Source organism: Carassius gibelio, chromosome B16, assembly GCF_023724105.1.
Source record: "Carassius gibelio isolate Cgi1373 ecotype wild population from Czech Republic chromosome B16, carGib1.2-hapl.c, whole genome shotgun sequence".
NCBI lineage: Eukaryota > Metazoa > Chordata > Actinopteri > Cypriniformes > Cyprinidae > Carassius > Carassius gibelio.
Genome location: NC_068411.1, coordinates 3,914,857 through 3,986,945, shown reverse-complemented (window position 1 = coordinate 3,986,945; position 72,089 = coordinate 3,914,857). Strand labels below are relative to the sequence as shown.

Sequence of the window (72,089 nt, the reverse complement as noted above, 5' to 3'; positions counted from 1 at the left end):
CGCCTTCTAGCCAGTGTCTCCATTCTTCAAGAGCGGCCTTGATGGATAATAATTCCTTATTACCAATATCATATTTTTTTTCGGCTGGAGTTAACTTTCTTGAGAAGAATGCACAAGGGTGTAACTTGCTGGGTGTTCCATGACGCTGAGAGAGACAGCACCGATTCCACAGTCAGAGGCATCAACCTCGACGATGAAGGGAAGTTTAGGATCTGGATGCTTAAGAATGGGAGCTGTGGTGAAACTGGACTTGAGCTTGTTGATTGCTTGAGCTTGTTGATTGCCTCCGTCCATACTAACTTCTTGGGTTTTCCTTTAAGTAGTGAGGTGACAGGTGCAGCTATGGTACTGAAATCACGGATGAATCTACGGTAGAAGTTTGCAAATCCTAGAACTCGTTGTAACTCCTTAATAGTGCTGGGTATGGGCCAGTCTGTGACAGCTTTTACTTTGATGTCATCCATCTCAACTCCTGAATGGCTAATATTGTATCCCAGGAACTTAATTGATGTAACAAGAAACTCACACTTTTCCGCCTTGACAAAAAGACCATTCTGGAGTAGGCGTGACAACACAGTTCTTACATGAAAGATATGATCCTCCATGGAGCAAGAGTAGATCAAGATATCGTCTATGTAGACAATCACATACTGATTTAAGAGATCCTTGAAAACTTCATTAACGAAGGACTGGAAAATTGAAGGTCCATTGGCCAACCCAAATGGCATAACCAAATACTCGTAGCGCCCCCTGCTGGTGAGAAAAGCTGTCTTCCATTCATCACCCTCACAGATTCTGATGAGATTGTAGGCAGATCTGAGGTCCAATTTAGTAAAATAGCTGGCCTCACATTATTGCTCCAGAGAAGAAGGGATAAGAGGCAAAGGATGGCGATTCTTAACAGTGATAGCGTTGAGTGCTCGGTAGTCAATACAAGGTCTTATCCCAACTCAGTTAAAGCCCTGCTGCAACAAACAGACCCACACAGTATGAAGCAGTGGGACTTGGTGCTATGCACCTTTGTTTTGAATTAAAGTACACCCGTATGGAAACACTCCCAACCCTGTTCATTCAAAGTTTAAGGGCTGCTACAGTGAAAACTTATCGTGTTTGATGTGGAGTGAAACTCAACTCGACGTTAGAAAGACTGCCATCCGCCATTCTGTTTACAAGACTGTCACCTCCTGTTCAAACGTCCTCACTTCAACCAGCACCCAACCTGCTGCATAAAATCAACAGGGACCTTTTGATTGCAAACAGCGATATTTATGTAATGGACTGAAGTCACCTTTTATAAACAATATACTGTACATGTTTTAATCATACATTTGAAAGGTAAATTTGAAGATAAAGAAGGGTAATTTCATAAAAAAAAAACATTGAACTAATTGATCCTGTTAAAGGTAAATTCATTCAAGTGTAAATCTGTATGATAGCATTCGTTGCAAAGCTGTTTGTGTGTTAGCCTACATTTAATTTTTGTTGATGATAAACGCCGAGTGCATGTTTGATATTAACCCTTTCGAGTCGATTAACGCATATATGCGTTTTGAATCATTTTCTCCTGATAACCCTGAAAAGAACTTAAATTACACTCTCAGTTTTAATCATACAGATAAGAGCAATACATCAATCGAATCTGTAAAGGGTCTAGTTTTTTTTGGATACAGACATAATAACAAAAAACCTTTGTGCACTTATAAAATAAAGATAACAAACAAGGTGCGCTGTCTGCAGCCTTTGTCTCCGCTGATCGTCATGTACAAACACGTCATTAAAATGAACTGTAACTCCGTGAATACTCAACGAAGAGACATGAGAGCGATATAAATAGAAAGCCTGAAATGTCTACTTTTAAACTAAACAAGTGCCGAAAACAAATATTCTGAGAAAAGTAATCCATATGAAAACAATGCAATGTCTGTTTTTCATGTGTCCCTTCATTATATCTAATGTGACCACGGCCCACGCATTGACGCGCTATTCAGATTCAAACAGAAGCGCGTGGCTTGAATACGCCCACACAGAAGAAAAAGCAGCAAGACTGTTCTTCAAGTTTTTATTTTATTTTACTGTTTGCTTCACGATGAGAGGAAAAAGACATAATTCACCCCAAAAAGATGTGATGTGGTTGAGGATTTGAGAAATGGATTTCCTCAGAAAAAAGAATGAAGCACTTTATTCAGCAGAGATCATAAAAATGAGTAAGTCTCTTTTTATTTATTTATATACTTGTACTAGTTTTCACATAATGTGTTAACATTTTACCAGTTAGACTTTTTCCAAATACTTTTTCCAAACTATAATTCCTGACTAAATGTATAATCAAGTGAAACATTATTAAGTTTCAATAACAATATACAATACTATACCATTCAAAAGCTTGATGTAAATAATATAAATGTAACAAATAGAGATAACTCTAACAAATGTAAAAACAATGCAGTTCTTTCAATTTATTCCCCCTAAAAAAAACTGAAAAATATTCTCAGCTCTTTTCAACATTAATAATGATAAAAAATAATAATGATGATAATAATAAATGAAGTTTTTTTTGGTAGAAAGTAAGATTGTTAAAAGGATTTCTGAAGGATTGTGTGACTCGCAATGTAAATCACAATGATATTCATGATAGTTGACGCCTACTCACATATGACTTTTACCAACAAAAAGTGTCTTAGAAAATTTAAATCAATATATTGTTTTCTGTGAATGAGTAAATGTCACGGGCCAAACAGTCCGGCCATGAGGAAAACAGAAGTTTCTTTAGAAAATGGGTTATTTTATTACACCCCAAAAAAATACTGAACAATAGAAACCAAAAAATTAACAACTAGGCCTATAAAAGAGGTCAACAAAATATAACTATACTCAAAACAGCATACAACAAAACAGAATATGAACTTAACAACCTCACCTAACAGAATGAGACACCAGGGTACATATATAGTGACTTGACAAAACCAATTTACACAAAAAGGGGAAAATAAAAAATGGGAGACAAGTACAAACAATTACAGAGCCAACAAACTAAACCCAAACCCCCCTCTAACATGGCAGCACATGGTATGGCTTAATTGGCAGGTCACAGGATATCACAGTCCTCCACCCTTGGCCACACCTTTCTTCCCCCCCCCAGGACAGAGCTCTAAAACATAACTTGGGTGCTGGTATTACCCTTCCTTGCCAATTGGTCATCCTGTGTGGCTTGGGCCACCACACACCCCCCCTCTTCAGGACTCTCGCTGGTACTGCGAGAGAGGTAGTCTGCAGTAACGTTTACTTTGCCAGGGATGTGCTGGATTATGAAGCGAAAAGGCTGTAATGCCAGATACCAGCGAGTAATCCGGCCATTAGTATCCTTCATTCGCTTCAGCCACTGAAGAGCTTTGTGATCGGTCTCAAGAGTAAATTCTCTGCCCAGGAGGTAGTAACGAAGGGAGTCGAGAGCCCACTTTATAGCCAGTGCCTCCTTTTCCACCGTTGAATACCTCAACTCTCTGGAGAACATTTTACGGCTAATGTAAGCAACTGGATGGCGGTCCTCTGGTGGCCCCTGGAGAAGCACTGCTCCTAGACCTCTATCGGAAGCATCTGTTTGCAGAATGAAATCATCATTAAAGTTTGGACTATACAGAACTGGTTCCTTACTTAGTGATTGCTGAATGTCGTGGAAAGCTGCCACTGCCTCTTCTGTCCACTGGATCTGGTTGGGACACCTAGATCCTGTCATGTCTGTGAGGAGAGCTGCTCTATTGGAGAACTGTGGGATGAAGCGGTGATAAAAGCCTGCCATACCCAAGAAAGACCGTAGTTGCTTCCTTGTCTGTGGCAGCGGAGAGGACTCTATGGCCTGAATCTTGTTGACCTGTGGCCGTATCACCCCATTTCCAATAATGTGACCAAGGTACTCTGTCTCTGCAGCAGCGAAGACACACTTTGATGCATTTATGGTCAGCCCGGTAGAATGGAGACGCTCCAAGACAGCACGCAGATGTTCCAAGTGTTCTTTCCAGGTGGTACTATAAATGACAATGTCATCCAGATATGCAGCTGCAAAATCAGTAAAACCACCCAGTACCTGGTCCATAAGCCTCTGGAAGGTGGCTGGAGCCCCATGTAAACCAAATGGCATGACTGTAAACTGGAAGAGACCCCATGGAGTCCTGAAGGCTGTCAACCCCCTGGACCGCTCAGTTAGTGGAACCTGCCAGTAACCCTTACACAGATCTATTGTGGTCAAGAACTTTGCCTTCCCCAATCGTTCCAACAGTTCATCAATTCTTGGGGTGGGATATGAATCAAACTGAGAAATAGAATTCAGGTACCTGAAGTCGATGCAGAACCTTATGCTTCCGTCCTTCTTTGGCACCAGGACCACTGGGTTACACCACTCACTTCTAGAAGGCTCAATGATCCCCAGGGACAGCATCAGGTCAGTCTCCTTCTTCAGTGAGGTCAGCAGCCGTTCCGGAATCCTGTAACTAAGCCTCCTTACTGACGACCCCTCCTTAACAACAATGTCATGTTCAACCATATCGGTCCTCCCAGGATTCTCCTGGAATACCCCATAACCACAGATTTCTCTCACCTGAAGCTGCTTTTCTTCAGAGAGGTGGTTGAGGTTGTGGCCCCCTAGAACCCCAGCTGAAGGCAAGTACTGTTCATCCACTTCCTCTTCCTCTCTCACACCTCTGATAAGCATCACCTCTTTTTGTTCAGGTCGCTGCACCCACTCCTTCAGGAGATTTATATGAAGTGTCCTGCTCAACCGAGGCCGCCTAGGGGTTGCTACCTGATATGTGGTAGGCCCAAGTTTCTTTAGAACCGTGAACGGCCCCTGCCACTTTGCCAGAAGTTTGTTGTCGTCACTGGGGAGGAGCACCAGCACCTTCTGTCCCGGGTTGAAAGATCTCTGCCGGGCTGACCGGTCATACCAGGACTTCTGCTGTTGCTGGGCCTCCTCCATATGTGATTGGGCGAGTTCGCTCATCCTTTCCAGCTGCTCTCTCATCTGTACAACATGGGATATTATATTAATCGATTCCCCTTTTCCTTTTCCTCCCTCCCAAATCTCTCTCAGCAGCGAGAGAGGACCCCGTACTTCATGCCCGTACAAAAGTTCAAAGGGAGAGAAACCAGTGGAGGCTTGGGGTACTTCCCTGTAGGCAAACAGGAGATAAGGCAGCCACTGATCCCAGTCTGTACCACTATCGTTGACAAATTTCCTGATCATCTGCTTCAAGGTCTGATTAAAGCGCTCTGTCAGTCCATCTGTTTGGGGGTGATACGGCGTAGTTCTCAGGCTCCTTATACCGAGTAGCTGGTACACTTGTTTTAGTAGTGTAGACATAAAATTAGTTCCTTGATCAGTTAGTATTTCAGAAGGAAAACCTACTCTGGAAAAGAACTGCACCAAACAGAAAGCCACTGATTTTGCTTTTATAGACTTTAGTGGAAAGACTTCAGGGTATTTTGTAGCATAATCTGTTATAACCAGCATGTACCGGTTCCCCGATTTACTTCTCTCCACAGGACCCACAATATCCATTCCCAGGCGCTCAAATGGGGTGCCAATGATGGGTAAGGGTCGGAGGGGAGCCTTGGAGGGAGTTTTACCCGATGTAATTTGGCACTGAGGGCAGCTTCTACAAAATTCAGCCACCTCTCTGCTTAAGCCAGGCCAGTGAAAGTGGCGTTTGATGCGTGCTGCAGTTTTGTGCTTACCCAGGTGGCCAGCCCAGGGAATAGAATGCCCCATGGTGAGTATGGTATGTCTAGTTGCTTGAGGAGCCACTAACTGCAACACTGACCCCTGTTGACGGTAGAGCAGGCCACTTTGCAGAATGTACTCATCTCTGTTGGAGTCTTGCCCAGCTCCCGGGTCCCTCCCCTCTGCTTTCTGAAAAAGAGACACTAAAGATGGATCAGCTTTCTGCATTTCGATTAGGTTCTCTGGCATTTGAAATCCCAAGGATAACTCTGGTTCAGGAGGTGTTGATGGTTTTACCACTGTATTTTGGAACTTTTCCTGCCGTCTCTGTCTGCGAGTTTTCTGAGACTTCCCGGGTGCGGTCTCCAACTCCTCATTATAGAAAGGCAGGGTACATAGAGTCTCAGAGTAGTCATTGGATTTGGTCGCCTGTGCTCTAGTAACAACTGCGTTGCATTTTCTACGATCTGACTGCATCAAATCAAACAGCACTGGAAAGTCTCTCCCCAGCACAGCAGGAAAAGGTAAGCTATCAACAACCCCAATGTTCAACAGGTATGTCTGCCCATCTACTTTAATATACATATCAGCTGTCGAATAGCTCTTTTCATCCCCATGTACACAACAGATAGGTATGGTGTCTTCCGTGCTAATTATGTTGGGAGGTACAAACTTCCTATGCACCAGAGTCTGATCACTTCCGGAATCAAGCAGAGCCTTGAGCATTATTCCATTAACTTCAATATCTTTCAGTTTAATAGACTGGACCTTCTTGAGATCAGGCTCCTCCTGAATTCGTGGTACAAAGCACATCTGAGTCACGTTAACTGAATTTTTAGGGCACATAGGTTTTGTATGGCCTTCTACTCCACAAAGATAACAGATCGGCTTTCTCCCTAAGGATTTTACTGGTCTGTTAGCTGGCTGGCTTTCCCTCATTGGAAACTTACCCACCCCAGCGTCTGGGTGGTATGTTGGTTTGCGATAGTCCTTCGCATTTCTCCATGAGTTGTAACTCCATGGTTGACGCTTCTCTCGGGCAGCCACAAAAACCTCAGCCAGTCTAGCAGCCTCCATGGCCGAATCTGGGTCATGCTCTCGGACCCAGACCTGCAGCTCAGGAGACAACATTCCCAGATACTGTTCCAGTATTATCACTTCACCGATTTGCTGGGTGGTTTTACCTTTGGGCTGAATCCACTTTCCATAAAGCTCCTTTAGCCTTGCATACAGCTCCTTGGGGCTCTCATCAGGATCCACCTCTAGGGAACGGAATCTCTGCCTGTAGGTCTCAGGGTTAATGTCATATTTAGCTAGAATGGCTGATTTTACCTGCTCATAGTCAAGGGAGTCATCAAAGTCCATATGCACATATGCCCCTCTAGCTTTGCCCGCTAGTAATGGAACTAACTGAAAAATCCAATCCGCTTTATGCCACCTGTATGCTACAGCAATGCGTTCAAATGTCATGAGAAAATGTTCAATATCATCATCCTCAGTTAATTTATCCAACCTGGGCTTATGTTGCGAGAAATACTGACCTCCAGAGGCCTCCCGAGCTGGATCTGGCAGAGGGTGCATAGTGGATGATTGAACCTCCCTATCCGGGGGATCGGAGTCCTCTGAAAGAGGATTTGGTGCCACAGATGTTCGGGCCTGAACTTCTAACTGCAAAAGCTGAAACTGGTGTTGAAGAGCTTTAAAACGTTGTTCTTGTCTTGCAGTTACCTCATTCTGCTTTGCCTCTCGAGCATCCTGCTGCCCCATATGTGTCTGAAAAATGGCCATCAAGTCAGACAGAGTTGGCTCCTTGCCCTCTGTATCCTCAACCCCTCCTAAGGCTCCACCTTCTTCCTCTTCACTGGCTAGTTTCTCCTGTGCCACAGTAGAAGGACCACATCTTTTCCCTCCTTTTCCCTTTATCATTTTTTCTTCAAAAAAAAGAAAAAATTTCCTCAACTGGATATCCCACCGCTGCCACCAATTGTCACGGGCCAAACAGTCCGGCCATGAGGAAAACAGAAGTTTCTTTAGAAAATGGGTTATTTTATTACACCCCAAAAAAATACTGAACAATAGAAACCAAAAAATTAACAACTAGGCCTATAAAAGAGGTCAACAAAATATAACTATACTCAAAACAGCATACAACAAAACAGAATATGAACTTAACAACCTCACCTAACAGAATGAGACACCAGGGTACATATATAGTGACTTGACAAAACCAATTTACACAAAAAGGGGAAAATAAAAAATGGGAGACAAGTACAAACAATTACAGAGCCAACAAACTAAACCCAAACCCCCCTCTAACATGGCAGCACATGGTATGGCTTAATTGGCAGGTCACAGGATATCACAGTCCTCCACCCTTGGCCACACCTTTCTTCCCCCCCCCAGGACAGAGCTCTAAAACATAACTTGGGTGCTGGTATTACCCTTCCTTGCCAATTGGTCATCCTGTGTGGCTTGGGCCACCACAGTAAACAAGATGATTTTCACATAATTTAGAAAGAAAAATTCTAGGCTACAAGCTCCAGTTCTCAACAGACCCGGGAACCAATGTTATGTATGTGTTTTATGGCCTTATTCAAGTGATTTAACATTTTTAGTTTTTCACTAACCATGCATAACTTTTTTTTTCTCAAAAATACAATCATGTACATGCATGCATTTCACATATTATTATAGCCCAGTTTGTGCTGATTACAGTGAGATTAGACTTTACCCATTTAGATATTTATAAGAAACTGAAAAAAGCACAAATATCAGGGCATGACAAAACTTCTCCAGGCCCCAAAAATACCCTTAGACTCCAGAGGGTTAAGTACTTGTTGAGTTATTAAGCTATATTTCAGTAATTAAAACATAGTTCAGTAGTTCAATATAACCAAACAGCAACACAATTTCAACAAAATTTCTCTTAATGGAGAAGTAGCTAACACACATGACCAACCCATGAAAACAGATAACCCACAGCCAGACAGATATGCCACCCCAGACATTGTACCGAAAATGGATGCTTGTATAGCACTCACTGCAGAGATCAGCAAAATAATAGAGATGTGGCTAGAAACTGTTGGCACTTAAGAAGGATGATTATGGATCTATATTCGGACACACAAAGACAGATACTGTTTCTCACAGAAAATTCAATCCACTCACAGGGCTCAAGCAAACATGTAGATGCGGGAGCAGAACTCGCAGCTCAACAAGAAAAGGTAAAAGCAGTATATCAAATACAAGCTCAAGAAGAAGTTCTTAGCAAATTAGAAGAAGAGAAGCAGTTAGTTCTTTAAAGGTTGGAAGATGAAAAGCAAGTAGCTCTTAAAAGGATAGAGGCAAACATGCGTCAGGAGAGAAAAAGACTACAGCAAATTCAAGCAGAGTCAGGAGTAAGAAGAGACGAGAGTAAACACATACAAGAGCTTTGAACATAACTCCAGAGACTGACCAAAAGAGACTGATCTCTCAGTTGAATTCAAAAGGCAGCTTAATCCAATGGCCAATGCATCCCAGCCTCCACAAGCACACGCCAATGTGCTAGCATCTCCTGAGAAATATGTCTTTACCTAAGAACTCATTAACTCAGTTTGAATTGCCTGCCTGCTCCTGAGTCACCAAAGTTCTCTGGCGAAGCCCTAAAGTATGTAAACTGGAAGATGTCCTTCATAGCCCTCATAGACCACCAGCCTCTCCCAGCTCATGAAAAAAAATATCTGAGTGGAGAAGCACGTAAATGATATCAGCGTCCCTTACGTAGAAGATGCAAAGGAGTTGATTGATGAAGCACGAGAGGTGTGCAAGACAGGTGGTTTGCGTCTACACAAGTTAAATTCAAACGAAAGGTCAGTTCTGGACTCTGTGGACCCACCTGAGTTAGCAGTCACATCTGAACCCCTCAATCTGGACCTAAATGCAGCTCCAGCAGAACATGCTTTCAGTATCCAGTGGTCCCTTAAGCATGCCACCTTCTGCTTCAGTGTAAACCCACAGACCAGGCCCTCCACATGTCGCGGCATCTTATGCGTCATTGCTTTGTATGATCCAGTCAGATCCATGGCTCCATTTTTCTTAACTAGAAAGTGCATCCTCCAGGAGCTGTGCCATCGAGGCATTGGATGAACAAATTGCCTACCAGGACCCAAATTCCTGTAGGAACAAGAAATGCATCCAGAGTCTCACCTCACTCCTGAGTTGCTTGTTGATGATCCTGAGGTCAGGTTAATGCAGGCGTTTACAACTAAAGTTGAACCTTCCAAGTCAGACATTCATACCCGTCTAAATCCCTTCTCCACCTGGTCAAACTCCTGAAAGTCATTGCAAGAATCAAGAGGTTGAATTCAAAGCAAACCCATCCTGGCAAAACTGTGAGTGTGGAAGAACGAGAGAGAGCTGCCAAATCAGTAATGAGGCTTGCACAAGAAGAAGCATTCTCCCAAGAGATGAAAATACTTCAAAAGGGAAAAAGTCTTCAAAACTCCAGTCCTCTGTTTCGCTTGGATCCCTTTGTGTCGGTGGGAGACTAGATCAGTCATCCTTAAGCCTATAAGTCAAACATCCTTTGATTCTACCCAAAAGAGGACATATTACCAAGCTGATATTGACCCAATGCCACGAGAGGATCTGTCACCAAGAACGCAATCAAACTGTAACAGGACTCTGAGCCAATGGGTTTTGGGTCATCGGTGGGAGTAAGTCAGTTGCTAAGCTGATACACAGATGTGTGAAGTGCAGAACACTCAGACGGCCTGCAGAAGAACAACGCATTGCAGAGCTTCCTAAGGAGCATGTAGAAGTCTCTGCTCCCTTCACATACTGTGGCACCATTTGCTTCGGCCCATTCATCACTAAGAAAGCCTGCAAAAAGCAAAAGCGCTATGGCTTAATCTTCACTTGCCTTGCCTTGCCTCTCGATCTATTCACATTGAGATGCTTGACGACCTATCCACAGATGCATTTATCAACGCCTTAACCCTCTGGAGTCCATTAACATGTATAAGCGTTATTTTCTCCTGACAACCCCGAAAATAACTTAAATTAAACTTTCAGTTTTGATCGTACAGATAAGAGGAATGCATCAATCAAATCTGTAAAGGGTCTACTTTTTTGTATACAGACATAATACCAACAGATCTTTGTGCACTTATAAAATAAAGATTAACAAGGTGTGCTGTCTGCCGCCTTTGTCTGGGCTGATCTTCTTTTACAAACACGTCGTTAAAACGAACTGTAACTCCGTGAATACTCAACGAAGATAAATGAGAGAGATATCTATAGAAAGCCTGACATGTCTACTTTTAAACTAAACAAGTGCTGCCAAAAACTGATATTCTGTGATAAAGTAATCCATATGAAAGCAATGCGATGTCCGTTATTCACGTCTCCCTTCATTATCTTCTAATACAACCAAGCCCCCGCGCTGAACGCTCTATTCAGATTCTAATGTTTAACTGAAGCGCGCGGCTTGAATACGCCCATACAACGGAAGAAAACGCAGCGTGACTGTTCTTCAAGTTCTTTTGTTTTACTGTTTGCTTTGCGATGAGAGGAATAAGACATAACTCACCCCAAAAAGATGTGATATGGTTGAGGATTTGACTTTTTTTTTTTTTTTTTTTTAGAAAAAAAGGATGAAGTGCTTATTCAGCAGAGATCATAAACATGAGTAAGTCTCTTTTTATTTATTTATATACTTTTACTAGTTTTCACATAACATGTAAATATTTTACTAGTTAGACTTTTTCAAAAGAATTTTTCCGAACTATAATTCCTGACTAAATCTATAATCAAGTGAAACATTATGAAGTTTCAATAACAAAATACAATACTATACCATTCAAAAGCTTAGTGTAAATAATATAAATGTAACAAATAAATGTAACTGTAACAAATGTAACAAACAATGCTGTTCTTTCAATTTATCCTCCCTACAAAAACTGGAAAAAAATATTCTCAGCTCTTTTCAACATTAATAATAATAATAATAATATCAATAATAATGATAATAATAACAATAGATTTTTTTGTAGAAAATAAGATTGTTAAAAGGATTTCTGAAGGATTGTGTGACTGGAGTTGTCACGGTTCGCAGATCCGTTTGCTCATTCTGCGTCACTGCTCCGATTGGCCATCAGCGTTAGCTGCTGCTGACAAGCAATCAGATCAGCGACAGGTGCGTCTTGTTTCTGTGGGCCTACTTATAGTCCTGTGTTTGTCTTGTCTAGTGTCAGATTGTTTGTTACTGTTCTCTGTCATTCTCGCTCCTTGCAGTGCTGTCTAGTCTAGTTTGTTGGAGTTTCCTGCCGTTGTTTGCCCTGACATAACGATCTGACCATCATGGATCCAGCAAATGTAACCGAGGTACGAGCGATCCTTAAGAAGAACGTCATTCGATTTGATTGTCAGGATGAACAGATCATGGCTTCCGGTCGAGCAGTTCAAGCCTTGGTAGCGCAGGTCTCAGATCTCACCACCCAGATACAACAGCTGAGAGTCGAGCCTGTCCACGTGCCCACTGTGCCTACACCATCCACCTTTTCAGGAATCCAAGGTTGCACTAGTCATCACGCTGCTATCAGGTAGAGCGGCACTGTGGGGAACTGCAGTATGGGAGCAGCAACATCGGTGTCTAGAGTCATTCCAAGCTTTCAGTAGTGAACTCAGAAAGGTGTTCGATCGAGCTGTGTCTGGCAGAGATGCGGCCAGGGTACTGGGGGATCTACAACAACACAACTGGACGGTGGCAGACTACTCCATCGAGTTCCGGACGCTGGCAGCGGAGTACAGCTGGAACGACGAGGCACAGTGCACTCAGTGCACTCTGATATACACTCTGGACTTACTGAATGCATTGGATGGATTGATTTCACTTGGCTATTCGAGTGGACGCAAGGTTGCAACGTCGAGATGGTCTGCGACTAAGAGATTGGGTTCCTGACATGGAGGCTCATCACCCCTTACCTTCTTGCGATACGGTCAGTACCTCACTCAATCCCGAACCCATGCAGGTGGGCAGAGCTTGTCTTTCCCGGGAGGAGAAGGAGCGCAGAAGAGCGCAGGGTCTGTGTTTGTATTGTGGAGCAGCAGGTCATTTCGCAACTAAATGCCCGGTAAAAGTCAGGGACCGTCAGTAGCAGGGAGGTTACTGACGGGTGGCATTTCCCTATGCGAATACTCCTGCGAATCAACGCTCCTCCCGGTGAGACTGCAGTGGGCCACCTCTCATCATCAGTGCGAGGCTTTGGTGGACTCTGTGGCGGAGGAAAGTTTCATTGATCAAGGCCTGGCCCGCCAACTCGGGAACCCCCTCATTTCCATCAAGCCTCCCATCACGGTCAGCGCTCTGATTGGTCAGCTGCTGTCCTCGATCACACACTCTACTGGACCGGTGAGTCTCGTCACGTCTGGCAAACACATGGAGGAGATTCGTTTCCTCCTCATTGACTCTGCTGGTGGTCTTGGGTCACCCCTGGCTCCTGAGGGAAGTGTTCAGAGGCTTTTGGAGAATGGGCTTTTCATCAAGGTGGAAATGCATTTTTCATGCACAGTCTGTCCCCTTTCTAGGATTTATCGTGTCATCCGAGGGGATGCGCATGGATCTCGACAAGATTCAGGCAGTTGTAAATTGGCCAACTCCAGATTCCTGCAAGGCCCTGCAGAGGTTTCTGGGTTTTGCCAATTTTTACCGGCGTTTAATTCGCAATTACAGCCAACTAGCTGCGTCTCTGACTGCCTTGACCTCCACCATGATGACCTTCAGGTGGTCTAATGCAGCTGAGGCTGCAATCACTAAACTTAAGGACTGCTTTGTTTCAGCCTCTGTTCTTGTCACCCCTGATTTTTCTTGTCAGTTTGTGGTGGAGGTCGATGCGTCAGAGGTGGGGGTAGGTGCAGTTCTCTCTCAGCGTTCCTCTGCGGATGGCAAGGTTCATCTGTGCGCCTATTTTTCTTGTCGTTTGTCACCCGCCAAGTTGTTGGCAGTCAAGTTAGCCTTGAGGAGTGGCATCATTGGTTGGAGGGTTCGGAGGTTTCAATGCTAACTTGGGAGATCAAATCGAAGGTCCGCACACCCTTTCATGGGGTAGTGCCTCCGCCCGGATGTCCACCAGGTAGATTATTTGTGCCAGAGAGGTTATGGTCCAACGTTATTCGGTGGAGTCATTGTTCCAAGGTGGCTCGTCATCCAGGAGTAAGTCGTACCATTTCTCATATTAAGCAACGGTTCTGGTTGCAATCTATGGCTCGTGACACTCGTCAATTTGTATTAGCTTGCTCGATCTGCGCTAGTTGTAAGAGTTCCACCCGACCTCCAGCGGGGCTCCTTCAGCCGTTGTCAGTTCCTTCGAGACCCTGGTCACACATTGCGCTAGATTTTGTCACAGGCCTCCCTGCCTCCCAGGGTAACACGGTAGTTTTAACCGTGGTGGACAGGTTCTCAAATGCTACTCATTTCATCCCTCTGCCCAAATTACCTTCTGCCAGAGAAACAGCGGTTGCTGTCATTGACCACATTTTTCGTATTCATGGCCTCCCGACAGACGTGGTCTCTGACAGGGGTCCCCAGTTTATATCCAAATTTTGGAGAAAGTTTTGTCGATTGTTGGGGCGAGTGTTAGTCTTTCCTCGGGTTTCCATCCCCAGAGTAACGGTCAGACGGAGAGTGCCAACTAAGAGTTGGAATGAGGGGGTTCCAATGTTTGGCGTCACAGAATCCGTCCTCTTGGAGCCAGCAGATCTCTTGGGTTGAGTACGCACATAACTCATTACCAACCATGTTTACTTGTGATCCTTTGAAATTTGTTGACATTCAGATGTCGTTCACAACTCTATTTGACAGGAAACCTATCTCTGCCAGTGAAAAAATGCTCTACCTGAAAAGCTACCTCTCAGGAGAAGCAAGGAAGGCTGTGGAAGGATTATTTTACCGGAGCTCTGAGGATGCATATGAAGGTGCTTGGGAAGTTTTAAAGGACAGGTATGGAAATCAATTCATTGTGCAGAAAGCATTTTGAGATAATCTAATGAAATGGCCTAAAATTAGTACTAATGATTCTCTGTCACTTAGAGACTTTGCAGACTTTTTAAAGAGCTGTGTAGAAGCCATGCCCCAAGGACTGTCTATTCTAAATGATTGTGAAGAAAATCATAAGCTTTTGAAAAAATTACCAGACTGGATTTTCCGCAAATGGAGTTGAATTGTAGTGGAGCAGCTTGATGCATCTGGAGAATATCCAATTTTTGAACACTTTACTAAGGTTGTGCTAAAGGAAGCCAGTATAGCCTGTAATCCCATCACTTCTTCCTTCTTGCTCAGTAAATGAAAAGTTCCACAAGAGGGCAAAGGCCCTCAGTAAAAGTGCCCAAACAAGATATCATGCATTTAAGTCCAAAATTTTGTCTCCCTTCAAGCCAAAGCTGCCATGTCCTGTCTGTAACGATGAGCTGCACTGCATTGCTAAGTGCCCAGTCTTTGCTGCCAAGTCTATGGGAGATAAAAAGGTGTTCATACATCAAAATTATTTATGTTTTGGATGTTTGAATAAAGGACATCTAACTAAAGATTGTAAAACGCGGCATGTCTGTGGAGTGTGCAGTCGGCGCCATCCAAACTGTTTACATGAAGTGAGAGAGACGGGATCCGGTGAAACAAAGATAAGTTCCACTTCTGATTTCAGAGAAAAAGAAAATCAGCTGCAAAGATTTGTCCCATGTAGTAACTCAGAATACTTCTGCGACCTCAAGTATTGTTCCAGTTTTCTTGTTGTCTATGAAAGAACCTCAGAAGGAAATTCTTATCTATGCTCTCTTGACACACATAGTGATTCATCTTTTGTCTTGGAAGACCTTGTCAGGGAGCTGGATGTTGTTTCTCAACCATTACAGTTGAAGCCCAGCACAATGACTGCTGTAGACACTGTTATAGCCAGTCAAAGTATGTGTGGTTTGCTAGTTCAAAGCTTTCATTCTGAAAATCACATAGTTACAGCAAACAGACAAACGCGACTTTATTCCTGTTGATAAGTCCCGTATACCAACCAGAACCACAACGTTGCAGTGGCCTCACCTCAAACATCTTGCAAATAACTTGCCATCTCTTCAAGACTATGCAGTGGGACTTTAGATCGGCTATGATTGTTCTTCAGCTTTAGCCCCCCCTTGAAGTCATCCTTGGTGGTGAGAATGAACCATTTGCACATAAGACCGAGCTGGGATGGAGTATCATAGGATCAGCTAATCCCCACTTGGATAGGCAAGTATGTCAAAGATTCGTACATAGGGTTGCAGTGAGAGAGATTCCAGTTCCATCAGCAGCAGACATCTTGAAGATTCTGGAGTCTGACTTCAATGAGAGGAATTCTGAGGGTAAATGTGTCTCAAGACGATGTGCACTTTATACAAATACTTAGCGAAAACATTCAGCAGAAAGAGGACGGTCATTTGGAGATGCCTCTCCCGTTTAAAGGCCAAAATCACCCATCATTACCTAATAATAAGAAGCTGGCTATAATACGCTTGCAGCACTTGAAGAATAAGTTCAAAGCCAATCAACAGTTTTATGGTGATTACAAGGAATTCATGAAGGATGTGATCATCAAAGGTGATGCAGAGTCAGCCCCAGAGGCATCTGTCGAAGATGTTGTTTGGTACATACCCCACCACGGTGTGTACCATCCAACGAAGCCTGGCAAATTGAGAGTTGTCTTTGATTGTTCATCTAAATTTCGTAGCATTTCACAAGTTCATGCTTACATATAATTAGCTGAGGTATGGTATGCGTATTTGGCGTGCTGTCCGGGGAAGGGCTCCAAGCTTGGGAATGGCCCAAACCTAGAGTACCCCCCCTTCCCCATCTATTTATAAAGTGAACTCGAAGTGAGGAGATGGGATGGAGGAGGGATGCTGATAAACCGTCAATGGATAGAGGTAAGTCAGTGATATTTATACTATAGTATTAATTACTTGATTGTGGTCCACCTGTGTTGATTAGGCTAAGTATCTGTGGCGCTCCTCCCGAATCTTGTTAAAGGTCCTATGACATGGATTATTTCCTTTTCTTTAAATGCTTTTTAATGTTTCCTTAGGTGTACTTATATTGTTAGTATGATTTTTACATGTAAAATTTAGAAATAAAAAGCATTTTTATATCCTGATATTAGCCCTCTGGCTTGAATGCTCTGTTTGAAGGGGCGTGTCTGCTGTGAGACTCCGAGTAAATGACAACTGTTGTGATTGGCTGACATCTTTGCATTCGAAATGCGTATTACATGTTTAACCCCTCTCAAATATATATATATATATATATATATATATATATATATATATATATATATATATATACACACAATTTTTTTTTACTATTACAGCTGTTGAGATTAACGAATCGTGGAAGTGTTGATTATGTAATTATTTGTTCGATCTTTTTACCATCACATGAAAGGCTGCAGTGATGAGAATTGAGTAGACAGTGTCTGTTTATCGCGTGAATGCAGTGATCTCGTCATTATTGCAACACGTTTTCTCTCACAAAATGCTTTCACCACAACTAACAGCAAACACATGAATACACCACATGAATACAGTAAGAGCTTTTATGTTGAGCATAACAGCATCATTCATTGTAACGGCAGTTTAGGCAAGAGTGCAGATATGCACAGATGCAACTACACTCACAGTTTAAGAGATGCATTATTCGAATGCTTGGTGAAAGAGATGCGTTTTTAATCTAGATTTAAACAGAGAGAGTGTGTCTGAACCCCGAACATTATCAGGAAGGCTATTCCAGAGTTTGGGAGCCAAATGTGAGAAAGCGCTACCTCCTTTAGTTGACTTTGCTATCCTAGGAACTACCAAAAGTCCAGCGTTTTGTGACCTTAGGGAGCGTGATGGGTTGTAGCGTGGTAGAAGGCTAGTTAGGTACGCAGGAGCTAAACCATTTAGGGCCTTATAGGTAAGTAATGATACTTTGTAACTGGTACGGAACTTAATAGTTAGCCAGTGCAGAGACTGTAAAATTGGGGTAATATGATTATATTTTCTTGACCTCGTAAGGACTCTAGCTGCTGCATTTTGGACTACCTGTAGCTTGTTTATTGACGAAGTAGGACAACCACCTAGAAGTGCATTACAATAGTCCAGTCTAGAAGTCATAAATGCATGAACTAGCTTTTCTACATCAGAAAGAGTTAACATGTTTCGTAGCTTGGCAATGTTTCTAAGATGGAAGAATGCAGTTTTTGTAACATTGGAAATATGATTTTCAAAAGACAAATTGCTGTCTAATATAACACCCAGATTTCTGACTGTAGAGGAAGTAACAGTACATCCGTCTAGTTGCGGATTGTAATCTACAAGATTCTGTGTAGTGGTTTTTGGTCCAAAATTATTTGTCATCCAATCTTTTAAATTTTTAACACACTCTGTTAGCTTAGATAATTGAGAAGTTTCATCTGGTCTCGTTGAGATATATAGCTGAATATCATCAGCATAACAGTGGAAGCTAATTCCATATTTTCTAATAATATTACCAAGGGGCAAAATGTATATTGAAAATAGAAGGGGACCTAGGACGGATCATTGTGGCACTCCATATTTTACTGATGATTTAGTATTTAAGTAAAGAAAATGCTAGCGATCGGACAGGTAGGATCTAAACCATCTTAGAGCCTGCCCTTGAATACCTGTATAGTTTTGTAATCTATCTATGAGTATGTCATGATCTATGGTGTCGAACGCAGCACTAAGATCTAGTACGACTAGAAATGAGATGCAGCCTTGATCTGATGCAAGCAGTTTCTGTGCTATGGTGGGGCCCTGAAACCTGAAATTCTTCATACAGATCATTTTTATGCAGGAAGGTGCTCAATTGAGCAGACACAACTTTTTCTAAAATTTTAGACACAAATGGAAGATTTGAAATAGACCTATAATTTGCAAGTACACTAGGATCTAGTTTTGGTTTCTTAATAATAGGCTTGATAACCACCAGCTTGAATGGTTTTGGGATGTGACCTAAAAATAACGACGAGTTAATGATATTGAGAAGTGGTTCTTCGACTACAGGTAACAACTCTTTCAGTAATTTAGTGGGTACAGGATCTAATAAACATGTTGTTGGTTTAGATAATAATAATAATAATAATAATAATAATACATTTTATTTATAAAGCACTTTACATTTTAAAGAAAATCTCAAAGTGCTACAATAAAAGCAGAAAAAAAATAAATAAATAAAAAATAAATAAATAAAAAAAAATACAAAAAAAACAATCTAAAAATTAAGTTAAAAAACAACTGCCAACTAAAACTAACAAAATTAAACATGAAAAAAAGTTTTAAACATTGAAAAACTTTTTAAAAAGATACGTTTTTAAGTCCTTTTTAAAACCATTTGTCGTTTGTGGAGCCTTCAAGTGTTCAGGAAGAGCATTCCAGAGCCGAGGGGCCGCGGCACAGAAGGCTCTGTCCCCAATTGTACGGGACTTAGTCTTAGGGGGACGGAGCCGGTGGGTATTTGTGGAGCGGAGGGAACGTACTGAAGTCTGTGGAGTTAGGAGTTCTTGAAGGTAACTGGGGGCATTGCCATGGATGCACTGATGTGTGAGAAGGGAGACTTTATACTCAATCCGGGCAGAAATGGGAAGCCAATGCAAAGATCGAAGAATTGGTGTGATGTGTTCATATTTACGCACTCTCATCAGGATCCCAGCGGCACTGTTTTGTATGTGCTGGAGTTTCTGGATGCTCTTGCTAGGAATCCCGATGAGAAGAGCGTTACAATAGTCCAATCTTGAGGAGACAAAGGCGTGAATGAGTTTCTCAGCATCATGTAGGGTAAGTGTGGGGCGGAGTCTGGCTATATTCCTGAGGTGGAGAAAAGATGTTTTACAAAGATGTTTAATGTGCGCCTCAAAGGTTAAATGAGGATCAAACTTGACACCAAGATTGGTGACTAATGATGATAGGGGAATATCCTGGCCAGAGAATGTAATGCAGGTTATGGAAGATGATCTGATCTGATGAGGGGAACCAATGAGGATAGCTTCTGTCTTTGAACTATTCAGCTGGAGAAAGTTATGAGTCATCCATGCCCTTATTTCCTCCAAACAGGCAGTGACTGTTGATAAAATTGTTGATGAAGTTGATGAATGAGTGTCAGTTTTGATGTATAATTGTGTATCATCAGCGTAACAATGGAACGAAATTCCCAAATGACTGATGACTTTACCGAGGGGTAACAAGTAAAGAATGAACAAAATAGGTCCAAGAACTGAGCCCTGTGGAACCCCGCAATCAACAGCGTGTAAACGGGACCTAGAGCTTCCCATGGCCACAAATTCAGATCTATCTGTGAGATATGACTCAAACCAGCGCAGGACGGTGTTATTGAGACCAATAGAGTGGTGCAGCCGTTTAAGAAGTATACCGTGGTCAACGGTGTCAAACGCTGCAGAGAGGTCCAAGAGGACAAGGAGTGATGGTGAAACAGCATCAGCTGTCATTAGCAGGTCATTTGTCACTCTCACTAAGGCTGTTTCTGTGCTGTGGGTGGAACGAAAGCCAGACTGAAACTTTTCAAAAAGGTTGTTGTACTTGAGGTGATCGTGAAGGTGCCTGGCAACTACTTTCTCCAAAACCTTTGAAAGGAATGGTAAGTTGGATATCGGCCTATAATTAGCAAGAGTTTGAGGGTCCAGGGTAGGTTTCTTGAGTAGTGGTCTGATTATAGCCGTTTTTAGAACAAATGGTGCATGACCAGACTGAATTGATTGGTTTATTATCATAGTGATAAAAGGACTGATAACAGAAATATTTGCTTTCACCAGAGCTGTAGGGAAGGGATCAAGGGCACAGGTAGAGGATCTCATCCCCTTTATGATGTCCTCAACCTCTGGTTGAGTAACTTCTGGGAAGCAGCAAAGTAACCTCGAACCGGACTGCTGATCGGCAGTTGGAAAAGATGAGGGAGATGAAACAGAAAAAGAGGAACGAATTTTAGCAATTTTGGTTCTAAAAAAGGTCATAAAATCATTACATTTTTCTTCTGTAGCTCCTGTAAGAGGAGCACTTTGGGGTTTAAGAAGATGATTTATGGTGGCAAACAATTGTTTGGAATTGCCAGGACTATTTTAAATAATATTTGAATAATACTGTGACCGTGCTTCTTTGATTGACTTCAGATAGGCTTTTTGATGATCCCGATAGGCCAGCTTATGAACAGTTAGTTCAGAAGAGTTGTACCGCCATTCAAGGGCACGTCCAGCTGCCTTCATTTTTCGCAGGTCACTTGTGAACCAGGGAGCTGAACGGGAAAACGTAATTGTCCTAACTTTGACGGGTGCATGGAAATCCAAAATGCGGCTCAATGTCTGATTATAAAATTCGACAGATTCAGTGACTGATGAAATATTTGAAGAAAGGAGATGTTGAAGGCTTAAGGTCACGTTTTCTGTGTTAATCTTTTTCAAATTTCTAAAACGTATTTCACGTTTAGGCTTCATGTAGGAAGACGGAAAAGACAGCTCCATTGAAATGACCTTATGGTCAGATACACCCAGATCATATACAAATGGTGCGCTTAAAAGGGCTGACTCAGTAATGACCAAATCGAGAATATTCCCCTTGATGTGAGTGGGGACATCAACATATTGTCTGAGATTTAAGCAGTCCAGTAATTGCAAAAATTCTATAGCAAGATGACAAGTAGGATTGTTAACATGAATGTTAAAATCCCCGAGTATTATTATATTGGAGGAGGTTGCACAGATAGTTGAAAGAAAATTGTACAACTCTGAAATGAAGTTTGAAGTTGATTTGGGTGGCCAGTAAATTAATAGTACTGTCATAGGGAATGGAGGCTTACAATTAAATGCCAGACATTCAAAAAAGGACAGCTCGGGGATGTCCAAAAGGGACAAATCCAAGTGACTGCGGTAGATGACAGCCAAGCCACCACCACGGCCGGAGCTACGAGCGTTTTGAAGATAACAGTAGCTAGGAGGGCAAGTCTCATTTAAAACAGAAAAAACATCTGGTTTCTGCCAGGTTTCTGTGAGGCACATTATATCCAAACTTTTGTCACGAATGTGATCATGTATAAAGCCGGATTTGTTAGTGAGCGATTGCACATTAAATAGTTCAATTTTAAAATTGGATGAAGTAGTAAATCTCTGTATTGGCCGAAGTAGGCTGTGATCCACTCCACGTTTTCTATCCATCTCCATGTGTGGCGCTGTTGCAGTGTCTCCTGTGTTACTAACCCACAGAGTGTCAGCGCTCTGATGACGTGAAAGAGATGCGACAGGGCGAACAGCTGAGCAGACAGAGGGGATAGCGTCACCAGACCGGATGTAAACAAGTTTTCGCCGAACGCTTCTGTGGATGTAACGAGGCCGATTAAGGAGACCAAGTTCTTTAATGACTGATATACATGATGGAGTGTTATAATTGTTATATTCCATCAGTTGAGTGGCCGAGTAGTTCATTATGCCAGCCGCACGGACTCCACGTCTGTTGTCAACTGCTAGCCACAGCGGCAGTATGTTAAGAACTCGGCACCAAAATGTCATCCGTAATGTGGCTGGAAAAAAAAGTGGATCCTGGTAGGCGCCACAAAACTGTAAGCGCTAGAAATGCATGCAGAACTAGGAAAAGCCGTGGCTAGTTCAATACAAAGTTTGCCTCAGGCACTTGCTTCCAACCGCTACCAGTCAAGTGGAGTCATCTAAATCGATATGATCCATACAACAATCCCAGTTTGAATTCTGACGAATCGTACTAGTTAGTTACAGTCATTAAAATAAAATCATTAAAATCAAATTAAAACTCAAAACTCGAGTGGAGAAGCGGCAAACAGACAGCGCCAGCATCCTCTCCCTCATCTCCTAATGCCATCTCCATTCATTTCTTAGATTACATTTCTTAAGATTACCGTAAGATCAGCGGTTGTCTATAACCGTAAGATCAGCGGTTGTCTAGATACAGTGATAAGTTTATTTAGCTCTTCCTGTCCTATAGTTGTAAAGCACTGCAGTTTATCTTTGTGTGCGATGGATGAAACTGAAGTGTTAGACGCTGTAGAATCTACATTCGCTATTGTATTTCTAATGTTATCTATTTTATCAGTGAAGAAATTCATAAAGTCATTACTATTTAACGTTGGTGGAATATTTGAATCAGGTGGCATCTGGTAATTTGATAATTTAGCCACTGTGCAAAATAAAAACCTTGGATTGTTTTGGTTATTTTCAATGAGTTTGTGTATATGCTCTGCCCTAGCAGTTTTTAGAGCCTGTCTATATAGCTGGACATACTGTTATTTCATGCAATTCTAAAAACTTCCAAGTTAGTTTTTTCTCCATTTGCGTTCAAGACTACGAGTTTCTTTCTTGAGAGAGTGAGTATTATTGTTATACCATGGCACTGTACGTTTTTCTCTAACCTTTTTCAATTTGACGGGAGATATACTCGCAATGTGTGATTGACAGCTCTGGAAAAATAAAGGGAGCATTCTTTGATTGCTCTCTGTAGTTAAATCACAATTTAAATAACAGATTTGTTTCATGCTACTAAGGGAAACAACGTGAAGTTGATCGTTAAGTCACTGGCTTGATTCACTGATGCATAAACAGTATTAAACGATTTAGAAAGAAAGTCTGTGTGAACTTGGAATGATTAGCTACACATCAAAAATCACAGATCAGGCATTAATGAACACTGTTACTCACTGTTTGTGGCGGTGCTGTCGAATACATATCATAAAAGTCTGTTTGTAACACCTGTGCTGACATTGCGATTGAATTATGTGTAAATATTTGGGTGGGCAAAGCAGAGAAAGGGGAGGTGACATTTCTCCTTATAATGTCACAAGGAGGAGATTCAAGATCAGGCCGGTTGAGCTTCCATTTTCTCAAAGGCAGAGAAAGATAGCAAAATCTCAATTGACACCAATTAAAATTTCTAGAAACCTGGGGGCCATATACAGGCTAGCGGAACTCATATTAATGTTAAAAAAAACCTCAAAAAAGTGAAATTTTCATGTCATAAGACCTTTGATAAAACATACTTTCACGAGTTCATGCTTACATATAATTAGCTGAGGTATGATGTGCATATTTGGTGTGCTGTCCAGGGAAGGGCTCCGAGCTCAGGAATGGCCCGAACCTAGAGTACCCCTCAAAAAGCAGATGAACAAGAGGACAGCCCCCATTTTAAGAATGCCCCCCATAATAGCATTGAGTACTGGCGGGGGCTGATTTTATTTTTCTGAGAAGTCATCTCGTTGGGAGAGTGGAAGAGCCTATGTACTCTGGTGGGAGCAACTTAGGCATTGGATGGGTAGGCCCTACCGGCTGCAGGTACTGGACTACGTGGTTGGGGGTGCCCGGAAGGTAGGGCTTGAGCTGATGCTCAACGGGAGCTCGCAGCATTGGAACGGTGAGCCCTACCGGTCGATGAGGAGGAGCAGCGTGGTTGTATAGCCAAACATAACACATACTTTTCCTTCTTCAGTTTTCAAATAATCTAGAGCTTTTCTATTTTGATCTTTTCATTCTATTTGTTGCATCCAATTGCTCTATTTTCCCTTCAAATCTTCCTACATCCACTTTTCCCTTCTTCTCATAACCTTTGAATTCTTGATCTGCCATTACTTGACATTATCTTTCCACTTTTTCTTTTCCATTTGTTGGTGTCACGGCCAGAATACAGGAAACACGAAGATAGATCCAAGTGCGTGTATGACATTTATTATGGGCAATCCAAAGGGGTAAACAGTCCAGGCAGGGTCAAAACCAGAGTACCCAATAAACAAGAAAACAGACAAAACACAAGGCTAGATCAAGACTACGGATAGACATTAAACAAGGACTCCGTGACACATACTAAGACAGACCGGGTATAAATACACAGGGAGAGTTAAACGCTAATGGGGAATTGACTGTGTGCAGTGATTAATGACCAGTGACAGCTGAGTGCAATGATTAGACCGAGAACTTGAGGAATGTGGTTCATTAAGGGAAAGTCACCTTGGGGGAGGACATCTAGTGGATACCCAGGGAACACAAACCAGACACTGTGACAATACCCCCTCTCTACGGAGCGGCTCCCTGACGCTCCAAGACAAGACTACAAAAACAGAGACCAGGATGAAGGTGGATAGGTGGAGGCTCAGGGGGAGGGACGGAGGGCCAGAAAAAAAATAGGGAAACAGAATGAAAGACACAGACAAGAAACCCAGGAGGGAGGTGGACCGGCTGAGGATCAGGGGGAGGGACGGAGGGCCAGGTCCATAGGAGGAAACAGAAAGAAAGACTCAGACAGAAGAACAACAAAAAATAAACACAACACAAGTCCAAGAAGGACATCACAAGACGCCCACCAGGGGCGGAGCAGAAGACCACCATAACCGTGTGGTCGGGACGTATGCCCCCCAGGGTGGAGCAGAAGACCACAACAGCCGTATGGTCAGGAAGGAAGCCCCCCAGGGTGGAGCAGAAGACCACCATAACCGTGTGGTCAGGGTGGAAGGCCCCCAGGGCAGAGCAGAAGGCCACCATAACTGTGTGGTAGGGGCGGACACCCCCCAGGGCGGAGGCGAAGACCACCATAACCGTGTGGTCAGGGCAGAAACCCCCCCAAGGGCGGAGCAGAAGACCAGAGTCCCCCAGGGGCGGAGCAAAAGACCAGAGTCCCCCAGGGCGGAGCAGAAGACCACCACAGTGGGATCGGACTGGCAGGAGAGCAAGTCTGGTTGGGCAAGTATTTGTTCTTGAAGATCACTGGTGACTTGACTCTGTCCCTGAAGATCACCGGTGACTTGACTCTGTCCTTGAAGATCGCCAGGGGTGACTTGACTTGACTCTGGAGGGTCAGGGGTGACTAGTCCTAACTCTGGAAGGTCATCGGGGACTAGCCCTGACTCTGGAGGGTCATCGGGGACTAGCCCTGACTCTGGAGGGTCATCGGTGACTAGCCCTGACTCTGGAGGGTCATCAGTGACTAGCCCTGACTCTGGAAGGTCAACAGTGACTAGCCTTGACTCCGGAAGGTCAACGGTGACTAACCCTGACTCTGGAGGGTCCATGAGCATCTGATTCGACTCTGGAGGGTCAATCGGAACCTGACTCGACTCTGGAGGGTCAACCGGAACCTGACTGGACTCTGGAGGGTCAGCTGTGGCAGCCATCTTGGGCAGTGGCACTGGGCTGGCAGCCATCTTGCATCGTGGCGCTGGGCTGGCGTCCATCTTGCCTCGTGGCGTTGGGCTGGCGGCCATTTTGGGCAGTGGTGCTGGGCCGGCGGCCATCTTGGGCAGTGGCGCTGGGCCGGCGGCCATCTTGGGCAGTGGCTCTGGACCGGCGGCCATCTTGGGCTGTGGCGCTGGGCTGGCGACCATATTGTGCAGTGGCTCGCGGTCCTACTGTCTGTAGACCCCCATCTAGAGTCAGCCCTCCCACCCAGAGAGACAGGTGTGGCTGAGTCATCCCACCGAGATCGATGCTGTAGGTAACTGGTGAACCCCCAAAAATCCAGTATCTCCAGCCCCTTCATCTCCCACCCAGGTAAAGGGTCATCCAGGCAGTCGTTGAACAGGTACTTCAGGGCTTCATCATTATATCCCATCCCCACTGCCATTGTCCAGAACATCTGCGCCAAGGCCCCCACCTCACTCCCCTTTTGACGGAGAGTGGTCAGGTTAGTAAGTCTCCCCATCCGCTCCTTTATGGTGGCTGGGGACTGTATACGAAATCCCATACCGCTGGATCTTAGCATGATGGAGTCCTTCTGTCACGGCCGGAATACAGGAAACACAAAGAGAGATCCAAGTGCGTGTATGACATTTATTGAGGGCAATCCAAAGGGGTAAACAGTCCAGGCAGGGTCAAAACCAGAGTATCCAATAAACAAAAAACAGGAAAAAACACAAGACTATGGATAGACGATAAACAAGGACTCCGTGACACATACTAAGACAGACCGGGTATAAATACACAGGGAGAGACAAACGCTAATGGGGAATTGAGTGTGTGCAATGATTAATGACCAGTGACAGCTGAGTGCAATGATTAGACAGAGAACGTGAGGAATGTGGTTCATTAAGTGACAGACACCGTGGGGAAGGAGGACATCTAGTGGATACCCAGGGAACACAAACCAGACACTGTGACAGTTGGCACACATCTACTCCCAAGTATTTTTATCTCAGTAGCAGTCCCATCACTCTCTTATTCCATCTTCAACAGGGAGACTCTTTGCGAGTCGTTGCAATGGTCTTTCGCTCGTTGGCAAGGGTGGGTCATTACTAGCACACCCTTCATCCCTCACTTCAGACTGTGTGGAGTTGTCGAAGCTGGTTGGCGTATTTTAAGGTTAGAGATGTGAACTCAGGTGTCACTCTGTAACCATTTTGCTGATTAATGCAAGGCTCTCCCTTGAGATCATAACGGCATTCTCACTGGTTCTCTTTGATGGAACAAAGCATTCATTGGCCTTACTAGAACTGCTGTCACCTGTAAATGGAAAGCTTCAGAGTTTTTTGTTAGTGATATCAAGCATGCTAATTTGCTCATCTTGCTAGTCGTCCTTCTTGGTGTGACCTGTGGAAATGTAATTTGTGTTGAGGGCTGTCTTGGCCCCTTTTTGAGCTTTCACAATTCCAGTGCTGTCCTTACAATGAGAAAAGGGTGAATACCCATTTTTTATAATATAACAAAGAATTTGGGTTTACTCCGTTATCAGCATCTTTACTATTTTTAAATTAATTTTAATTTTATTCTCAACAATTTGCTTATTAAGTTATCTCTTTGTTTTGTAAACTGAGTTCCACTATATCACTGGATAATATATCTAGGCCTATCTTGCTCAGTAGCATAGGCCTTTTGAACTGGAAAACACTCAACCCACTTTATTTATTTTAACAGTCAGAAGGACAATATTTTATCCTTTTGACACAGAGGCCTGGAGGCGTGAAGTGTGGGCGGAGCTAAAGAATTACGAGTGCGAGTAGGCTTTTGCGTTGAGAGTGTTTGGAAGCTGTGACATTACCGTGAGGAAAAAAACATCCAAAACAAACCATGGCTAACAGTCAGATTCAGCGTCTATTTATGATCCAGAATCAGATCCAGAGGCTGAAATTTAACAAGAGCAGCATCAGCAACGACGTCTCTATGTGGTATGTACTGAAACTGTATATATTTGCTTAGCGGTTTTGGAAAATGACTAAGTTCCACTTTATGTCGTTTTTTTTTTATTTATTTTTTTATAAGCTTTACATGTGGAAAGTGCAGTTTGATGACAACATCGCATGTTGTTTACTTGATGTGCTTTCGCGCCGATAGCTAAGTTAACAACACAGAGATATTTGAAGCAGTTTTACTCACCGCATGCGGTTCCAACACACGATCGTGACCCTTTTTCGTTGGGACTGCATTATCCTTAAGAAATAAACGATGTGCAAATCCGGCGTCAAACTGGGCCTTGTTTGTAAAACAAGCATCTTCGAAATGCAGGGAACAGACAAAAACACTTGCACAACTCCGTTGATGCTCTGTAAAAATAAACTCCATCCACTGGTCCCTTAATGCTGTTTTTTTTTGGTAATCTGTGCAGGGTTGTCTTGCCCTGGCAACCAAAAACACACTTCTTTTGTGACTTTTCGCGACGCTCTCGCTCTGATCAGTGAATGTCGGTGCTCTCGGTGCTCTGCTATACGGGAGCGCGCGCTCTTCCGGCAGAAGTGCCCTTAGGACCCATATAAGGAAATTCCGCTCCATCTAACGTCACACAGAGCCATACTCGAAAATACTTCAAACATACAACTTTATTTTTGAAACTTTTTCCATGTTTAGCATGGGAATCCAACTCTTTAACAGTGTAAAAAACTCAGTATGCATGAAATAGCATTTCACCCACCCTTTAACAGAATTCGCCTACAAAAAACGACCCGTTTGGACTACATCCCTCTAGTTCCTGCAGTAATGACGTCACTTAAACAGTTTTTTGACTAACCTCCGCCCACATGAATTCACAAAAAGGGGGGCGTGGTCTTGTTGTGCTCCGACGGAGAAGAAGGAAGAACTGCGTTTGTGTTTGCCATGTCGTTGAAGCGTTCTTATTTTCATCTCGGAGTCCAATCACCTTTGTTTGGGCTTCCCAGGGACGCTAGGAAAAAAATATATATGTTTAACTCGGTTCCCGAAAATTATAATCCACATGTAAAACTATGTGCAGCACATTTTGCTGAGGACAGCTTGCTGAGGACAACTTAAGCCAGTTTGCTTTGCTCTGTCTTCCCATGTTATACGCTGCGCATGTGTGGCATGTTTTGTTTCTGCCACAACAATGACCTAGGTACAGACCAGGAAACTTAAAGGTCCCCTTCTTTGTGATCCCATGTTTTAAACTTTAGTTAGTGTGTAATGTTCTTGTTAGAGTCTAAATAATATCTGCAAAATTCTAAAGCTCAAAGTTCAATGCCAAGCGAGATATTTTATTTAAAGGGGGGGTGAAATGCTCGTTTTCACTCAATATCCTGTTTATCTTGAGTACCTATAGAGTAGTACTGCATCCTTCATAACTCCAAAAAGTCTTTAGTTTTATTATATTCATAAGTGAAAGATAGTCTGTACCGATTTTTCTCGGAAAAACACGACCGCCTGGAGGCGTGACGTGTGGGCGGAGCTAAAGAATCACGAGTGCGAGTAGGCTTTTGCGTTGAGAGCGTTTGGAAGCTGTGACATTACAGTGAGGAAAAAAACATCCAAAACAAACCATGGCTAACAGTCAGATTCAGCGTCTATTTATGATCCAGAATCAGATCCAGAGGCTGAAATTTAACAAGAGCAGCATCCGCAACGACGTCTCTGTGTGGTATGTACTGGAACTGTATATATTTGCTTAGCAGTTTTGGAAAATGACTAAGTTCCACTTTATTTATTTATTTATTTTTTTTTTTTTTCATAAGCTTTACATGTGGAAAGTGCAGTTTGATGACAACATCGCATGTTGATTACTTGATGTGCTTTCGCACCGATAGCTAAGTTAACAACACAGAGATATTTGAAGCAGTTTTACTCACCGCATGCGGTTCCAACACACGATCGTGACCCTTTTTCGTTGGGACTGCATTATCCTTAAGAAATAAACGATGTGCAAATCTGGCGTCAAACTGGGCCTTGTTTGTAAAACAAGCATCTTCGAAATGCAGGGAACAAACGAAAACACTTGCACAACTCCGTTGATGCTCTGTAAAAATAAACTCCATCCACTGGTCCCTTAATGCTGTTTTTTTGGTAATCTGTGCAGGGTTGTCTTGCCCTGGCAACCAAAAACACACTTCTTTTGTGACTTTTCGCGACGCTCTCGCTAGGGCTGTAGTACTCGAGTCCGGTCTTGGACTCGAGTCCGGACTCGAGACATTTTTCTGTCGTCTCGGACTTGTCTCGGACTCGTTGAATTTGCACTCGGACTTGTCTCGGACTTGGCCATTGGACTCGCCAAGTCTTCTAGTTGGTCTCGACCGAGTCCAGCAAAAAAATAAAATAAAAAATTTCTCCTTCAAAACAAAACCACATTTGCATGATGTCGCGACTGAAAACGTGTGGAAAACGCTAGGCGCGCCGCTCTCCTTATTTCCAAAGCACTCTGTAGCCTGCGCTCGCGCTCCAGTGGCGTCTGCTGTTGCTGGGCAACCATGACCCGCTCTCCATGATGACGCAGAAGTTTCAGCAAAGAATAAATGGAATTCCAGCACTTAAAATCACTTGCAGTAGCTCTGCTAATAGATTCATTGAAAAAATGGCTATCCTTGTACAACTATGATCATCTGTTTCTCCATCTTGCCTTAGCTTTCAGTATTGTTCCGGGAAAGGATGTGCATGACCAGTGGTGCACTTACTGCGACCTGAAAAGTTGAGATGTTTCTAATTTAATTTTCTACCTTTTAGATTGTGTTTTATTTACGTCTACACCTAGATAGCCTTTTTTTTAATCAATAAACGCGTATTAATGTATAGCCTTATGCAACAATTAGATATGTAAATTTTAAAAACTTTATATATGACATTACATATTTACATTTTCATGTAACAGCCAGTATTTGTATCTGTAACAATCACAAAATTTTTCCTATCTGCATTCGGATACAACATCGTACAGTTACTTGATAAGACTGTTATGACTTTTTATATATTTTTTCGTAGTTATCACTGAACAAGTATGTCGTGTTAAACTGAAATAATTATTAATTTCTAAAATAATATTTATCATGCAAGCAGAGAGATGTCATGACAAACGTTTAGTGATCATTTGAACACGACTGAAACCATTTAATGCACACATTTTCATTATGCAGAACACTTTAAGCGAGTCTTAATGTTAATGAACTTCACTAAACAGATGTGTGTGTTCCGCGCAAACCAGCAGAAGGTAAAGATGCAAACATGTAGGACAAGTAGACAATGTATCCGTATCGAAGCTGATTATTAGCCTACTCCTGAGAGAGAACTGATTTGGTTTTTGAGAGACTGAGACGCGCAGCGCGGCTGTTTGATTGGCGAGCACGCAGTGTTTATTCCATTCATTCGTATCATGGTAGCCTAAGCTTTCAATATTTGCCTTTTAAATATATACAAATAATATAACGTGTAGCTATGATGTATTATTATAGGTAAAATTACTCTTGCAATGCTCTGATTTCTGAGAGATCAACAGAGAGGCGACAACAATGCGGTGTTTGATTTGCGCTTTTTTCACTCATAAAGTTTACATTCATTCACTTCTGGCGCTGATGCCCTGGCTCACCTGTTATCTAGCAAACACCAGACTGTGTCAGCTTTAGCCGAGTATTCAGGCAGAATTATTCCTTGAGCGTTATTCGTTTTTTAAGCCATTATCCGTGCCATTCCGAATAAGGTATTCGGCTTCAGGCACAACCCTAATTATTACATTACATATTTTATTTTTACATGCAACATAGATAAGGTCATATAGTAACAGCTCCACGTAATATTGTAATTCTAAAATTCACGTCGTACTTGCAAACACTTTGTATGCATTATGGTTAATACATGCTGGAGTAGTCGATTGTTTCCGACAGAGCTCGACTAGTCTATGCAAGCACAAGCACAGTATGACAAAAATTTTGTTGTATTTATGTGCGCATGTCCAGTAGAGCCAAACGTATCCATTCTAGCCTTGCTGCGCGCATTTGTCATATCCCGAGCTTTGCGTGTGTCTGTACCCTGTGCCAATTAGGCATAGTCATATACATTTTTTACCACAGATATAATGTCAACAAAAAATAAAGTACATAAAAATTATTTGACCTTACAGTTCCAAACTTTGTTTGTTTATCCAAGTTTAGCTCCCAGGGTCGGACTGGGGGTAAAACCGGTACTCATTACCAGGGCCCCAAAGGAAGAGAGGGCCCTTGAAAAGTATGAATCTGAAATATATATTTTTTACCTGGATATTTTCATGGGTGGGGGCCATGGGGGCCCATCAGGACTGCCTATGCATAGGGCCCGGGTTCTTGTTTAACGCCCCTGTTAGCTTTAACCCTAATCATACACACTTGAACCTAATCAAGCTCTTACTAGACACACTAATCTTCCAGGTGTTTTAAGGCCAGTTGGAGCTAAACTTTTCAGGACATTGGCCATCCAGGATGTAGTTTGGAGACCCCTGTCCTAAAGAGTTGTTACTTTGCACATGCTTTTTGATCATTACAAATAATAATGTAAAATGATTTTCTTAGAATAGGAGATATGCTTTCTCTCGCATCACAAACATTATCAGTAGTTAAGTATGTGGTCTTGAAGAGGACCCTTTTTTCTTTCATTTGGACTCGGTCTTGGACTTGGACTCGAAACTTTTGGACTTGGACTTGACTTGGACTCGAACCTCTTTGGACTCGGTCTTGACTCGGTCTCGACTAGTCCTGGACTTGGACTTGACTTGGACTCAACAAAGCCGGACTTGACTACAGCTCTAGCTCTCGCTCTGATCAGTGAATGTCGGTGCTCTCAGTGCTCTGCTATACGGGAGCGCGCGCTCTTCCGGCAGAAGTGCCCTTAGGACCCATATAAGGAAATTCCGCTCCATCTAACGTCACACAGAGCCATACTCGAAAATACTTAAAACATACAACTTTATTTTTGAAACTTTTTTCATGTTTAGCATGGGAATCCAACTCTTTAACAGTGTAAAAAACTCAGTATGCATGAAATAGCATTTCACCCCCCCTTTAACAGAATTCGCCTACAAAAAACGACCCGTTTGGACTACATCCCTCTAGTTCCTGCAGTAATGACGTCACTAAAACAGTTTTTTGACTAACCTCCGCCCACATGAATTCACAAAAAGGGGGGCGTGGTCTTGTTGTGCTCCGACGGAGAAGAAGGAAGAACTGCGTTTGTGTTTGCCATGACGTTGAAGCGTTGTTATTTTCATCTCGGAGTCCAATCACCTTTGTTTGGGCTTCCCAGGGACGCTAGGAAAAAAAAATTATGTTTAACGGTTCCCGAAAATTATAATCCACATGTAAAACTATGTGCAGCACATTTTGCTGAGGACAGCTTGCTAAAGACAACTTCCTCAATCTCAATCAGTTTAATGCCGGATTCGCACAAAGATTATTCTTGAAAGATGGAGCAGTTCCCTCTTTGTCTGGAGAAGGCGTTGTTTATGGACCACAACAGGGCCGTGCACAGACCTTTTGAGGGGCATGTGCTGAAACTGAAAAAGGGCACCCCTCCCTTTTTTTTATATCAATTATATATATTCTCTTTTTTAGCTATTCTGTTTGGTTTCATAAGCTAATTTGTATTATTTGGTTAACATTTTTATGAATGACATTGAGAAGAGGGGAAGGTGAGCAATGAGTCAAGTATTTTGGACTAACTTTTTTGAAATATAATTTAAGTAATTATGTCCAACACTACGGTACAACTCAATTCCAGATTATAAGAAACTATAGCCATACCGTTACTATAACATATCCAACATGTTTCCGCCTACCTGGCAAAAATTTGATACTGTGGTGGACCAGGGATGTTGGTTTCTTGAAGGTCTCCTATTCACTACACTTTCCCTAAAATAAGCCAGCAATGAAAAAATAAATAAAAATAGTGTGAAAAGTACAGTTGCAGTGAAAAGCATTTCTGAAGGATCACGTGACACTGAAGAGTACTAACTGCAGTAATGATGCTGAAAATTCAGCTTTGATCACAAAAAAATTACATTTTAAAATATATTCAAATAGAAAACAGTTATTTAAAATTGTAAAAATATTACACTATATTAATGTTTTTGCTGTATTTTGGATCAAATAAACGAAGCCTTGGAATGAATCATGAATTACATTCTGCATGATAAAATATAAAGATTTCACAGTGATCTTCTGTAATTTTTTTTAGTTACTACTACATTACTGTAGTAAAACCATGTTTTACTACTTTTTATACAGTGAGTATACGGAGAGTATACCATAACATGATTATCCTAAATGTTAAAAAATTAAGTGTATCAGCAATCATAAATCAAAGAAGAAATTTCTTAGAAATATAGTTATCTAGGTGACGAGGATCACTCGCTTCTTTGTGTAAGTTCCAGTTCGAAACAGCGCGGGGGCGCACCTGTTATGATTTTCCGATGGTAAAAACAAATTATATGTTGTTGTTATCAATATATAGTTTTTGACCAGCGAATGGGTGCAAATGTTATTTTTATTTTTTTGTTGTCCGTCATTAAAAAGGCGACGGCGCCTGCCGCTGCCAGGATCACATTACATTTTCATCTACAGGTTACAAACTAGTTGTTTTAGCTATATAGACGGAGCGCTCCGTTTTTCCTGTGGTAAAATGCATTTGGCCAAAATCGCATTTATAAAAGATGAAATGCTACTATATGCCCAGGCTATTTAAGTGTTGGCTATGTATTGGCTATGACTAGATGGCAAATGCTAGCCCTCTCTCTCAGGCGACGTCCCACATGTCTCAGCCAGTCAGACAGACATCCAATAAATAAAATATGAGCCTTTATAGACATAGTGTTTAGTAGTACTTATTCAAAAAACAAGATATTTATTTACCCTTCGCAAAACTGTTCAGCTCAGCTGTTGTCTACTGTGCGGCTGCTGTGGAACTTCCGTTGATTCAATGAATATAGAGGGGGCGGAGTTATCAGCTTACTGACAGCTTGAGGATCGAATTAGATTTACACAAGCTCGTTTTAAGAACTTTCATTTGCTAAATATTTGTAAAACAGACATACAGACGTAAATGGTGACCAATAGCATTGAAAAAAAAAAAAAAAAAAAAAAACACCACCAAAAAAAGGGCATTTCGGAGTGTAAGGGCAAAAAGGGCATGTGCTCTGCACAGGTTGAGCCCTACCTGTGCACGTGCCTGGACCACAACCGGTAAGTGCATTTTATTATTTAAGTTGGTGTGTTTAACAGTTTCTGTAACTTACTACACAAAGGGCAACGCTGTTTAGCTTTGTTAACTAGATGGTAGGGCTGTGCAAAAAAAACGAATGCGATTTTCATGCGCATCTCGTCAGTAAAAACGCTCCTTTCATTATAAGTACATCTCCAGCACGTGCGTTCTAGCCCAATCACGTTTCCAGGAGGGCAGCCTGCTCTAAGCTGCTGTCGAATCACAACACAGGAACCGCTGGCCCAATCAGAACTCGTTACGTATTTCTGCAGGAGGGACTTTATAGAACAAGGAAGTCATCAGCCCGTTTTTATGACAGTGAAAACAGCGGTATACAGATAGGTGAATTGTGTGAAAAATACTGTTTTTTTGCACGCGAAACATGAAAACATGTTATATTGCACAGTGTAAACACAATCAAAGCTTAAAAAAAGGTGGAATAGGGGCCCAAATTCAAATTTGTATATAGCTGTTTTGGCAAATTGATTGAATTGCCTCAGTGACTCGTCAGAAACTCTTCTTTCAGGCCATACAACACCATCATTCATACTTTTTCACACCCTTTCACACCCCCCTTTGGCCAAAAACTTTTTTTTTTCTCAAAATATCATGCTGATTGTGAACTTAATTATTTTAGCTGTGGAATGGCACATTTTGTGTAGGATAACATGAACCTTTTTCATTAGACTCTACTTAGTGTAGACCTGGTATCATTCCACAAAGTTTCTAGATGTCATGCAACTGGGCAACATGAGTCACCATAAAGTTTAGTGTAACATCGCTGTATGAACCTCTCTTTTTTTTCTTTCCTTCTTTCTTTCTTCAAAATCTAATTAATAGATTTATTTGTTTAGAACATTAGGCCTAGGCATTGGGCATTTGAGAGAGCCAATTATAATTTCTCAAATGTCACTTGTTTGTCTAATTTAAAGTTTAGTCAAATACTTTTTTGTTATTGCTCATGAGCAACTTTGAGAAGAGTATTGGAGTTTTCTGCATAATCTAGGATCCGTGGCCATCAACATTTCCATCTTGTTATGCCCAGTGATGACAGTATATGTGATTTCATGATTTTGGATCTTTGGAATGTTTTATTTTATTTTTTTAATTATTATTTTATTCAGTCTAGCCTTAGAAAAATACCTTTAAACAAAATGGAGTGACCAATATTTCTATTTTCTCAACCATATATTTTTTTCCCCAGAAAGGGTTGAGCATTGTATTCGGTTGTGCATTTTCCCCAGTTGGTTAATGAAAAAGCCTTACTATGCCAAATCCTTTGTATGTCAAGAACTCACTTCTGTCTGTCAAAATTATTTTTTCTTTAAGACATAAGGCTGGACTGGAACCTATTGAAAAGCAGATTGAGAATGTAAGTTGAAACACATAATTTAAAGAAGTGCTGTGAAACCAATGATTAATCAAGATTAATGCAGTTAATAAAATAATGAAATAAAATAATTAACATTTGAAGCAGTCTCTATTGTGTTCATTGGAAGTCCTTCTGGTTAGATCATCAGATGCCTGGGCTTTTGTACTGGGTCGTAAGTCTGTGATGGCACTCACAGACCTGATGCTGTGGTCATCAGACCCTCAGTCTGGCTTCTGGATGCTTTCTGCCAGAGTTTTGCATTTCATAATGTTCTTTTCATCCTCAGGAAAATTCTTAAGTGAAAGATTCACCTTTTCCTGCTTTAATTCAGTCTTTCTCCTTACTTAAGAGTGCTCTCCTCTTTCAGGAGGGGAGGGGAACATCCATCAGCCCCTCCCTTTTCTTCTCTCTGCAGTTGTGTTTGCTGCTTTGCCACTTTACAGACTCCAGTTCATTGCTTCCCTTTGTCAAGGCACTGTTCCAGAAGTCATCTGAAATTTGAACACTCAGAGACTGCATTAATCAATTGTACCTATATAACTTCTGACCAAATTGTGTCTGAGCAGTCAGCTCTTTTTCAAATTTTCACTTTTCAACCTCCTCTTACAGTGGTCCCTTAATAAAAACAAAATCATCTGGTTGAAAACAGCAGTTCTCTTATTCTATATTAGTAAAGCAAGTTCTTCATTGCAGGAAAATAGCAAGCATTTTCTTCCTTTGCAAAATGCAGAAATCAGCTACCTTTATTATCTAAGTATACTGCAATAAAACAAAATAAACCTTCCTTTTATAACAGCATGACATGCATATGATAAAATAAAGACTTCAATCATAATTTTTCTTCTACATTTTGCATACATGATTCAGAATAATCTGATATTGGTGAATTAATGTTTCCTAACCAACATAAAATAATTCCTATTATTTTAAATAAAATAATTTAATTTAAATAGATAAGCAACTAGTTCCATTCCTATTGTAAAATGCCTATGGCTTTTGAATCAAAATGTCTATTAACTTGGTCACCCAATCTTGCTCTAATTCCGCTTTTTTTTTTTTTTTGTTAACTCAAGCCCAATCTCTGAAACTCTGTAATGGATTAACTTTCATACTGTGTCCCAGGGATAACAAGATACAAATTTTAGATGTGTTCACATATTAGATATAAAGTTTTAAGCACATGCATCTTTTAAATTCATATATTAACACAAGTTATTACATAATAAATGCATATCTTATGTTAATTAATATATTATTATTTTAATATTTTGCACAGTCCATTTCTTTGAACATTTTTATTTATTTATTTTTCTCTAAAACAACATTCATACAATTCACTTTATTGTTTTAGGGCTCCTGCACTCATATTTTCTTAACACCAGCCACGCCCGTCTCTGTAACCTAATCACACTCAAGTGATGGTCCAGGAGGGGAGAGCACCTCTTGCTCCACCAGATAGTCCTGTCAGTTCTGTCAGTTCTACTCGCTCTTTCACTGATGCATTTCCTCAACACAGTAAAAAGCAGTACTTTGCAGGATTTCTGCCTTCCCGTTTAGACCTCTGTATCTTATGACATATTCAGTGCGGTATCCAAAGGACTTTTCCATGCTTTCTATACTACATCTGTTTCACCTTTACTGCTGTCCCTTTTAGGCCTAGTCTACAATAAATACAGACCATTGCATGCCATGTATTTCTGCTTACACTATCCTGATTAAAATTAGGCCTTTTTAAAAGACCTTTCAGTAAACCAAATATGTGCATGCAGTTTTTCTTCTGGAAACAAAGCCCCCATTTTTATTTATTTAATTAGTTCTAAATTTGGAAGAGCATATTTTAACCTGTTAGCCAGCACCCCCCATTATGGGACTCACAGCTGAAAGTGCTCTACCAAACTTATAATTGTAACAGTTTCCTACTTCAGTGTGTTAAAAACATAATTTTGGTGTCTTTGGAAAGAAGACCCTTTGGGCTTTACTTTTTATCAACCAGATTTGATAATGCTCAAAAATATTAAAAGTTATAGACACTGAAGTGCCTTGAATTTTTTTTTTTTTTTTACCACACTTAAATATTTTTTATTTGATATAAAAATACATGAAATGAGTCCTGGAGCAATCTAGAAAAGTAATGGGTTGAAAGCCACATGTCTCATGAGTTTCTATTTCAAATCTGAATAAAATATCATTGTAATAATAAAAACTTACTAATCATCGGGAAGAAGGAGGCGGGAACATTTTAATTATTAAAATGTAATTTTAATAATTAAAAATAAACACAAAACAGTCCATCAGCCCCTCACGGACGACTGATGTGCACAAATAAAAACCAAAACAAAATAAAGCCCAGGCCTGGTCCTCTCTGGTCCTTCACTGTCGTTGCTCCAGTTTTATATCCTTCCATCTCTTACGGGGGCTTCGAGACCGGCGGTGGTTCGCAGGTGTCGCTGATTTCCCAATCATTCCACCGGCCTCACTCCTCGTTCCCACGTTCCTCGGCCCTGCCCCACTCGTCACAATCATGAAAAATGAGACTCCTGCAAATATTTTTCTGAGACTTTGTCTAAACCTGTAAGGTTTGATCAGGCTCCAGTCCACCAGAGGGAGCCTTCACCGGAATATTGAACTTTGCCACTTCCTGTTCCTGCCACATAATTTCCTGTCTTGTCATTTCCTGTCACCCTGTATATAAGTCATTTGTTTGTACTGCCACTTTGTGAAGTATTACCAGTTCTCTGCCTTACTTAGCGTTCTTTCATTGTTCCATTGTTGATTCTTGTTATGACCTTTGCTTTTGCTTTTTGGATTACTGTTTTGGATTTGTCTGCCAGTGGATTGTTTTGCCTGTGTTTTGACCCAAGCCTGTGACCTGACCACAAGTTGTGACTATTGTTTGGATTTTATGCTCAGATCCTATAAAAAAGACCGCTTATGGAATCCATTCAGCCTAAATCCTCCTTACAGAATACTTCGCCCGGTGCGGATCCAGCGGAAGTCTTTCAACTCCTTTCTACCATCGAGTATCAAAAGGATCTGCTGGATGGTTTTCAACACCAGTTGTTGATGCTACAAGCCACCAATGAGCATTCGACAGTACATTCGGTCTCTCCCTGCCCCACGACCCGACCCGGTAAGATTCGCGTTACCTGATAAGTTTGATGGCTCTCCTGACAACTGTACTGGTTTCCTACGACAGTGTTCTATCTATTTCTCTGACCAACATGAAACTTATCACCAAGACCATACAAAATGTACGTTTATCATGACCTTGCTTGCGGGAAAGCATTAGAGTGGGCTACAGCTGTTTGGGATCATGATACACATATCCAGCAGTCTCATAGTTATTTCACTCAATTGATTCGTGAGGTCTTCCAATATCCTACTGGGGGCATGGACGCAGCAACACAACTAACTCAGTTACGCCAAGACAACAGGCCAGCTTCTGACTATGCTATCCAGTTTCGCACTCTCGCAGCACAAAGTGGGTTTAATGATGTTGCTTTGAAGCACATTTTTCGTTCAAGTCTGTCTGCTAAATTACAAGCGGAATTACTATGTAAAAACGACTCACTCGACTTCTCCCAGTTTGTTACCCTTGCTATCAAGATTGACAATCTTTTACGAACTCAACCAAGTCCCAAGCATAACTTCGCTTATGTGCCTACTATTACTGTGCAAACACCATGTCAGTCTGTTCCTACTGAAGCCATGCAAATTGGATGAACTCACTTACCACCTGATGAACGGAGAAGAAGATTACTCAATCAACTCTGTTTCTACTGTGGTGAATCAAGACATCACTGTTCCAACTGTCCTGTTAAACCTGCCGCAAACCCCTATTCAAGTTATCGAGTGAGTCACATGTTTAATACTTTACAAATCAGTTTATGCTTGTCACTTCCCATCATTTTGTCAGTTGCTAATCAAGACCATAATTTTTCAGCGTTAATAGATTCTGGAGCTGCTGCAAATGTGATCCATCAAGATTTAGTTAAGCAGTTGAACATTCCTACAATCAAATGTGATCCACCTATTGCTGTTACTGCCGTTGATGATGGTCCTGTCGGTAAAGGTCATATCACTCATCAAACACTTCCCATAAAACTTAGAGTTGGCCTGTTTCACATGAAAGAAATCACTCTATATGTTATATCATCACCACGAAACCCAGTTATCCTAGGATGTCCTTGGTCACGCACGACCCACAGTTTTCCTGGAGGGAGAAGGAGTTGGTTAGTTGGTCACCTCATTGTCACTCTCACTGTCTAGAGCTGCCCACCAAGCTTCCAGTCTGCACGACTCATCTAGCCAAGAATCCAATTTCACTACCCACTAATGTCCCTACTGAGTATGTTGACTTAGCCGAGGTGTTTAGCAAAGACAAGGCCACCAAGTTGCCACCTCATCGCCCCTGGGACTGTGCCATTGACCTCCTTCCTAACACCTCTCCACCTAAGAGTCGTGTTTACCCGCTGTCTATTCCTGAAACCAAGGCCATGGAAGAATACACTGAAGAGGCCTTATCTTATGGGTTTATTAGGCCATCCACCTCTCCTGCAGCATCTGGGTTCTTTTTGTTGACAAGAAAGATGGTGGTTTAACCTGTTAACCTGCACCAGAACGCCCTCTTCCTCAAAGCCTCTCACCCTCGCATGTGTAAGTGATTATGAATAGATTAAATGAAACCGGACAAATTTAATCTTGACAAACTATGTATCATTATAAAGATCTAAGCCTCAAGCATCGACGACAGATCGCTGTTTTTCAATGGAAAGCTTATAAAGACTGTATTTGCTACATTTGTGTAAGCAGTACACATAAAAAAAATAAGCAATGAAAACTCTGTACATACCAGATCCGTCATAATAACGAGTCATAAACATCCACAGCTGTAAATCCCGGTTTAGTTAGGAAGGTAAGGGTCCACTGAACGACATCTCATGAAGCACGTTTAGTCCAACGAGGCAATAATGTTGTAATATGGATCATAATTCCTTTGTTTACATTTCATTTCTTCAGCGACAGAATTGTTTGCGTCCGTTATGGAATAACTCACGGTCGGAAACTGCATCTTGGTAGTAAAAACACAGCATGGTTTTGCAGCGTACAGTGTCACAAACAGAATGAAGCGATCCACCGGAAAAAAGAATGAATGAAAAATAGGCGGAAGATAGTTTATTTGAATTTGGCGCTCCCTCCTGTGGGCATGTGACGTGCTCTGACGCACCTGTCAGCTGATGGAGGCGGAACTTGCAGCGATCGCATTTTTCCTCTTTCTTTCTTTTATTTTTAAACAGTTTTTATATATGTGAGAGTGTGTTTTATGTTGAATGTGAATGTATCTGCATGATTACCATCTGTTTGAGTGCAAATCAACCCAAATCTGCTTGCTATTACTGAATGATCACGGCTATCAAAGTGAACGGGTCTTTATCAATAGAGAGAGTGGATTATTTACTTTGGCACATTTGGGTTATTACCATCTGTATAAGTGGCCATCAGCACATCAGCACTTATTTGCATCGTAATTCATTGTAAAAGATGCATTTTTAGCAATCTCAGGAAGTTCTGTAATTGGCAAACAGAGTTAAATCTTTTTTTTTTTTTATTATTATTATTATTCTTATTTTTCTTACTCAAATTATTCTTACTGTATTTTTCTAGTGCTCAAATAAATCATTTATATGATGTCTAAGTTTCTGTCTAGTGTTTTATAATTGAAAAAAACTATGCAGTGGTATGTTTACTGAGTAAATAGTTTGTAGAAGCCTTCAATGCTATTGGGAAATATAATTTCTTATATTGGGGGGGGGGTGTAGACATAGTCTCATAAAAGACTAACAGGTTAAAATATGCTCTTCCAAATTTAGGGTTGCTGTTAGCCAGCCCCCCCATTATGGGACTCACAGCTGAAAGTGCTCTATCAAACTTATAATTGTAATAGTTTCCTACTTCAGTGTGTTACAAACATAATTGTGGTGTCTTTAGAAAGAAGACCCTCTGGGCTTCACTTTTCATTTTTGGTAGAGCACTTTCAGCTGTGAGTCCCATAATGGGGGATGCTGGCTAACAGGTTAACTTTTATCTGAAATCTGATCAATCTTCGAAGTATCTTTTTCAACTTTTAATAGTGTAGTGATATGTGAAATCTTTGCTGCATGATCCAGACACTGGGTCCACATGCATATAGAAGGAGAATGTACACACTAGCAGAATAACAGTATATACAAAATTATTTAAAAAAGAAAAATATACACATTACACAAATGCATGGATTTGAAATATATACCATATACATATGCCACTTTTGAGACCAAATATATACCATATACGTATGCCACTTTTGTGTATCCTACTTAAACGTGAAAACTTAAAAGTCAAATAACAAAGGCAATTTAGGCAAATACAAAATAATCCTTTGACAAATGCACTTTAGCAAGCTAGAATCACATTGATAACAGAACAACATGCAACAGCCATCATGTGAAATGAATCTCATTACCATTTACTTGAACATATGAAATGAATACATATTGAATAGTATATTAGAATCAACCACATACCTAGCTCCGCATATCAAAGGGTGCTAGAGAGTGGTGATCCAGGTCAACTTGTCACTGGGATTCCTCAGGGATCAGTTATTCAACCCCTTCTCTTCTCCATATACATGACATCACTGGGTCCCATCACACAGACACAATGATTCTATCATTGCTATACGGATGACACACAGCTCTATCTTTCATCTCAACCAGATGATCCAATGTTAGCTACACGGATCTCAGGCTGCCTGACAGACATCTTGGCATGGATGAAGGAATATCACTTACAGCTCAACCTGGCAAAGACTGAGCTTGTCTTCCCTGCCACTCCAACTCTACTGTATGATTTCTCCATCCAGCTAGGCTCTTCTACAATTTCCCCATCAACTTCGGTCAGTAATCTTGGTGTAACCTTTGATGACCAGCTGATCTTCAAAGACCACATTGCAAAGACTGTTCGATCTTGCAGGTTTGCATTGCACAACATGCTCTAACGGAGCATGCTGCACAACTTTTTTCCAGGCCCTTGTCATTTCTAGGCTGGACTACTGCAAACCTCTACAAATGATTCAGAATGCAGTGGCACGAATGGTCTTCAACAAACCCAAAAGAGCCCATGTTACACCTCTCTTTATCTCCTTGCACTGACTACCAGTTGTGGCTTGGATCAAGTTCAGACATTGATGCTTTCTTATAGAACAGCCACAGGCTCAGCACCAACATACTTTCACTCACTATTATGGATCTAAATCTCCTCCAGAAATCTGAAATCCACTAGTGAGCGACACCTCATGGTAGCATCACAGAGAGCCTCAAAATCATTTTCCTGAACGGCTGGTGGAGTGATCTTCCCACCCCTGTCTGGAATGCTGAATCCCTGACAGTTTTCAAGTGACAGCTGAAAACTCATCTTTTTGAAACTACTTCGCTTCATCAAAAAAAAAAAAATCTCTATTTATTCTGTTAGGTGGGAGATAAAGGACCAAAAGATGAGATTCTCAATCACAGTCTTTTAAATGAAAATGAGAAACAGTCATAGAATCAACGGGAAACATAAATCCACTCCGGAAACCGAGGGAACAGAATCAATCAGTCAAAACAGAATTATTCACTCATAAACCCTGAGCATTAACAAAAGTAGCAGAGAAACTAATTACTGGGATACGGGATGTGCGGCAGCCACACCAGCAGTAGAGAATAGAGCCACCCCAATAGAGAATGCGGTGAGAGGCGAAGCCCGCAGAGAGAGGTGGTACCGTAGGCTGGATATTGCGTCTGTTCAGGACCACAGCATCTGAGTTGGTAGAGCAGAGTAAGGAGCGTGAAGGAGAAAGGTTTCCAGACAAATCACACAGTACGATACTAGACAGGACAGGACTTGACTCAGCAGGTAGGAGATGCGTCTTTGGCATTGATAGTTAGGAATAAACTGACAAAAAGAGGCAGAGAAAGCGGAGGTAGAAATAGCAGGAAGAATCAGGGAAAAGGGGAAACAGGTGAGAGGATTGGGAGAAATAAGTGTAAGTGGGAACAGCTGGGACTAATGAAGTTAAAGTGATGGGTGTAGAGCAGTGGTTTTCAACCTGTGGTCCGTGGCCCTCTAGTGTGTCATGGTGGTATTGCAGGTGGGCCGCCAATTATTTTCTGTTCATTTCCAGTCCATTCTAGGGCTGTGCGATTAAAAGAAATCGTCATAAAAATCACGATTTGAGCATGCATGATTTCTAAATCGCTTTATAGCACGATTTTCCACGGCCCTGTCCTGACCTCCCGTAGTTTGCTATCCAATCGAATGCATTGCGCCTAGCGCGAGAACAGAACAGAACAGACTGGGCATATGCCTGTAGAATGTTGTTATCCGGTGATTATGTGATTTGCTCTGATTGTATTCACCTGTTGCCACATCAAAGGACTCGTTAAAAGGAGGTGCATGAGATGTAGCAGCGGCTGAGGTGGGTTACTTGTAGGGTTACGTTTGGCTGTCTCTCGGGGACAATAGGTCCTCCGGAGATGAAGATAGACAGTTAGTTAGACTCCTGTGTGTGTGTGAGTGAGTTGAGTTAGGAGGGAGGGGTTAACTATTAGAGTCACCATTACCTCGCAGGATTGTTGGTTTGGCATTTTTCCCCGATTGTCGCGCTAACTTAAGGAGATGAATGATGCTATATTTGGACTTGAGTATTTCCCTCGCTTCTGAATGTATATGGACTAGAAATAATGGTGAACTTCATCCCCATCTCCTATTGGAATGATTTCCCCCTGACGGTCTGTCGTGACTGCTCTCTACCCCACGGCTGGGTCCTGTAAACTGGGGGAGAGGGAAGTGTTTTAATCTATTTCTGTGTGTATGAGAGAATGAATGGTGAGGGTGTGTGAAGGGCGATAGGTATAAGGAAGGGGAGTCAGGGACCATAGTGTAGGTTGATGTGATGTTTTCAATAGGGGGCACCATTGTATTAATCTATTGCATTTGAAGATTCACTGTGTGTGTGTGTGTAGATGAATTGACGTGGGGATTGCGTGTCGTCCCTTGCCTTTTTCCTCTGTTCCCAGACTCGCACCTGTGCCTTTTTTTTTTTTTTCAGAAGCTTTATTCTTTTCAATTGTAATAAGAAAGTGCTTTTTGTGGTACAATGACTGTGGAGTCTTATTTTGACGGACATAGACTTAAATAAGGTTCACTACACTGGTGGCAGCGTTGGGATTAATGAAATCTGGTTGAACTATTTTGTAGTCTTTTGTCCGTCAAAATGTCAGAGCCACAATTAGAAGAGGCGAGTGATTCTAATATTGTGCCTATAATAGATATGGAAACTTCCAGGCAGTTAAATGCAGCATCTCGCCCAGTCTTTATGCCTGAAACGTTTACGGGAACTGGGCGTGAGTGGTCAGATTGGGCTGACCAATTTGAAATGGCTGCGGGAATTAACGGGTGGAACGATTAATTAAAATTAAAATTTATGTCCTTGTTGTTGTCAGGTTGTGTGCGTGATATTTATTGCGGTTTACCTGAGGTGGCTCGACGGAATTTTACTCAGTTGAAGGCAGCAGTGGGTAAATGCTTAGAGCCGTGTGAAAGTACTGATTGGAATCGGGTGAGCTTTTCCTCCCGTAAGAGACAGCCAACTGAAACTGTGTGCGAGTTTGGTAATGCTTCGAGACGTTTCATCTTCAAAGCGTATCCTTCTGTAGTCAGTACAACTAGAGATTTACTGGCCCGAGACCATTTTATTGCATACATAGGTAGTGCTGATACACGTATTCATCTGCGCAGTGTTAAGCCAGCCACCTTGGAGGGGGCAATTAATTTGGCGTCAGAATTGGAATTAATAAGGGATCTGGAACGAAGTGTTGCTCCCCCAAATGCGAAAGTTTGTGTTGTGGTAAATGAGAATGTGGGAGCAGCAAAAGAGACACATATTCAAGTTTTAGTAACTATGGTGGAAGGGCTTCGCCAAGAAGTTAAAACTTTGCAGACTACTGTTAAGATGTTTCAGGATTTGACCTTGAATACATCTAGATCAGTCCAGCAATTAGATCCCATTAATAGCGTGATACTCGGACTTCAACAATTGATAGTGCTAGAATAGATTTGCAGAACCATGACAGAAGTGAGCAGAACCATGATAGAAGTGAGGCTTGTTGGGAGTGTGGGTGTACTTGTCATTTTAAAAGGGATTGTCCATATGTGTCGGGAACTGGGAGGGGGCGGGCACCTGGTCTACCGTGCCCGCCCCCTCCCAGTTTGTTCTGTGCCTAGGTTGGGGGAGATGGGTCAGTCTCAGCCGGAAACAGTTGGGGTCTATATGTTTGGTAAGGTGGGGGGTGTGGAGACCCATTTGTTGGTAGATACTGGAGCACAAGTGTCAATTTTACCGAAGCAGTTTTAGTGGGAGGCCACTGGGGGAGTAGGTGAGTTGGTGGAGCTTGTCAGTGGCAAATGGGGAGAAGATGGAAGTGGTAGGCCATTGGACGACTATTTGTCAGTTTGATTCATTGGCTGTAGTATCTGATTTTGTAGTGGCGGACATCAACCCTGGAGAAGTGTTATTAGGTAGTGATTTTTTAGTCAAATTCGGTGCAAAATTGGATTTGGATGAACTATGCTGCTAACTGATGGGGAAAAAAATGAAGGTACAATTGCAAGCTGATTTTCAAGTTCCTCCCCAGCCTGTGGCAGTTCATGGAGATACAAGGATACCCCCACGCAGTGAAGTATTAATTCAGGGTTCAGTCGAGGGAGCGCCATCTGGAAGGATTATAGGTATTTTGGAGCCTGGTTCTTCTTTACCTCATCATTGTGATGTGTTGGTAGCACGTGTAGTGTGTTCAGTGACAGGTGGGGTTATGCCAGTGCGTGTTATTAATGTAACTGAGGAAGCCCATACTCTTCAAGACGGTATGAAAATTGGGGTTTTGTTCACAAATATAGAGGTAGGGGAAGAGGAAGAAGAACTGGAACAAGGTGGGGGTGTTAAGACTGCATGGTCTGTCGATGCCCTTATCTCCTATCTTGGCTTGGACTCTAGAGGTTTCGATGCAGCACAAATGCAGGCTATTGGCCAAATATTAGAGCATTATAATCAACTTTTTAGTACAGGAGATACTGACTTGGGTAGGACGCACTTAGTTAGTCATCGGATTGATACAGGGTCTGCCCCACCTATTAAGATTGCCCCTCGCCGAGTTCCACTCCATCTACAACAGGAAGTGACTGATCACATAAAACAAATGTTGGATAATGGCATCATTCAGCCTTCCTGTAGTCTCTGGGCCACTCCAGTGGTACCAGTTAGAAAAAAAGATGGTAGTTTTCGTTTTTGTATTGACTACAGGAAGCTAAACGAGGTTACACAGAAGGATGTTTATCCTCTTCCAAGAATAGATGATGTCTTGGACAGTTTAACAAATGCTGGCTGGTTTTCTGCTCTCAACCTGGCCAGTGGATACTCTCAGGTTGAAGTTGACCCCAAATATAAGCCAAAAACTGCTTTTATAACACGACAAGGCCTGTTTGAATTTAATGTTTTAAGTTATGGCTTGTGTAACTCTCCTTCTACTTTCCAAAGACTGATGGATCTGGTTTTAGCAGACCTTCAGTGGACTACATGTCTGGTATATCTTGATGATATAATCGTTTTTGGAAAAACGTTTCAAGAACATTTGGGGCGTTTAGAGCAAGTTTTTAGGAAGTTACATGTGGCTAACTTAAAGGTGAAGCCATCCAAGTGCAATTTGTTTGCGAAACAGGTGTCTTATTTGGGGCATATTATTTCAGCTGATGGTGTAAAGGCTGATCCATCTAAGGTGGAAGCTGTAAGGGGGAGGCCAGTTCCTAGGACCCAGACTGAGGTCCGTAGTTTCTTGGGACTGGCCTCTTATTATCGTCGTTTTATAAAGAGTTTTGCTGAAATTGCCCGCCTGTTGCATCAATTGACTAAAAAAGGCAGTAAATTTCACTGGGGATATGATTGTCAACGAGCTTTTTTAGCACTCAAGTCATGTCTTACATCTGCTCCAGTTTTGGCCTATCCTGATCCCTTAAAACAATTCATTTTAGATACTGATGCTTCAGATGCTGGAATTGGTGCTGTATTATCCCAAGTAGAGGAAGGGATGGAGAGAGTAGTAGCCTATGCGAGTCGGTCCCTTACAAAGCAAGAACGGAAGTATGCGACCACCAAAAAGGCATTGTTGAGTATGATGACCTTCACAAAATATTTCAAACATAATTTTTTGGGGGTAGAGTTTGTATTGCGGACCGATCACAATTCCCTGAGATGGTTGCATAATTTTCAAGGAATCGAAGGACAACTTGCTCGTTGGTTAGAACAGCTATCCACTTTTCAGTACAAGATCGTTTACAGACCAGGCAAACAACATTCTAATGCAGATGCTTTATCTAGACTTCCTGCTCTGAATTCAGTTTCAGAAATGCCTGGTCAAGTGGGACAAACTGTTAATGGGGGGACATGTCCTGTTAGAGTGGTGCAGGTGTCTAGTTTAAGTGTAGGGGCAACGCCAATAGAAAGTTTGGATGATGACTTGATTAGGTTGCAAAGGAAGGATAGTGAGTTGGGCCAATTGTTTCACTGGCTGAGTAAGGCTCCAGAGGAGCGTGGGATGATAGGAGACCATCCGGAGTTACGAAAATTTGCAGTAGTGTGTGATCAGCTTCAGGTGCAGGACCAGCTACTGGTGCAGATTCTGCCACATAATTCTGATGCTGTTGGTAAAGTACAGGTGGTACTTCAAAAGTGTTTGGTCTCAAAAGTCTTAACAATGCTGCATAATATGGTTACGGGTGGTCATTTAGGTGTGCAAAAACTGCAGGGCAAGGTTAAAGATCGTTATTATTGGGCAGGGTGGTTTGCTGATGTGAGGAGATGGTGTAGTGAGTGTTTGGATTGTGCCTCAAACAAACTTTCAGTTCGCAATCCTCAAGCTCCCCTTTGTCCTTCAATTGTTTCTCAGCCCTATGAGCGTGTTGCTTTGGATATATTAGGTCCACTTCCTGAAACTATGGATAAAAAACGTTATATCTTGGTGGTGGGGGATTACTTTTCGAAATGGACTGAGGCTTTTGCTTTGCCAAACCAAGAAGCTCGATCTGTTGCCAAAGTCTTTGTTGAAGAGTGGGTGTGCCGTTATGGTGTTACTCTGAGTCTCCACTCTGATCAGGGATGAATTTTGAGTCTCTTCTTTTTCAGGAAGTATGTCGTTTATTGGAGATTAATAAAACTCGTACATCACCTAACCACCCTCAGTCAGATGGGCTCGTTGAACATTTTAATAGGACCCTGCTGGCCATGTTGTCTCTCTTTGTGGATGAGAACCAGAATAACTGGGACTCATTGTTGCCTTATGTCATGATGGCGTATTGTAGCAGTGTACATGCAACCACTGGCTTTAATCCCTATAAAGTAATGTTTGGGAGAGAGATGGTATTGCCTGTGGATGTAATGTTGAATGCAAATTTGGAAGAAGCTTTTGATTCCCCAAATGAATATGTGCAACGCATGGCTGAGTCTCTATCTACTGTGGTGGGAGCTGTACAGCAACATCAGTTACAGGCTTCTGCCAGACAAAAAAAGTATTTTGATTTCCGGGCCCAGGTACAGTATTATGTGGAGGGGGAGCTTGTCTGGGTCAGGAATAAGGCCAGGAAAAAAGGGGTGTGTTTTAAGTTACAGAGAGCTTATAAGAGCCCTTTTAAAGTGATCGAGCAATTGTCTGATGTTTTGTACCAGATACAACCTATAAAGGGGGGCAAAACGGTAGTTGTTCATTACAATCGTTTAAAACCATGTGTGTCTCAATTTGTTTCAGAGATGTTGGAAGGGAGTGTGGAGTCTGAGCAACCGCCACAACAGCAATTGGTGGATCAGCCGACCCTTCAAAGAGTGCCTCAGGGGGTATCTGAGAGACTACATCATACAGAGGGACAACTTTGTAGACAAGCTCTGTAGGAGAGAAGGGTGCACTTCATCGACATGATTTGTTGATGTCTCCAGTGCAGCAGTCAGAGTCATCATTGGAGTTGGCAGCTGAATCAGTAGATGATGGTGGACGAATGATGGAGGATGCTATGGCCCCTTCTATAGAGACCTCTCGACCTGTACGACATAGGAAGTTACTGACCTGGGCTAAAGATTATCATTTTGACTCGAGGACGAGTCCTCCTGAATTAGAGGGGAAATAGTGTAGAATGTTGTTATCCGGTGATTATGTGATTTGCTCTGATTGTATTCACCTGTTGCCACATCAAAGGACTCGGTAAAAGGAAGTGCATGAGATGTAGCAGCGGCTGTGAGGTGGGTGACTTGTGGGGCTACGTTTGGCTGTCTCTCGGGGACAATAGGTCATCTGGAGATTAAGATAGACAGTTAGTTAGACTCCTGTGTGTGTGAGTGAGTTGAGTTAGGAGGGAGGGCTTAACTATTAGAGTCACCATTACCTCGCGGGATTGTTGGTTTGGCATTTTTTCCCGACTTTTGCACTAACTTAAGGAGATGAATGATGCTATAATTGGACTTGAGTATTTCCCTCGCTTCTGAATGTATATAGACTAGAAATAACGGTGAACTTCATCCCCGTCTCCTATTGGAATGTTTTCCCTCTGACGGTCTGTCGTGACTGCTCTCTAACCCATGGCTGGGTCCTGTAAACTGGGGGAGAGGGAAGTGTTGCATGTTTTTACATGTTCTCTTGCTTGTATTACGAAAAGGAATAAACCACTTAGAATCTGATCGAAATTTTTGTTGGATCTGGCCAGTTCAATTCGATTGATGGTTTACATGTGACTTTTTTGTTCTGATTGTGCTTCTAGTCCTATTACGATCAAATTAGCAGAGTTCATGTAAATGCAGCCATTGAAAAAAAAGAAAAAAAAACTTATAGTAGCAAGCCATTTGTAACAGTATAGAAAGACTACAAAGTAGTGTTGTCACGGTACCAAAATTTCAGTATTCGGTACAGATACCAGTGAAAATGCACGGTACTCTGTACCAATTTCGGTACCAAAGCAAAACATAAAAATATGCTAATTAAAAAAAACTTTTTATCACTAAAAAATAAAACCAATGCTCTTTTTTATACTTATTTAAAATTGTAAAAAAAAGAAAGAAAAAAAGTTTTTCTATAAGTAATATAATTATGAAAAACAGTAAACAAGTTTCAACAAAGTTTAATATGTCTTTTAATTTATGAAATTTAAACATTTTATTTTTTGGTAAATAAAGGGGATTTGCTATTAAATTTAAAACATGGAAGAAATATTGTGTGATTTATTTCTTAAAAAAATAATGTTTTATTATTTTTTTCAACAGTAGTAACAGTATCACATACATTTGACTAAATAATTGTAATATTTCTGGCACAATGCCTTCATGAAAAAATTAACTTTTAATGAATGCATATTTGTCATTTTAACTGAACTTAAGACTGGTGGTGATGCTTAAGATATTTTTGGTCATTGAGGGTTTCTGTAAAAAAAAAAAAAAAAAAAAAAAAAAAACAGTAATCGATCATATTAATTATTATTAAAAGATAATACTACAACTAATTCTACTACCATACTAACGATATACAATGCACTATGGATTGATGAGCTGCTGGGTTCATGAATATTAATCACGTTGTCTGCGTTCGGTCGAACTGATTTACTGAAATCAAAACAGACATTAATAGATCGGCGCCAGCTAATGAAATTGCCATTTGTGCATTAGCCCCGCCCACTACCGGAGAAACCGGCTTATCTTCAGCTTGTTCTAAAAAGCTGAATAATTCTAAATAAACTCCATTATTTTGACAGGAGAAGACAACAAAGAATAGAGTTAACATGTAGCGCGTCGATTCAGCGTTGTAAGACTCTCTCTCTCTCTCTCTCTCTCTCTCTCTCTCTCTCTCTCTCTCTCTCTCTCTCTCTGTGCATGTGTGAGAAACAAGCGGTATCAGTAAAGCGACGGCGAGTTGTGCGTCCTCACACAGAGTTTACCGTTCGGCAAAAACAAGTGCGCTGTGCATCCAGTGAGATTAAATAATACAGGTCACCTGATGAAGAGAGAACTCTGAAGCGCTAAGTCAGTGTTCAGCGAGTGAAAATGTGCTAATCTTATAATAGCCTTGAACACACACACTGGCGAGTAAAAAATAATAATTTATTAGCCAATAGCTAACAATAGACATCATTTGGTCGCCCAGAGTAAAATTTAGTCACATATGCGAGTGATTTACTAGAAATGTAGAGGGTTGTTTTGACGGGTTGCCATGAATACCTTTTAAATTGACACTGGTTTTACTCAAATGAAACGGTAAAATGCTTGTGAAGTGAGCCAGAACAGAACTGATGATTTTGCTGATGTATTTATGTCCTCAACGAGAAGGCAGATGCAGAAATTACTGCAAGCGTCACGCGCCTCAGTCTATGTAGTAAACAAACCATTCATTCACAGTTCACACAGAGACGCGCAAAACATGCAGGATTCATATTTCAACCAACTTTTGTGGCTTAACATTTACAAATACTCGTCCATATGGAGATTTGATTTTATTAATTTATGCTAACTTTGATTAATTCCCTGACTGTACATATTAAAATCTAAGTTTCATTTTCATGACTGGATTTTGAGATCCCGTCCGTGTTTTCTGCTCCACATAAATCTAGAAACTAGTAACCTAGAAGAAAGAAAAAAGAAACCTAGTACCGTGACGTTTTCATTTTTTAGTACCGACTCGGTAATGAAGTACCGGGTCTTTTGACAACACTACTACAAAGTAACCGCAGTTTATCACAGTGCACATCTGCTTTGGTGACACATTTGGTAAAGTGAGTGCATGTATGTGGCAGCGACCTGGGTTCAAACACAGTCCGCAGTGTTTGCTTCAGCCAATGTTCAAATGTCTTTGTCTAATTTTCCACTGATGTTCTCTGGATAATTGAGTTGACTGGTATGCTGGGGTGTTCGTAAAAGGCAATTTCTTAAACTGTGCCATTATTTATAAATTTGTATTTATTGCATTAGAAGCACACTTCAAGTTTATGTTTTAAAGTCACTAGAAGTAAGGGATAGTATGACCTCAGTTTGTTATTAGTATAATATTAATGTATGTTCAACATTTACACAAGTGCCTAAAACTTTGCACAGTACTGTAGCTTTGCAGGTTTTTGAAGGGTTTTGGAGACATTGCCACAGGTCTTCTGGATTTAGTCTATCTCAGTTTGTTCTGTTTCTTCATGGCATTCCAGACAGACTGGATGATAATGATGATCAGATCTCGTGTGGAGCACTGGTTGCTGTCAGACTCCTTGTGCAAACAAAAATCTCACTGGATTATTACAATTAATGGCAAAAATAATATTAAATGTAAACTGATATTTCCTACTGACAAACTACTGCAAAACATATAAATAACTGACTTAAAACAATTTTTTGTTGGTGAAAATACTAGTGGCTTAAGACTCTTGCACAGTACTGTATATTGATGTTTGTCCTTCATGGACAATAATAAGCATCCATTGGAAATAATTGGGAAATACAAACATTGAAAACATTTTTCTTTATTTTTTTTGTCCAATAAAGATCAATAAATCCAACAAGATGCAGATCATACATAAACATAAATAATAGGGTGATCTTATACAACATTCTCCATTTGGCAAACACTCACGCTCTCACACACAAATATACTTCAAAGACAGATCAGAGTCCTACTGCAAGATTTGTTGACGAGGCCAATATATATATATATATATATATAGCAGCTACACCATTCTTCTTTTTTTTCTGTAAGCATATGTTGTATTCTGTTCTGTGTTAGATGGTTGAACTCCTGATGTCACATTAATGATTTTACTGATATCCTTGTTTCTTTTCTAGATGTTGATTGTGTTAATTACATTGCTGTCTATGGGAGGGACAAAGAGCTCTAAAATCTATCCAAAATATTTTAATTTGTGTTCCGAAGAGGAACAGATGACTTACGGCTGAGTAATTAATGAAATAATTTAAATTTTTGTGTGAACTATCCCTTTAAGAATGCAAAAGTTAATGTCCTATGAATTGTCCTATGAATATTGCTCATATATTTTCAGATATATTTAATATATAATTTAGGATTTTATTTATGATATTACATATATAAATATGCATGTACTGTATATATTTACTCATTAGAACAGCTAGGATTACACGTAACAAATTTAAATAAAAAAATTAGGAAAATGAAGAGTCTAGTCAACAGGGGAGGCACCAACGAATTTTGAACTCAGGTGCAAAGGGTTGCTAGAGAGGGGGCAATGGGAGCTAGACAATTAAGAGTAAAACCAGTTATTATTGTTATTATTGCTATATTAATAATACAATAATTATATAGGTGTATTTCAAGTGTTTATGAGGAGTGTTGGAGTATTATAAATACTGGTTTAACTGCATATGCTACATGGTTCAGATTAAATAAGTTATCGCTGAATACAAAAAAAAAAAAAAACATCTAATTATATAATTTTTAGTGGAGAAAAATCATATTCCAAGAACCTCTCAAAAGTCAAAATGGAGACTGGAGATATCCCAAGTCTCAACAACAAGATTCCTCTGAATTTTTGTTCATGAGAACTTGAATTGAATAACACAAATTAACTGGGTTAGCAAGAAAATAAATAAATCTATTGGTATAATTAGGAGGATTAGCAATCTCATTACTACAAATTGTCTCCTTACACTCTATTACAGTTTAATTTATTAATATCTTTCATATTGTAATATAGTTTGGGCAAGCACTTTTCCTTCTACACTTCATAGAATTTTGGTTCTTCAGAAACTTTTTGTCAGGATTGCAACCCGATCTGAGCCACATTCTTCATCTGTGCATCTATTTCAGAATTTTCAGATACTAACTGTGTATGATATTAATATCACTCAAATATGTGTTTTTATTTATAAGGTACATTTTAATTATGAAAATATCCCAGAGCACTTTAAGACTTATTTTAAATTTAACTCACAGGTTCACTCTTATTCAACTCTTCAATCCTTAGATCTTCATCTTCCAAAGTTTCTTACGTGCAGATTTTACTATCAGATTAATAAAAAAAAAACAATCAATTTACTATCAGTTTTAGGGATATTAAATTATGGAACAGTTTTTCCCACTTAGCAATAAACTCCTCCAGATTAAAATGTTATAAAAGATATTTAAAAGCCCATTTTACTGCTGTTCTAAATTTTTTATATAAGTATTATTCCATTTTTATGTTATGATCATATTTCTTGCTTATTTTTCCATTACTGTAATCGTCATTAATAGTTGGTGATGTTATGTGTATGTATACATGTATGTGCATGTGTGTTTTGTGTGTGTGTTATGGATATATGTATCTCACTAGTTTGTTGTTACTTTTATGTACAATAATGATTTTCTATGTTTTTTGTTTTGATTTTATTGTAATTATGTCTATAGGTGGAGGCGTTAAAAAAGCCCATTTGGGGTTCCCTGTCAAGGGAACTTCGAACTGCGTCCTCTGAAGGGACACTATGGGGAACACCTCGTCGTGACCCGTGTCTGAAGCATACTTTGAAAAACGCCAATGTGTTGGCCGGCGACAGCCTCTGACGTCGCTACCGGCGCGACTATAAATACGCGCCCGTAGGACCCGTCACTTATCTTCTTCGTCTTCATTGACTGTTTTGTTTGAAGCGTGCATCTGAGAAACGACCAGAATGGTAAGAGCGATCTATTATGGTTATCATGGCATCCACTAGCAAGGCGTTTAAACAGTGTGTGCATCCATGTCAGCGTTATTTGACACCTGATGACACACACAGTCTTTGCGTCTCTTGTTTGGGCAAAGAGCACGCGCGCGATGTCCTTGAGGGGGCAATCTGCGCGCACTTCGAGCGTTTTTCTGTGGAAAAGCTCCGCTCTCGTTTGTCATCTGGATCTCGCGGCTCAGGACCCGCCGTTGCCGAGGCACGGAGGAGAATGAGCTCGTGGGGATCGCAGGTGGATCTCGCTGAGGAGTTTAGAGAGGGACTTTCCTCTCACACTCTCCGGCGGCAAACGAGAGCGAACTTCGAGAGGAAGATGCGTTGTCATTAACCTTTTCTGACACTGAAGTTAGTGCTCTGCTGGGTTCTAACCAGAAAGAGCAGGAGATATTTGAGAGTGGTGAAGAAGCTGAGGCTGAGCCGCTCATTTCTCCTGCTCTGCGTATGGGGAGCTGTTAGAGGTTATGGATCGCGCCGCGGCCAAAAAAAAAAAAAAAAAAAAAAAAAAAATTTTTTTTAAATAAAATAAAAATAAAAATAAATAAACTTGCCATGGAAGTGTGCCAGAAAGGTAACGTCGCGAGGTAGACTCGATGAGTGTTATTTTTCTGACCATAGCCCGCAGCCCAGGTGAGCCTTCCATTCTTGCCTGACTTACATGCAGAAGTTGAAAAGGAATGGAAGAGGCCGTTTTCTCTTGCATCCATCGGTTTCAGCATACGAGTTATGCTGATATCGATGGCATGCACGAGGACGGCTATGAGAGGATGCCCCCTGTAGAAGAGATGCTGGCTTGCTATCTCTCAGTGGGGGAACATCCTCTCTAAAATCTCCCTCTTTGCCATCTAAGCCCTTCCAGGATACATCCCGCTTAAATGGTAAATCATACGCAGTAGCAGAGCCCGAACAACAAAGGGGTCCTGGCCCATCTCGATCTGAGGATCGAAGACGGGCGCAGAAGGCTAGTGTCGCGGCTCGTGCTCCTCCCCCGCCTGAGGGCAGGGGCAAGAGGAATCGCGGGTCACGAAGAGGTAAGCAGGGTCTGAAGGATGTGATTCAGACGGGGCAGCGTTCTCGTCTGGATCAGAGCGATACCTAGGAGTTTGTCACTTCCTTTTGGATGTTTTTAAATTCTGTTTCATTTCTCCCCTGCCTAATTCCCCTGTAGCCACCAGCGCTCCACCTGATCGTGGTTAGGTGGAAAGTTTCTCACATAACAGTCTCCTATCCTGGACCTGTTATGTTTTTGGTTGGTCCTATTTTCATAGTGACCTCCTTACTGACGGTCCGGACCAAAAGGGGACGCCCCGTAAAGCGGGACTCCAGTACAGGAGGGTGGGTGAGTATGTAACCCTTTCTGCTTATGGGTGTTATGTTGCTGGTGGTTATGTCTTCTAACAGACTCTGTGAGTTTCCTTTTACAGTGCTCAGTTCCAGCCTTGTGCTCTGGCCACGATCACACGCTTTCGGCAGGCGGCCGTGCCGCGTGGGTTCGCCCCCCCCAGGGCGCGACACCCACCGCGGAGCGAGTTCCACGTGCGGGAAGCAAGCGCTCTGCGGTTGCTCGTCCCACACCCCTCCCGAGGAGCCTGGCTGATCGTCAGAACTGGCATAGCACTGCAGGGAATTTCATGGATATCCGGCCAGGTCACCCTGAGGGGCCGCCTGGCCGCTTGGCGCATCCGGGGAGGTGGTAGTTACGGAGTCCTTCTGTATGTACTGCCTCAGGTGATGCTCCCCTCGCTTGAGGGTTGGAGCTCGCCTCTCCCTTGCGATCCAGCGCCTCTGCGATGCTTAGGAACCTTTCTGTACACACGCTAAGCCTGTGTACTGTCTCAAAACCACATGGTGGTCAGTGTGCACGTGAACACTTTGCGCACTGTCTCAAATCCACGTAAGTGGTAAGTGTGCACGCAAGGCTCTGCGCACTTTCTAAAATCCTGTACGGTAAGGGTTACGCGCCCCGCTTCGTTCCCTTTCTTAAGATGATTAGCCCCGAGGTTTCTTGGGCTTCATTCAACCAGTGTGTATTTGTTATACACCCCAAGCATCGCTTCCCTCAACATGAGGGGCTGTGTGGACTCCCGCATATTGTGGTCTTTTCAGATAGTAGGCTTCACCAGGCCTCTCTGATGGTGAGCTCCCACATACTGTGGTTGTCAGGTAGTAGGCCTCACCAGGCCTCCCTGGAGATTTAGCTCCCACATGCTGTGCGTTTCCACAAAAAAAAAAAAAAAAAAAAAAAAAAAAAAACAAGCTCCCACGGTTTGTGGTTGTCAGGTAGTAGGCCTCACCAGGCCTCCCTGGAGTCGAGTTCCATATTAACTTCCACTGAGGTGGTTATCAGGTAACAGGTAGTAGGCCTCTCTAGGCCTCTCTGTAGGTGAACTCCCACATATTGTGGTTCTCAGATAGTAGGCTTCACAGGCCTCTCTGAAGGTGAGCTCCCACATACAGTGGTTGTCAGGTAACCTTTTTCTGTACACACGCTAAGCCTGTGTACTTTCTCAAAACCACATGGTGGTCAGTGTGCACGTGAACACTTTGAGCACTGTCTCAAATCCACGTAAGTGGTAAGTGTGCACGCAAGGCTCTGCGCACTTTCTAAAATCCTGTACGGTAAGGGTTACGCGCTCCGCTTCGTTCCCTTTCTTAAGATGATTAGCACCGGGGTTCCTTGGGCTTCATCCAACCAGTGTGTATTTGTAATACACCTCAAGCACCGCCCCTTAACATGGGGGGCTGTGTGGGCAATTCTCGCGGTAGTTTAGCAGCGCTCCCCTTTTCTAAAAGGGTCGCCTATGAGCATGCTGCTCGGAGCTCGGAGTCCTCCTCTCATGGGAGACTGAATTCTCGGTTTTTTCATCAGAGCGCTCCAGTACTACATACTGTTTTGAGACGCACTGTGAGAGCAGACATCCTGCTGAGGCTCGGGGAATGGCGCCTTCGCACCAAGGTGTTGAAGTAGAGTTAGAGAGGTTGGCCAGACCTGGGTGGATCGGTTTTGCGGCTCAAGAGAGCGTCGCACTATCCCCTCTGGCTTCCTCTGACTCATCCAGCTCCATTGGGGCTGGACGCCATGGTACAGGCGTGGCCGAGGCTTCATCTGTATGTTCCGTCCTCCAATTGCTCTGCTCCCGGGCCATTCCATCTACGAGCTGCTCTATCAGAGTGCCACGAGAGCCCCTCCTTTGTGACAGGCAAGACTTGGTAATAAACAGTGCTAAGTTCTTAGCCGTATCCCTTTAAAGGAATCTTTCGTGATTCCAAGCCTTCAGCTCTACCCCGGGCCGAGGCCCTTCAGGTAAGTTGGGTATGTAGCTTAGGCCTTTGGCCATAAGGGATAATGTCATGGACAGCCGTCGAACCGTCCCAGGGGCGACTCCCGGTGAAATGGTAGAGTTGGTACTTAGTGTTTGCCATGATTCTGGCCTGCACTCCCCTCAGCATGGCGGCGTGGGTATACTGTTCCCCATAGTGTCCCTTCAGAGGACGCAGTTCGAAGTTCCCTTGACAGGGAACGTCTCAGGTTACGAATGTAACCATGGTTCCCTGAGAGGGAACGAGACACTGCGTCCTCTAGCTCCCTGCCATGTTTCGGACGCAAGCTTCACGAAGAAGATAAGTGACGGGTCCTACGGGCGCGTATTTATAGTCGCGCCGGTAGCGACGTCAGAGGCTGTCGCCGGCCAACACATTGGCGTTTTTCAAAGTATGCTTCAGACACGGGTCACGACGAGGTGTTCCCCATAGTGTCCCTTCAGAGGACGCAGTGTCTCGTTCCCTCTCAGGGAACCATGGTTACATTCGTAACCTGAGACGTTTTTGCCTCTTCCTGCACATCATTAAATTGATAATATTTGTCTTATTTTTATTCATATATTTTATGTTTTGTTATTATTTTTGTCATTTTATATTTTAAGGTGCAAATATAAATAAACAAATAAACAAATTATTGGGTTTACTGTATGATGGGGCACCCGTGCAACCTTTTTTTTTTGTGCTTTATGACATATTTCATGCAGTCTCTGTGAATGGAGTGCATCATAACAATGAACGGCCTCACAAGCATAACAAATACATTTATAGAAAGCTTGAAATGTCTACTATTACACAAACCAATTCAATTAAAAACAAAACAAATGTTTCCAAGGAACCGATCTATATGTAAAATAAAATGCTATGACTACAAAATGTGTGAAGGCAAATCACATCCAATGTATTGCATTACACGAGTTACGCATGTGTAACGAGTCAATTTTTGTTATTTTATTTAATCTTTCTTAATGTGTGGGGGTGCTTTGGTCTTTTTAGGGGCTAGCCCCTGCTATCCCCTCCCTAGCACCATACATGATTGTCAAATATTTTATTTTAAAAGGCACTGCTGATCATTTAATGCTTTATATACATGTATAATGATAGAGAAAATCCTGAGTTTATTGACAGAGGCTGAGAGTTTTGTTGGACTATTTTGTTTAATATTTGCTTTAATGATCAATGTGGTGATATGCGAACCTGAAAAACAAGCAAGCACAAACACACACACAGCACTGTTTACATTAATCTCTCATTTCATGCAGTGAGAAACTGAAAATTTCTGAGCTGTAAAGTGTGTTAGTCATTAATCTCTGGCTCTAACACTCTCAGGGTTGAGAACCTTCAGCCTAAAGCCGATTATTGCTCATAAATAAGTACAACAGCCCTCTGCACTCTAGAAGACTATTAGCATATGATGGCCAATCAAAGAAGTAGCTATTATATTACATTGGGGTTACCCCCTAACAATGAGTGTTAGTGTCTGCAGGGATGTTTAGTATATATCTATTTCCAATAGACTGCACACAGGGGACTAGAATCAGGGAACAAATTTTCACGGGAAAGCATAAAAAAAAAAAAAAAAAAAAAAAAAAACAGCAAGGCACCAATAACTGTAAACTATATGGTTTAATTTGTGTATGAAGCTGACAGTTGCATGAGGTCGAAAGGCAGCTAACTGTGAGCTCTTGCTTTACTAGTGGACTGTTCAGACACGCTGTGTGAGATTTTAATTTACAGACACACTTCTGCTGTTCACTTCACTGTGCACACACCACAATTAGCTGCAAACCATTGCGGTCTGAGTCCCTCTAAGTCAGCCGAGCCCATCTAACTCTCCTTGCCCTAGTGGGGCATGGCCACTTCTCTCATAACGGCCACTGGATTTAGCATACTTTATCCTATATTAGAGAACATTTGGTTATGATTGTTCACACTTGTTCACGCAGCGCATAAATGGAACATGGAATAAACACCTTTCACACTTTGTGCTGTTCTTATACAGATCAATTCAATAGCATGTTGTTTTACAGCAATTCAATTACTTCCCATATGACTACCATTAGTACCAACCTAGAAAGCATCACATCAACATGCGCGCACTCTCACACACACACACACACACACACACACACACACACACATATACACACTGAACAGATATTTGTTGTTAATTTCGGTGTTGTTTGGCCAAACAAACTGATAGTTCTCAGAACAAGGTTGATGTAAGGTGTTATTTACATTGGGAGGGTGCAGAGGGATCCCATCTAACGCAAATTAAAACTTCACACACGTAACCTCTAACTGTCTTTTATACCACCAATTAAGGCTCTCTTGACAGTTGTGTGAACAATTTCATTAGAGGAGATAATAACGCAAAGTTAAATGATAAGCAAACATAATAAATCCACAGACATTACAATCCATGTTAATGAGGTGTAAATTATCTCATTATTTTTTGAAAGAGTAGAGATTAGATGAAAGGCGAATGGACATGATTCTGTCATGTTCAGAAAACTCATTGCTAATTAGCAACCAATCTTCTGCAGCCAATGAGGCACAAGGCTTTGGTAAACAATTTCCATGTTATTGCTCTCTCTCAAAAAAAAAAAAAAAAGGAAATAAGTAACTATTTATTGACAATGAAATGCTACAGTTATTAGGGTTGTGTGGGATTCTAAAGTGAATTTACATATCAAATTTCAGTTCACATTTAAAAGCTGAATTTGCATTATTTTAAATTAGGTTACAAACAAAATGCAGAATTAAAATGTAATTCAAATAATTTGATTCAACTGCTATAAGTGCAATATTTAATAAGTCATTTTTTATTTCATTCATATTGATGGATGTATTTAATACAATGTATTTTTATTTATTTTTGTAGCTTTTTCAAGTGTCTGTTCACTGTACATTATGTGTTTGTTTGCTTGCTTGTTTGTTTGTTTTTTAGACTACTTAGGTTAGAGTCACCAGTAAACAATTTACTGAATAGTTCATGTCTGACTTCAAATCGTACAAAAACCGGGAATGGTGTCATTAAATTTAAACCAGGAATGGTGTCATTAAATTTAAGCTACTTTCCCAGAGTTATCAATGCCTTTTTTTCCTCTTTACATTATTAATTTAGCAGATGCTTTTATCCAAAGTGACTTGCAACTAAGGAATGCATTTAAATGAAATACAAAGTGACCGCTTATCAGAAGAGGCAGGGGAGGCACATCTTCCCCAAAAGTTTGAGGTGAAAATGAGAGGAGGACGATTTAATGTTAATAAAATTCACAATTCATTTCAATTGTCACAAAATGTATACTTTTGCCTGTAATTTACACAACATATTACTGAAGTTGGAAAGCACCACTTTTTTATCACGAATGTGCTGAATCTGCTGTTGTAAATACAACCACTAAATGATAGAGAAGGGGAGGGGGAGGCCGGGGGAGAGCTGAGCTCTCATGCCTCCACTGGTATAAAAAAATAAACTAAAATTGAGCCAATCAGCATTGAGCATCACTTTCAATACTGAGGAGTGTTGAGAAAAGAAACCTTGCAGGGGAGGTTAGCCTTCCTTCTGATGTATCAACCAGAGGTCGATATATTGGGCCAATATTTGTCATTTTTTAATATACCGGCATCGGCCGATATCCGTGTTTAGTAGCACCGATTTAAAGTCAGGCATATCGGCGGGCAGCCCCGTGTTATTGTTGCAGTGGAAAGTGCTGCTGCGCATGTGAAGATCAATATCTTCGGTTCGGCACACACGTGACCAGCGGATTGATTTATGAAAAAAAAGTTATGCATGTTCAGTCCACTCAGTGGTCATGGCGAGAGGAGGAATGGAGGAGCTTGAACGGCCCGCGCATTTTGGCTTCCCTGTCAGATATTATGATGAAGGAAAGAGGTTAGAGTGTAAAACCGTGATGGTGCGTAGAGCTACGTTATGACATCCCGTCGCGCACTCACTTCAGCGAAAAGATTTTTAAAAGAGTCTTTAAAAAAGTCTTTATGAACAGGAGAAGAAAAAAGTTTTGGATGAACTATCCCGAGCATCCTCTGTTGCGCTCACGACAGAAGGGTGGACGTCCAGGGGGACGGAGAGCTATGTGACGATAACTGCTCACTTCAGACTGCGGGAGATGAGAAGTCCAGCTATTATGTTAAAAAGAAGATATTATGCCATGTGCACTTTAAATTGATTTCATATATTTTAATTTAATAATTTAATGTTAATAAAAAAAGACAAAACGTATGTTTATTTGTCTTGGCCTTTTTTTTTTTTCTTTTGCCGATCCGAAAAACGATCCAATCCATACGAGGATGAGCGAGCGTGGGTTTGACTAGATGTATTTGGAGGTTATTGCTCACGTCTCGTTCTGCACATATCCAAATGTTTCCATATTCACAATGTATCTGAATGTTAAACTATAATATTTTTAATTTTTTTAATGTAAACTAGACGGAAAAGATCATCCTCTTCACATGAGCAAAAACGTGCATAACAGCAGAGTGGACCGGTATTCTTTATTTTATACTTTATACAGTGGTCAGCCATATATATATATCTATTACCTGTTTTATATTTTTAATACTTGGTCAGATTGATTTGTTTGGTTAACTTTGGATACATTTTTTATTTTAATACCGTGCAGTGCACAAAATTAAGATTCAAGAGATGGTTCAAGTCAGTACTCAATAAATGATGATAAGTTTAGAAATGTTGTGCATCAACTTATTATTAGTGTGACAGTTTAGCATGCAAATGAAGGGGAAAACTTCGAGATATCGGCCCTAAAATCGGCAGCACATATCGGCCATCGGCTGACCCTGAGCTCTAAACATTGGCATCGGCTATAGAAAAACCCATATCGGTCGATCTCTAGTATCAACCAATCATCATAGAGATGTAAATTGTGATATTAGTTTGAAAGTCTCTCACTGAGCTGATAATGTACCAAGTACTTACGAATAGCAATTGAATATTTGATCGCCAAGAGATTTACCAAGCTGTCAAACAAACAGTATATATACAAATAAAAAATGAAAGGAGAAAAGTGAAAAAGTGACAGTGACATACAGCCAAGTATAGTGACCCATACTCAGAATTTGTGCTCTGCATTTAACCCATCCAAAGTGCACACACACACACACAGCAGTAAACACACACCCGGAGCAGTGAGCATGCCATTTATGCTGCGGTGCCCAGGGAGCAGTTGGAGGTTATGTGCCTTGCTCAAGGGCACCTAAGTCGTGGTACTGCTGGCCAGAGACTCGAACCCACAACCCTAGGGTTAGGAGTCAAACTCTCTAACCACTAGGCCACGACTTCCCCAAACACACCTTATATAGGCTAATATTACAGCAGTCTGCTTTTTTAACACAGACAATTAAGAAGGGATGGATGTTTGCTTCAAGTGATAGGACCGGTTAAGTGAAATTATATAATCTTGCTGTATGTGTTTGGTTTTCTTTACATTTTCTGACAAAAAGCAACCAAAAAGACATTTTAAAGTGGTTAAATAAATAATAATAATAATAATAATAATAATAATAATAATAATAATAATAATAATAATATAAATAACAAATAGCTGCAAGCAGCAATTACGGGGCCAAGCACAGCAGAGGCAAAATGAGAAGCTAAGAATGGTATTTAGCATCAGACAAACTGCAGAAGTTTGTAACTGAAGCCATTTTTGGATGATTTTAGGCAAAACAGATGAAAAATCATTAATACAACCTCTAGTAAAATGATATATTGGCTTATCATGTTTGACCAATCAGAGCCACTGCTCAGCCGACAACAACGTTCAGCAAAACATCTGAATTATCGAAAATGGGTAGGAGACTTTGTGGTGTGTTCTGCTGAATGTTCAGCAGTTCATCCCTGGAGAAACTGTTTGCATAAAAAAAAAACAGGGAAAACTTACAAAAACACTAAAACAACTGGAGAGCGAAGCACCTCGGTTGCCATGTCCGACACCATCTATTGGAGTATTTGATCTGATCTATATCTGATTTTAAGTGATAAAAAGGTTACTCCTGTTAAAAAAAAAGTTGAAAACACCCAAAATTTTATGCATGCAAATTTGATTTTACCACTAGGTGGCACTAGCTCCAAACTTCTCAGACTCCTTTGGGGTCATTTTGCTGATGACCCATATCAATTTTCATAACAATATGTCAATGCGTTCATGAAAAATAGCATTTTACTATAAAATTCAACCTGGCCAAATTGGGACAATTGGGTACCATTCAACTCAGCATGATGCCCTCGATCTAAAGAGACAAGTTTTGTGATTTTTGGCAAAACCATTCAACAATTATATAAAGTATGCATTTTTCCTATATTCTGACCAATAGGTGTCAGAGCACTGAAACACTGCAGGTAGTCTCAAATCATGCTTGTTATAACAGTTACCAAGTTTGGTCTCAATATGCCAAACTGTTGCGGAGATATAGCCTCAGATCCATTTTAGCATGCTTTTTGTCATTTCATTTTTGTCAATTTGTTCCCTCATTATTCAAGAATGGTTGGATTAATCAACTTGAATTCCATAACTTTTTGCCAGCATGGTCTGAAGATGATCTGTTTCAAATTCAAAATTTTTACATTTTGGAGTTCATTCAACTCGGTGTGAGCCAAGGTTTCAGTGGGCTCACAGTTTAAAAATTGTTAGCATAAACATAATTTCTACATTGTCCTCTATCAATGCCAAATTTAACAACTTTCCCATAAGCAGTTCTCTGGGCTGTCATAGAATCAAGATCGGAAGAAGAAAAAGAAGACAACGAAATATAGCTGCAAGCAGCAATTACGTGCCAAGCACTCCAACGGCAAATTGAGGAGCTAAGCATGGAATGGAGCATCAAACCAAATGCATTAACAAGCAATAACAGTAATTTTAGGATGATTGTAATTGAAATGGCTGAAAAATCATAAATACAACCACTAGTAATATGATTAAATGGCTTACCGCTTTTGACCAACAGGTGACACTGTAATCAAATCATTTTGGTGTGTTCTGTGTGAGGTGACAATGGCAATGTCAGTATGCCAAATCATTGCAGAGATACAGCCTGAAGTGTCATTTTGGCAACATGCCTCATATTTGTCGCTGTGGTATTCGAAAACTGTTTTGTCTATCAACACAAAGTCCTTAATATTTTGTCAGCACAGTCTCAAGATCATCTCACCCAATTTTGGTGAAAATCAACCCAACAGTTTATGAGTATTTAGAAAAAGTAGGTTTTCAACATAAATCAAAATGGCGGACAGCTCTGTTATGTGTGGTATCTAGGTTGTCGTCATAAGCCACAGAATATTTTGAGATCAGTTTCATTACAATAGGCTAATGCAATAAAAAGTTATTAGCATTTTTATAATGTAATTATTAATGGTTAAAATGGTTTATTACCCTTGACCAATAGGTGGCGCTGTTACCAAATTGATGTGGCATGGTCAGTATGAGGTGACAATGGCACATACAGAGTTTGGTGCAAGTATGTCAAAGGGATGAAGAGAGGCATTTTCACATCTTTCCATCAAATTTGTTGTTGCGCTAAATGAAAACATTTGTATATCGACACAAAACCACAAATTTTTGCCAGGATGGTCTGAAGATGATCTGACCCAATTTTGGTGAAAATCAGACAAACCGTCTATGATGAGTTCGAAAAAGGGTTAGGGTCAGTTTTTCAAACAATTGAAAATAGCAAATAAACTTCACCTTGTGATTTTTTAAATTTGGGTTTTTTTCGACTTGGCATGAGCCAAGGATTCAGAGAATTCTATGGGCTGCCATAGACTTTTGGTGGAAGAAACGGAAGAAGAATAATTATAATGCCAAAGGATACAATAGGTGTCTACGCACCTTTGGTGCTTGGACCTTAAAAAAAAGAAGAAGAAATCCAACGGATACAGTAGGTGCCATATATTTTCTTTCTGTTCTCTCATTTCCTGCCAGTGTTTGCTAATTCCTACTATGTCAGTGTTGTTATATTTCTGATGTTTGTTTCTATTTGTTGTAATCTGATCATTGAACTTCTTTCAGGTCTCTGGTCTTCAATTTTATGCCTACCTACCAGTCTAGTCTGTCCTTTTCCTTCTTACTCTTTCTGGTGATGATCCTTTGATGCCAATGTAGCATTTGGACCAATCAGACACATGGCTATTTGTTACATTTAACAGATATCTAACGCCTCCTTATTTAACCAAAGGGACCCTTCCCCCAAAAGGAAGCTATCACCTCACAATGGACAGAACAGGCTTCTGGTTCCCTAGCAAACCAAAAGCACACTATCTGATAACACTAGGTTTACGACACCCAAAAATGTGGCTAAGCCCCTCTTAACTCAAGTCTTTCAGAAACAGACACAATGCACATAAAAAAAGCACTCTTATCTAAATAATTCATAGAAAAACCTTTCTTTGAATTAATTCACATATACTTTAGGGCATTGCATATACTGTTACTGTTCTTGTATATTGTGTTTTGTGTATTGTATATTGTATATGTTTTAGGGCTGGGTGATTAATCGAAAAGTAATTGAGACCAAAATTAAGAACCTCTAACCGACTTAATTTTCCTATGTCGGTTAGTTCGGTTATTTCCTGTTCAGGGGCGTCGCACCCGTGGGGGATGTGGGGGTTTTAACACCCACACTTTTCCTGGTGAGAGGGTTCGACACCCGCACATTTTCTGCAGTTTTCCCGCAGTTTTGCACAAACGCCTTCCTGCAGTCGTTCCTCTGTTTCTCTGACCGCTCTGTGTCTGCGCTCGCCGCGCCCCCCCCCCCCCCCCAAACTTGACACCGCCTTTGAGTGTGACCGGCTGATGATTGGCTGTTCTGCCCTTAAGTCCCGCCTCTCTTGGGGTGTTAACGGTCAGCTCGTGCTGAGGAGGCGGGAACTTATGGTTATTTACGTCTCCCTTTTCCAGGTACTTTGAATGAGTGTTTATGCTTTAGAGGTTTTTAAATAAGCTTGATATGTGTTTGGGAAGATGTTCTGTTAATCGTTTTGTTGACATGTCGAGTGTTTTCGGTATTATATTTCGTTTTTTAGACTAATGCTAATTGCTATTATTGAGATATTGTTTGCATACCTGTTGAAGAACTATGAAATAAAAGTGTATATTATTTTAATGTTTAAAAACAGTAAATTGTTACATTATTTATACCACCAGAGAAAAAGCTTTGTGTGGGCATTTTTTTCTCCCCTTTTCTGATTTTGCGTTTTTTTTTCTCCCCTTTTCTGTTTTTTTTTTTTTTCTTTTTTTTTTTTTTATGTAGGATAATTTTTTCCCAGCCAAACGCTGCAAGCCGGAAATCCCGCACAGTGGCAGAGAACTTTAAGCCCTGCATTTTGTACCCCTCTGTCAATGTGTTCATCATTTTTATTGTTTATAAACAAATCACATCCATCCCCCACACTTTTGAAAAGCTTGCTACGCCCCTGTTCCTGTTAATACTTCCCCCTTAAAAGCGTTTGTAGCCACATGATTCTGCCAGTCAGTGGCATAAAAGCAAAACACGGAGGTGAACGCCGGTTCAACACATAGTGATGGCGCGTGAGCGGTGAGCCTTGAGTCTTCACTAAACTTTGTCAGTTGTATTTGTTTTATGGTTTGGTTATATCTAGCTACCATGTTCGTGCAGCTGCATTGTGGCACGAAAACTCACAGCTGTGAAAATCGTGCAAACAGAGGAACGCAGTTGTCAGTGCTGTCCTGTGATTTATCACTAAAGTATGTTAGAATCTCAGAACTTATAATATAGTGACGGTATGACTAATTCACACACGCAATCACTCGTACTGGTACTGTTTACCTTTAATCTTAATTTATCTCTTACACCAAGCAATAATATGTAAGAAAAGTTACAAACATATAAAATAACTAAAATAACTGCTGATAGTGAGCTATGATCGTTCTTTCAATAGGAAAAAATATCCCACCTTAAATAGTCGATCTCAACCATCTGGCTGAGGCCAGTCTAAAAAGACGCTCAGGACAGTTGACAGAACGCTGCTGCGTGTCGACACGAAAGTGTATCATTTTCACGTGTTATTAAGCCTTGCCACTTGCAAATGTAACCATTCAAAAGACTTTAAAGCATTCAAACACAAGACGCGGAAAAGCTGAACTGAGTAGCTGGTTACTCGCGTGCTGTGCTCGGTGCACACGCGGAGAGAGAGCCGCGTCTGACAGACAGTAGCTGTGCGTTCACACTGCCAGCGCCGAGAACGACAAAGTGGTCAGAAGTCATTCAATTTCAATGTAAGCCGGCGTCGAGCAGCGGCGATGAGCGGCACGGAATGACTTGGCCGTTGAGAGCGTCGAGGAGAGTTGAAATCAAGGCAACTTTATGGTAATGAGCTATGACGCGGTTGGGCAGCAACCAATCGGAACGTAGAAGTCCACCGCTTGAGAGGATTGCAGAGAACGCAGCTCCGACCACATTAGTTCCCAAGCACAATGGAGGACAGATTGATTATTGCTGTTTCGCGTTTGCAATAATCTATGGTGTCCCTGTTTGCGTACAGGGATATAAAAACTAAATTAAAAGTGATACGTGGACCAATGTGTCTGAGATTGTTCATTTTCCTGGTGAGTTGCTGTGCAGTAACGTTATAGGAATAATAATATAATGATATAATAAATAATAATACTGTAGTCCCAGGTTACTTTTAAACAAATTTCCCTGATTATACTTCCATTAAGTAATGTTTATACTTGATTACATTTACTTAAGTAGCATTTTCAATGCAAGACTTTTACTCGCATCAAAGTTTTTTTTACAGTGCTTTATACATTATTAGGTAAAGGATCTTAATACTTCGTCCACAACGATATTTAATGAGGTTAACGTTACCCTCCATGTGGTTAGTCTGCACGAGATCAACAAGCTTGTTTGCTTTGCAGCCGCTTTAAATACAAAATAAGCATTCAGTCTACGTCAGAGCGTCCGAGCGCTCACAAATCTTTCTGCAGCATCGTGAGCAGAGCGGCAAGAGCGATTTTTAACCAGAAACCTGTTCTGTCCATTTTGAGGTGATAGCTTCCTTTTGGGGGAAGGGTCCATAGACCTTTTGGTTAGATGAGGCAAGGCAAGTTTATTTATATAGCACATTTCGTACACAATGGTAATTCAAAGTGCTTTACATAAAAGAAAGTAAAATAGTCATGAAGAAATAATTACATTTACATTTATTCATTTAGCAGACGCTTTTTATCCAAAGCGACTTACAGATGAGGACAGTGGAAGCAATCAAAAACAACAAAAAGAGCAATGATATATAAGTGCTATAACAAGTCTCAGTTAGGTTAACACAGTACACATATCATGGGATTTTAAGTAATATAATAAATAAAAAGAAAACCGATAGAATAAAAAAAGAATAGAGCAAGCTAGTGTTAGAGATCTTTACACATACACACACACAATTGCATAATAAATGAAAAGAAAATAGAATACAAAAAGATTAGAAAGGTAGTTAGATTTCTTTTAAGAATAGAATTAGAATAGTGTGTTAAAGTTAGAGGGTCAAATAAAGATGGAAGAGATGTGTTTTAAGCCGATTCTTGAAGATGGCTAATGACTCAGCTGTCCGGATTTAGTTGGGGAGGTCATTCCACCAGGAGGGAACATTTAATTTTAAAGTCCGTAAAAGTGACTTTGTGCTTCTTTGGGATGGCACAAACAAGCGACGTTCACTTGCAGAACACAAGCTTCTAGAGGGCACATAAGTCTAAAGTAACAAATTTAGGTAAATGGGTGCAGAGCCAGTTGTAGTTTTGTAGGCAAACATCAATGTAAATTGATAAACAGAGGTGTGACATGTATTCTTTTCGGCTCATTAAAAATTAATCTTGCTGCCGCTTTGAATTAATTGTAAAGGTTTGATAGAATTGGCTGGAAGACCTGCCAAGAGGGCATTGCAATAGTCCAGCCTGGACAGAACAAGAGCTTGAACAAGGAGTTGTGTAGAATGTTCAGAAAGAAAGGGCTTGATCTTCTTGATGTTGAATAAAGCAAATCTGCAGGATCGGACAGTTTTAGCAATGTGGTCTGAGAAAGTCAGCTGATCATCAATCATAACTCCAAGGCTTCTAGCTGTTTTTGAAGGAGTTATGGTTGATGTGCCTAACTTGATGGTGAAATTGTGATGAAACGATGGGTTTGCTGGAATCACAAGCAGTTCTGTCTTGGCAAGGTTGAGCTGAAGGTGATGGTCCATCATCCAGGAAGAAATGTCTGTTAGACAAGCTGAGATGCTAATAGCTACCGTTGGATCATCAGGATGGAATGTTGAGTTGAGTGTCATCAGCATAGCAGTGGTATGAAACCTAATGATGCCATGTAGACAGAGAAGAGAAGTGGTCCAAGAACTGAGCCCTGAGGCACCCCAGTAGTTAGATATTGTGACTTGGACACCTCACC

General features: G+C 41.2%; 1 pseudogene; it reads left to right on the top strand.

The window, feature by feature from the left end:
- The first annotated feature begins 47,469 nt into the window (after nt 1-47,469).
- LOC127974286 (uncharacterized) lies at nt 47,470-50,770 on the top strand (annotated as a pseudogene).
- Nucleotides 50,771-72,089: the final 21,319 nt, after the last annotated feature.